This window comes from Triticum urartu, chromosome 2 (assembly GCF_003073215.2).
Source record: "Triticum urartu cultivar G1812 chromosome 2, Tu2.1, whole genome shotgun sequence".
Lineage (NCBI taxonomy): Eukaryota > Viridiplantae > Streptophyta > Magnoliopsida > Poales > Poaceae > Triticum > Triticum urartu.
Window position 1 is genome coordinate 384,174,833 of NC_053023.1, and position 70,703 is coordinate 384,245,535.

A 70,703-nucleotide genomic window follows, 5' to 3' on the forward strand; every position below is an offset into this window, starting at 1 on the left:
GCTTTCTTTCGTGTGTGGGGTTCAAACATTTCCGGATTGGACCGAGACTTGCCATGCGGCCTTGGTTTACTACCGGTAGACCGCCTGTCAAGTTTCGGGTCATTTGGACTTCGTTTGATACTCCTACGGTTAACCGAGGGACCGAAAAGGCCTCGTGTGTGTTGCAGCCCAACACCCCCCAAATTTGGCCCAAAACCCACCAAACTCAGATCCATGTCCTAGAGCGTTCGATCACGATCGCGTGGGCGAAAACCGCACCTCATTTGGACTCTCCTAGCTCCACTTATGCCTATATATACACCCCTCCATTCGGATCTCCTCTTCCCCCGTCCAAAACCCTAAAAAAAAAACAGATCCATCTTCCCCCGCGCCGGGCCGGACGTGTCCGCCCGCGCCGGACGTTGTCCGCCCCGCCGCCGCCAGCCAATCGGCCGCCGCCACCTGTCCCCGGGGCGGGACCGGTTCGCCGCCGCCACCGACGCGGGCCCGAGGCCCAGCGCCGGCCCCCTCCTCCTCCGCCCGGGCCAGAGGCGCCCGTGGCCGAGCTCCGCCGCCGCCGCCCTTCTTCTCCTCCTCCGGCGGGCCGCCGCCGCCCGCCATCGTCGCCGGCGCCCCGAGCCGCGGCCCCGCCGTCCGCCGCCGCGCCTGCCGTCCGCCGCCGCGCCCGCCGCCGCCTCCTCGCCGCGCCGCCCCCCCCCCGGCGACCTCCTCCTCGCTCCGGCCGCCTCCGGCCTCGTCGCCGGCGAGCGACCTCGCCGGATCCAGCCTCGGGAGGCGCGCCCCGATCCAGATCCGCGGGTGCTACAGTAAACCCTAACCTCGTTTTTTTTTGCCTAAGTCCTGAAACTCTTGATCCAAGTTGACCTGTTCGAGGACCCGTATCTCCGTAACCGTAGCTCCGTTTTGGGCATATGATATATCAAAATCTTCGCCTCGACATGTACATCATTTCATTCCATTGCATCATTTGCATTTGAGGTCATCTTGTTGCCCAAAATGCTGTTAGAAGGAGCCTTCGTGAGTTAAATTGCAGATCCGTTAGTTCATCATGCACTTTTGTCATTTTTGCCATGTTTAATCCGTGCATGATATGCCTGTGCCCCTTTGGGATGAATTGTTAAGCATTTTGTCTTCTTTCCAGAGGTGCCTCCCATGCATTTTTAGGATGTGTGTGTTGTCTTGTGCAAGCTTGCGAAGAGAGGTACCTGAGATTGCTGATTTCAGGGACTTAGTGATTTTCACTAAGTCTGGGATATTTTAGTTCATGATGCTATATGTCCAGCTTGTTTCCTAGTGATCCGTGCCTCTTTTGAGGATGATCAGTAAGGGAGTTTTGATATTTATGTTATGCTCTATCCATACATGTCTTTGTTTGCATTTTTGGAGTGCTCTAGGTTGACTCAATCGAGCTCAACTTTTGCTTCGTTGTTAATCTGGGCAGATCGTCAACTTGTTTGCGATTTTGCCGATGCTACCGTTAGTGTTCCATGCATGCTATGCCTTTGTTCTTGCCATGTGTAGCTAGCATATTGTGTCTTATTTCTGGATATATGCTTGCCTTGCCATGACTTGCACCGTAGTGAGTGCATCGAGCTCGTTTATATGCCTTCGTGAGTTATAATTTCAGCATGTCTCAGTTTTCACCAAGTCTGAAAACTGATTGTGTTCGAGCTATGTTCGTGAGCTTGGTAGAGTATTTTGTGAACCCTTTTGGCCCCAGGTCACTTTGGGTGTTTTGTTAAGCTTGTTGAGTAGCTCCATGTCATGTTCTTAATTGTCATATTCAGGTTTTTTATCATGTTGTTTTGCTGCTCCGAAGAGGGCTTCGTGATCTGAAATTTCAGGCTAGTGTTAATTTCACTAAGTCTGGAATCTGTTTTGCATATTCATTTTTGCCATGCTTGTTTGAACCTCTTAATGGATGATTTGCCTATGGCTCAGTGCTAGTGTTTTGTTAACCATCTTGTGTACATCACTGCCATGTATTTTTTTTTCATGTTTGGTGGCTGTAGCATGTTCATTTCGTTGCGTTTAGATGCCTACTTGCTGTAAATCGCAGACCGGTGTCATATCTTAAAACGCTTGCCATTTCCAAACCGTAGCTCCGATTCCTATGATCTTTATATCGTTTTCAAGCGATTTCATCCCCTCTATCCAGTGGCACACTTGGTTTTCCAAGTTGAGGCCAGGTTCATGCATTTCCTGTCATATCTTGCATTTTGCATCCCGCATCGCATCCCGCATAGCATATCATCATTTCATCATATTGCTTGGTCTTGCACGTGGTTGATTGTGTCCTTATTGCTTGTTTGTCCTGTTGGGTAGAGCCGGGAGACGAGTTCGCTACCGAGGAGACCGTTGAGTTTGCTTGTGACGATCCAGTCAGCTTTGACAACTGTGCAGGCAAGATGATCATACCCTCGAAATCACTACTATCTTTGCTATGCTAGTTTGCTCGCTCTTGCTATGCCAATGCTACGATGCCTACCTTTTGCTTGTCAGCCTCCCAATTGCCATGTTGAGCCTCTAACCCACCTTGTCCTAGCAAACCGTTGAATGGCTATGTTACCGCTTTGCTCAGCCCCTCTTATAGCATTGCTAGTTGCAGGTGAAGTTTGGAGCCGTTCCTTGTTGGAACATTTATTTACTTGTTGGGATATCACTATATTGCTATGTTATCTTAATGCATCTATATACTTGGTAAAGGGTGGAAGGCTCGGCCTCTCGCCTAGTGTTTTGTTCCACTCTTGCCGCCCTAGTTTCCGTCATATCGGTGTTATGTTCCCGGATTTTGCGTTCCTTACGCGGTTGGGTTATAATGGGAACCCCTTGATAGTTCGCCTTGATTAAAGCTTTTCCAGCAATGCCCAACCTTGGTTTTACCATTTGCCACCTAGCCGTTTCTTCCCTTGGGTTCTGCAGACTCAAGGGTCATCTTGTTTTAACCCCCCCGGGCCAGTGCTCCTCTGAGTGTTGGTCCAAAACGTCAGCCGCCGGTGGCTACCAGGGGCAACTCTGGGCTGGCCTACCGGAAGTTTAGACAATCTGAGTGTGCCCTGAGAAAGAGATATGTGCAGCTCCTATCGGGTTTTGTCGGCACATTCGGGCGGTGTTGCTGGTCTTGTTTTAACCTGTCGAATTGTCTTGTTGTACCGGGTTACCGAGTCTGATCGGTGTGTCTCGGGAGGAGGTCTTTTCCTTCGTTGACCGTGAGAGCTTGTCATGGGCTAAGTTGGGACTCCCCTGCAGGGATTGAACTTTCGAAAGCCGTGCCCGCGGTTATGGGCAGATGGGAATTTGTTAATGTCCGGTTGTAGATAACTTAAACCCTAATTAATTAAATGAATCAACCGTGTGTGTTGCCGTGATGGCCTCTTCTCGGCGGAGTCCGGGAAGTGGACACGGTGTTGGAGTAATGCTTGCGCAGGTTGTTCCTCTAGTCTCTCGCTCGCGCCTTGCCTCCTCTTCTCGCTCTCTTTCGCGTATAAGTTAGCCACCAGATATGTTAGTCGCTTGTTGCAGCTCCACATATACTTGCCTTATCCTGTCCTATGAGCTCAAATAGTCTTGATAGCATGGGTGTGAGATTGCTGAGTCCCCGTGGCTCACAGATACTACAACTCCAGATGCAGGTCCAGGTGATTCCGCTCCAGGTGACGAGTACGAGCTCAAGTGGGAGTTCGACGAGGACTCTCAGCGTTATTATGTTTCCTTTCCCGACGATCAGTAGTGGTGCCTAGTTGGGGTTATCGATTCAGGGCCTTGTCGCATGTTGGGGGTCTTTTCTATTTGGCACCGTAGTCGGGCCATGAGTGATTTGTATGATGGATGTTATTTATGTACTTTGATGTGACGTGGCGAGTGTAAGCCAACTATGTACCTCCCCTTTATATTATTTATGTACATGGGATGTGTGATGATTTCCTGACTTGCGACATTGCTTTCAATGCGGTTATGCCTCTAAGTCGTGCCTCGACACGTGGGAGATATAGCCGCATCGAGGGCGTTACAGTTTGCCACGTATCACACACATCTTATTTACACAACTCGTTTGTGTTCTTTTGGCTCATCGCAAATAGTTCATCCATGTGAACTGTATGCCGCATATCACACACATATTGTTAAGTTGAATCGTTTTTGTTGTGTTCCCTAATCAAAAACAGTTCATCCGAGTGAACCGTATACCGTATATCGCACACACATTGATATGGCTGCTCGTTTCTGTTGTTCTACCTCATCGCAAACAGTTCGAATGGATTAACCGTGTGCCCTGCATCGCACACACATTGATATGGATGCCCGTTCCTGTTGTTCCGCCTCATCGCAAACAGTTTGAATGGATTAACCGTGTGCCCTGCATCGCACATGCAACTAAAATCTGAACCATGTTTGATGGCTCTGCCATCGCAAACGTTTTGCACCTTTTTTGATTGGTTTTTTACACTATCATTTGCGATTAATGCATCGCACACAGTTTCGGCAAAGGGTCTCTGATCATAGTGTCACGTTAGCAATATCCTACAGTAGTGATAGTTCAGCTTTAATAAAAAAATGTATGCAAAAGATGCACTGGTGTCATAATAGTAAAAAATCTTACCATGCCATTTTCATGGATATTGACGTAGTTCAACACGTGGACTAGTGGCAAGTATTGACCATAATGTGGAGGAATTTCATAATTGTTATTGAAAGTCTCAACATCAATAATAAATGAGACAAGATGATCTTTCTCCTCGTAAGTTCGTTCAGAGCCATCAGTGTAGTAGGTTTGGTCTACTACTTTCTATACATTTTTGAAGAATGTAAATAAGCTGTCAATGGAAATAAACTGTCAATGATGTCTGCTGTGCAACTTTATCCTTGTAGACATTGTTGGGCCTCCAAGTGTAGAGTTTTGTAAGACAGTAGCAAATTTCCCTTAAGTGGATGACCTAAGGTTTATCAATCTGTGGGAGGCGTAGGATGAACATGGTCTCTCTCAGACAACCCTGCAACCAAATAATAAAGAGTCTCTTGTGTCCCCAACACACTGATACGTCCATTGCACCATGCTTTTATATCGATATTTATTGCATTATGGGTTGTTATTACACATTATGTCACAATACTTATGCCTTTTCTCTCTTATTTTATAAGGTTTACATGAAGAGGGGGAATGCCGGCAGCTGGAATTCTGGGCTGGAAAATGAGCAAATATTAGAGACCTATTCTGCACATCTCCAAAAGTCCTGAAACTCCACGGGAATTATTTTCAGAATATATAAAAAATATTGGACGAAAGAAGTACCGGAGGGGGGCCACCCACCATCCACGAGGGTGGGGGCGTGCCCCCTGCCTCGTGGGCCCCCTAGCGGCCCTCCGATGCCCATCTTTGGCTATATGGAGTCTTTCGTCAAGGAAAAAAATCATAAGCTAGCTCATGGGACGAAACTCCGTTGCCACGAGGAGAAACCAATCTAGGGCTCCGGCGGAGCTGTTCTGCCGGGGAAACTTCCCTTCGGGAGGGGGAAATCATCACCATCGTCATCACCAACGATCCTCTCATCGGGAGGGGGTCAATCTCCATCAACATCTTCACCAGCACCATCTCATCTCAAACCCTAGTTCATCTCTTGTATCCAATCTTTGTATCCAAACCTCAGATTGGTACCTATGGGTTGCTAGTAGTGTCGATTACTCCTTGTAGTTGATGCTAGTTGGTTTACTTGGTGGAAGATCATATGTTCAGATCCATTATGCATATTAATACCCCTCTGATTATGAACATGAATATGCTTTGTGAGTAGTTACGTTTGTTCCTGAGGACATGGGAGAAGTCTTGCTATAAGTAGCCATGTGAATTTGGTATTCGTTCGATATTTTGATGAGATGTATGTTGTCATCCCTCTAGTGGTGTCATGTGAACGTCGACTACATGACACTTCACCACTGTTTTGTCCTAGAGGGAGGCATTGGGAAGTAATAAGTAGATGATGGGTTGCTAGAGTGACAGAAGCTTAAACCCTAGTTTATGCGTTGCTTCTTAAGGGGCTGATTTGGATCCATATGTTTCATGCTATGGTTAGGTTTACCTTAATACTTCTGTTGTAGTTGCGGATGCTTGCAATAGGGGTTAATCATAAGTGGGATGCTTGTCCAAGTAAGGGCAGTACCCAAGCACCGGTCCACCCACATATCAAATTATCAAAGTACTGAACGCGAATCATATGAACGTGATGAAAACTAACTTGACGATAATTCCCATGTATCCTCGGGAGCGCTTTACTTTATATAAGAGTTTGTCCAGGCTTGTCCTTTGCTACAAAAAGGATTGGGCCATATTTCTGCACCTTATTTACTTTTACTATTTTTACCCGTTACCAATTACCTTATCACAAAACTATCTATTACCGATAATTTCAGTGCTTGCAGAAAATACCTTGTTGAGAACCGCTTATCATTTCTTTCTGCTCCTCGTTGGGTTCGACATTCTTACTTATCGAAAAGGCTACGATAGGTCCCCTACACTTGTGGGTCATCAAGACTCTTTTCTGGTGCCGTTGCCGGGGAGTGAAGCGCCTTTGGTAGGTGGAATTTGGTAAGGAAAAATTTATATAGTGTGCTGAAATTTACTGTCACTTGTTACTACGGAACATAATCCTTTAAGGGGCTTGTTCGGGGTATCTTCACCCCGACCAGTAGAGCAAAGAGTTGCTCCTCAACCTACTGAACCTACTGAAAATGTTTACTTTGAAATTCCTTTGGGTATGATAGAGAAACTGCTAGCTAATCCTTTCACAGGTGATGGAACATTACATCCCGATTTGCACTTAATCTATGTGGATGAAGTTTGTGGATTATTTAAGCTTGCGGGTATGCCCGAGGATGTTATCAAGAAAAAGGTCTTACATTTATCTTTGAAGGGAGAGGCATTGACATGGTTTAGGCTATGTGATGATATTGGATCATGGAACTACCAACGATTGAAATTGGAATTTCATCAGAAGTTTTATCCTATGCATCTTGTTCATCATGATCATAATAATTTATATATATATAGGGAAAAGCAAACCTATGCAACAATCTTGTGGAGGTAGCAATCATAGCCACATGTGAGCTTGGGATCTGGTCCAAACATTTGCCATCTTTGAATTTCTCACATTTGGAATGAATACATTTTATTTCCTGTTATAGGTGTTTGTGGACCACGCGTGCACGTGCCTATGCGCTAGGCCCATCCCATAGCCTGATACCCCTGCGGCACGCCAGTCATGGGCCCGTGGAGATACGGTTCCAAGCCCAGGAAAGGTCCACAACTGCGCACGGTGCCCAGCCGATAAAAGGTCCGTGCAACTTTTTTTAGCCTTGTTTTTTTTGCCTTATTCGTTCAACAGCCATCCCCATACCCGTGCGAGCAGGAGAGCACCACGCGGGCTGTGCTCCTCCTCTCGTACTCCAGCAGATCTGTCCGCCAAGCAGGCCATCCTCCTCCTCCCATGTGGCAGCTCCCCTCTCCGGCCATCCTCCTCCTCCTCCCCTACTGTCACTTCTCTGCCCGTGGCCGCCATGGCCTTGCCCGAGCTGTCCACCGCCATTCCTGCTCCTCTTCCCGGCGTCCCTCCGTGCTCTCACGTCCCACCTCCACTGCCTGCGGGAAGCAATTCCTTAGGTCTTTATCGGTCCTTGTTATTTTTTTGCAAACTTTCCTAACCCTTGTTATATGTTGTTGCAGATCTTGCTGAAAATTGGATCCCTGTAGGCCGATGTAAGGTAAGAGCATGGTAATTAGTGACATGGTATGAGCATGTAGAATTGATGTTTTCTGTTGGCTATGTGTATTGAATATTGATGCATGCATTGCTTAGTTGCTTAAGTGACATAATGGATTTATTGTGTTTTTGGTTGTGTCGTTCTCGGCAAAGAAACTATGGAATCTTTCAAATGGGCATTCAAACCATGGTTGTGGCCTTCTTTTTTCCTGTGTTCTGCGTTCGCATGTCGTGTATGGTTGGCCGTGTGTATGTGGGTGTTGTGGGTGTCTGCTCCGGCCGGTGTGCTTGCTGACTGTGTGGTGTGTGTGCTGAAATTGTGATGCCAGTTCTTCATTTGATTTCTGATGCAGGAGCTTCAACGCAACAAGACATGCTTGAGGCAACACCTTATTTCCCAGATTTAGGAGTCACGCCGGCCCTACATCCCTTCTTCTCTAACCATGGCCATGGCCCATAGAGTTTGGGATCTCGGCAGCCTACCCACTCCTCAAGGATCCATGGCGTGCATGTGGTGCTACAGTTAGACACCACCGTACGCAGGGAGCTATGCAATCACCGGACGCAGCTTCAATGCAGTAAAAGCACATGCCTTTGGGTCCCTGACATGTAAGCCAGCCATCTGCTGGGCTCACATGTCATAGGCACAAAGGCAAGTGCCTTAAGGCACCAAAGGGCAGTCCGCAATCACCACAGGCTCACCGTCAGCATATTTTTTTTTCTAACCACGAGTAGTTTTTGTTATGCATCTCACACTTTTTTGTGAAGTCTGTACATGATCTAGTATTTCTTGTTCCTGAATGAAGTACTACTTGTTCCGGAATTATCAAAGGGCCTTGTTTTGGGTGAGAAATTTGTAAAAAATAGATAGAACCTTTGGGTATTTATAGAATTGTTGAGCTATGTTCATCGATCTGCACTTTCGGGTATAAGATAAAGAATTTTTTGAGAGATAAAATGATGTGCGAGTATTTAGAGCTCAGCAGGTTCTGGCTAATCAATCTGCAAACTTTCTGTGGGGCGACTCCCAGATAGTCTATACAATGTATAGTAGTATATGTGAATTTCTAGTTTGTATCCATTTTGCTAGCTAATGTATAAAGCGCCCACCGGTTTATCTAGTGTCACCGCTACGACGCTACCTAGTCGCCTCTCTGCATTAATGTGGGACAGCACAGCTACCAGATCCATCCTTAGAGCATATCCAATAGACGGTCTAAATGTAAAAATACCTAACTTTTGAACCGTTTGGGACAAAAAACGCTGCTCCAATAAACGGTCCATACATAAAAAGAATTGGACCGCTGCCTCCCGGTGATGTAAAATACAACACCTTGTGGTGCAAATTTGCATCGCGAGATACAACTGCTTCAAATTCAGCGACCACCCGCCAACGCCCAACCGCCCTTCATTTCATTTCATAGTCGCTCCCGTTCGTCTGCCCGAACACCAGTTGGCGGGAAATCGTCGCCGCCACCGCCCACATCCCCGCCGCCACCGCCCAGAATCCCCGCCGCCGCCACCGCCCCCGTCGCCTCCCTCGCCGGAAGCCGTCTTGCAGCCGCTCGGGCGCCGCCGAATCGGGAGGCAGCCGTGGTGGGGATTCGGCGCCTCCGGCGGTCCGGCTGGCCCTATAGGCCTCCGCCGGCCTTCTCCCCGTCGGCCGCGGGCCTCTCCACGGCCCTATAGCCGGCTGCACGACTGCCGCACCTAGCCCGCACGACCTCCTCCCCGTCGGTCGCCGAACTCCTCTTCGCCGCCCGCCGAGCTAGCTCTCATCACCGTTGCCGTCTAAAGCCGACCGCAGTCATCCGCGGCAGCCAATCCAACCGGCGGCCATCTTCTTCTACCGCACGTACAAGGTGTTCGCGCGGCTGCTAGCCGGTTTTTTACATCTTGTTTTGGACCATCTGTTGGAGAAGCTCTTTTACATCTTCGATTTGGACCATCTGTTGGAGTTGAGCATTTTTCGAAGCTCCAAAACGCAACATTTGGCGGTCCATATTTTACAACTCTGTTTTTGGACCGCCAAAATTTGGACCATCTATTGGAGATGCTCTTAGTGACACGATCCCAAGGACTTAAAGCATCTTCAGCCTTCGCCACCCAGGGACTTGAAATAGCACTGCCTGGGGGCCAACCGGCGATAAAATCAGCATGGGGGCGGTCGGGTTCCTAACCGCCGCCCCAAGCTGGCCCCAGACGCCGCTATTTGAAAACCAAAGTCAGCCAAAATCCGGCAAAACTTTGTACAGAACCACACAAATTTGGAGGAAATTCAGACGTTTTCATTGATATTTGACCAAACTGAAAACATAATTTAAAAATAAACTAAAACAACAAGACGGCGCCTTGAGCCTTCTACATGCCGAGGAACCTATAGAAGTTGGTGTAGTCATCGCCGCCGTCGCCCTGCACGCCACCGCCGTCCTTGCTGCACCCCTGCCCTGGGCCACCGTGGCTGACGGGGTTGGACGGCCCGGGCGCCTCCTCGATGCTGTCGTTGAGGATGACGATGCTGCCCTTCTCGCGGCCGCGACGTCGGGCGGCGATCTTCTCGAAGGCGCGACATTGGTGCTCCATCTCCTGCCGGACGTAGTCGTCCCGCGCCCATTTTATGTCGGTCTTCTCGTCGGCGGCCATGGCCGCATGCTCCTTTTTCACGGGGAGGAGGAATGAGAAGGAACGTCGATTGCTCAGCTCCGGCTTCCTCCGCCTCTATCTCCGCATCGAGCTCGGCGAAGAGCGCGTCGGTCTCCACCTGCTCCCGCTGGAGGAACGCCAGGTTGGCCTCCACATAGTCCTCATCCTGGATGAACTCCAGGATGGCCTGCTGCTCGGCCATATCGTCGGACTAGGCAACGGTGAACGCCGTCGCTGCCTGCTCCATGTTGAAGGTCAGCACCGTTTTTGTGTGTTCCTAGGTGTTAACACTTGACATGGTAAGCTCACTTAAGAGGAAACAACAATAAAGAATGAAAAATTGAAATTGAAACATGCAGTTCACACGCCTCACGGTGGTCTTGTATCGTCGTATCATTATAATGATACGGGAACCTTCATTTTGCACTACACACGAACATTGCACAATCGTATGTGTGCGCTCTTTTTTATGGGACCGAACACCTTCTACCATGAACATTATACCCATCGGGATACCACCATGGTCGAGCCGCTCCTTTTCAAGGTCCGCCATCACTCCTGACAATCCATATACTCCCATCCTCAATCTCTCTCTCTCTCTCTCTCATGTGATTGTTTGTGTGTATTTGTGTCTTCTTCTCCTAGGGATACATGGATTATAATGTAATCTAGGCACCAACAATTGAGGTGGTAAAAATCATCAATGGTCCCAACCTCTGGGCATCATCTTTATTAGGCAGCTCCATTTGATGGTCTATTATCAGTCCCGGCAATCATGTAGTCCTAACCTTGTTCTGTCCCATCTCTCCCTCCCTCCTCTCTCTCTCTCTCTCCCCTTTGCGTATGTGTGTGTTGCTCTAGAGATAGGCGGGTTAGTTTGCCCAAAGAGTGCGTGTGAACCTTTATTTTTAATTTTCCAAACCTTCCGCAATCGTATGTGTGCACTCTTTTTATTTGACTGAGAACCTTTTATCCCATCCCTATCTATCTATTTATCTATCTATCTCTTCCTCTTAGTATATTGACATGGGAACCTTTATTTTTCATTGGCCAAACCTTGCACAATCGTGTGCGTGCACTCTTTTTATTTGACTGTGCACCTTTATCCCATCTCATCCCTCTCTATCTATCTCTTCCTCTTAGTATATAGACACGGGAAGAACCTTTATTTTTCATTGTCCAAACCTTGCACAATCGTGTGTGTGCACTCTTTTTATTTGACCGGGCACCTTTTACCCATCCATCTCTCTATCTATCTATTTATCTATCTATCTATCTCTTCCTCTTAGTATATTGACACGGGAACCTTTATTTTTCATTGCCCAAACCTAGCATGGTCATGTGTGTGCACTCCTTTTATTTGACCGGGCACCTTTTATCTCATCCCTCTCTAACTATCTATCTCTTTCTTCCTCTTAGTATATTAACAGGGGAACCTTTATTTTTCATTGCCCAAACCTTGCACAATCGTGTGTGTGCACTCTTTTTATCTGACCACAAGATGCTATCCTCCACGTCCTTAGAGAGGTGCACCTCTCAAAGGGCAACCCATGACACAAACAATTGACAAAGATGGTCAGTAGTGAAGGCCGTCGTCAAATCAATCTTGCTAATACAAGTGCCCTCCTGTAAGGCCCCCTTGACCTTCCAATTTTTCCTCTTGGAGGCCTCGAAAATGAGCGGGGCAATGTCTTTCGGCTTTCGACCATGGACCCACAGGGACTCCCAGAAAGAAGCGCGAGCCTATTGCAAATGGTGAGGCGTAGAAGAAATCCTTGGCTGCCTCATCGCACGGGTTTCCCAAGCCCAGCTGCAAAAGCGAAGGTGCCCCCCACTCAAACCACAACCACCATGAACATAGGGCTTGGCTTAATTTTGCAAGGTTTAGCACTCCAAGAACCCCCAAGATCTTGAATATCAGTGCTTGAACGAGGATATCCTCCACCGGCACAGAGGTCTCACCTCCTCCCACAACACATTTAGTGCAAGATCTCCTCACCTCGGAAGAAATCCTCTACCCGGCCAAAGGAGCAACCTTCCCTCAACAAACATTTAGAGCGGGATCACCACATCCAGGTAGGATTTGCAGGTCAGCTGTAGTAGCAAGGTGCGAATGATGCGTCATGCTCATAAAGACCGCACAGCTTGTGTTGTGGCGTGGAGTTACCCGGGTGTGGCCGCCTTTGAATAGCGGATTCCGGTGAGGTCAGGCTTCCGGGTGCGTCAATGCGCGACGCCAGAGTAGGTTTCTCGGCCGGCGAGCCTGCTTAATGCCAACATACGGACGGGGCATTCAATAGGCGTGGTAGATATCCGTCCGAACCCGTCTAGTAACGCGTCTCCAGCATTGAACATGCGCAGACAACGGAGATGCCTCGCGGGTGGCGCCCTTAGCTGGCGCGCTGCTTCAATAGCGGAGGCAGCGAGAGGTCACGCCTGCCCTGAGCGGTCTTCAATGTGGAGCGGCGCGTTCTATAGCGGCATTAATGCGGGCAGCTGGCGCTGTGCGGGAACACACCCAGGCAAGCGAGGAGGAGGTTTGTGTGGGACAGGGCGGTCAAAAGCGGGCATGGCAGTGGTCTGGATTCCCGCAAAGCCCCTCGGTTGGTCTTCGATTTGCGGGAGAAAACACGTTTGGATCGTCTTGCGAACCAATATAGGCATGCGTTGGATGACTTTCGTTATCCGGACGCATGCGGGTGGTTTGGGGGTCGACGTTGGATATGTCCTTATTCCCCAAAACAGTAGCTGATTGATTTGTTGGACTTCTCTTTTTTCTTCTTTATGATGTACATAATTTGGATTCATTTATATAACTGAAAATACTATAGAATGATTTGTTTTACTACTTTCATTGTTAAATATAAGTCTTTTTAAAGACTTCAATGTAGACTACATACGGATGTATATAGATATATTTTAAAGTATAAATTTACTCATTTTGCTTTGTATGTAGTTCATATTGAAATCTCTAAAAAGACTTATATTTAGAAACGGGGGAAGTATTGTTCTTGGTTAAAAAAACTTAAACCAGGAGTCGAACCTTCAGCGAGATGAATATCTAGTAAGTAGACAGATAATTATAAGAGAATTTAAAAATATAAAAAATATATGTTGTATAATCTCAGAGATCAAAAGGAAAACTGTGTCATGTTAAAGTGGAATCATATCCAGTCCATCATTACTTGAAGATAGTTAGGCCATGAGCTTCTTCAATGGCATTTGTGGGCACCAGAGATGGATTTCTAAAACAGGTAAACTGTTCTGGACACTCACCAGAAAAACTGATGCGCAGGAGACATCGTTGCTACCGGACAACAAAATCTGACGACACCCTTGAAAAATCACCGCACGCGTGCCCAAATTTGAGGTGGAATCTTATGACGGGCTGGCCGGGGTTTGCATAGTCAAAGCCTTTGCAGTGACCTGCAGCCCGTGAATGGCTTGAACCAGTTAAGAAAGTAAAAAAGCCATGTGAACCAGTTAATTTAATAAGAAAATAGAAAGAGCTTCACACTCTCCGCCCTTGTTCTCTCTCCATGTGACACGCACCCCCCTAAGTACCATAATCCCTCAATCCATCATAGGCGCAAGCACTCCCCCCCCTCCTAAGTATGATTATCTTTTACTAGCCATCAGGAACACACGTATTGTCTCCTTCCATCCATATATCTATCTCGATATCTCTCGGGGCATATTCTATCGCGCACACACCTTGTCACTCGATCTCCCACCCATGTAGTCCTATCACGATCTCCAGGGGATCTCCCTATGACAAACATACACTCTCTCCTCCCCATGTCTGCATTTTCTCCGTACGTCTCTCTGGACCTCTCTCCCTTGTTTGTCAGACCCCTCTTGGCCACGTGCTAGGGGTCTTGCTCTCTCGGTTCCAAACAACCACACACTATCTCCTCATCTTGCCTCCGTTGTCGAAGATGCATGTGTGATATGTTTGCATAAGACACGCACGCTTTTTCTCTACTTTTATCGTGTGTTGTCCATGTCTCTTTCACACACGCACACACACTTTTTTCACTCTCTCTCTCTCTCTCTCTTGTTAGGGACTCTGTCACGTCCATAAGCATATGGATGTTTTGAAAAGTCAAACCTCAGAAACGTTTGACCAGGTATATGTGGAGAAAAACATTTACATCTGGAACGATCATTAGATTCATCACAACATGTACTTACTTCATACTATCATTTATCTTTGGTATTGTAGATATAAGTAATTTCTTTATAAACTTGGTCAAAGTTTCAAAAGTTTGACTTAAAAAAATGTTGGAACTACATTATTGAACGGAGGGAGTAGCTCTTTCTCTCTCTCTGCTATCTCTCACAGGCCTCCCCTCTCACTCGAACTCTCTATACCGACGGATTATACGCTCACTGTGTCAGCGTATAGCTCTGTATATTGTTTAGTTGATCGGTCAACCAATCCACATGCTGCCTTGTCAGCTCGTGTTTTGTATCTTCGTGTGTTGGCCCATGTGGCAGTGGATGAAAATAAGTAAACTAGAGGTCCATCTGACACGCGGTGAAGTAAACAAAGTTGAAACCACTCGGGGTAGCACCCCGCACGCTAGTAAGTTGAAACCAAATTATGCCTTACATATGTTTGAGAAACTCACGTAGAGGTAGAAGTGGAAGCGTATCAACATCGACCCAAATGCCGATATTATCTTCGCCGATGTCATCTTCAGGATCACCAAGATCGAAGGTGACATGCATACCCTCCTGAAAATCATACGCCTTACATAGTGATGTCCAATTCGAGCAACCAAAATGGGAGTAGGTCACCGCATTGTATAGCTTTACGGCAAAAACATAACCATGATGGGTCTTAAGGTGAACTCTCTTTCTCTCCATATTCTCATGATCTTCGAAATCCAACTTCTCCAAGATATAACATCTTGCATGGTAGGGGGTGCACTAGTCGAATTGTAGAAAGTGAAAATTACACATTCAAGAAGCAGATGTCATGCTTAATTACGAAAAAGACTTGTCATCGTTGCGTACCGTATAAACATCGAAGGTCTCGTCGAGCTTAGTACTAAAGCACCAACCGTCTTCCAGGCGAGGCCTGTCGCACAGACCCCGGTCATCGCCACAGTACTCGCACTTAGGGTTCCTATCATTGTCAGACATTTTCTATGTTCATAATTTAAAGATTAAACTTTTGAAAATCAATATATGTACTACAAAAACTAAATTAGATCATTATTATTCATCAAGGGTTGACTGTCGGTTTGTCGAGTCTTTTCTTGAAAACTCGCATCTCATGTGGTGTATATGGTGGACACTCCCTCACAATTATTTCGACCGGCGGTGATGGTCACTCCTCCCTTCGTTACCGAGTGCATTACACAAAAATGTCTAACACACGGGAACGAAGGAGAAGCGACCCCCACGACAACAATCAGGATTCTTCCTCTCTTATATTTCGACAGTATATGGTGGACACTCCCTCACAGTTATTTCGACCATCGGCGATGTTCACTTCCCCTCCTTCTCTCGTGCATTACCAAGGTATGTCACAAGCAGAAGGAAGAGGAAGCAACCCCCACGAAAACAGTCGGGATTCTTCCTCTCTTATATTTTGACAGTATATGGTGGACACTCCCTCACAGTTATTTCGACCGTCGGTGATGGTCGCTTCCCCTCCTTCTCTCGTGCATTACCAAGGTATATCACGAGAAGAAGGAAGAGAAGCGACCCCCACGACGACAGTCGGCATCCTTCCTTCAAGAACAGACTAAAAGTCACTCAAGTAGCATCAACATACTAAAAGTCAACCTGTTACATATATGGAGCAATGTCATAAAAATGGCCCGTGTTCTGCCGGAATGTTGATTAATTCCCGTTACAGGCACTCGATATTTCCTACTTTCTAGCACAAGTCAGGCCAAAATTCATGGAAAATTTAGCATGACCTTTGCTAAAATAGGGCATATCGAGCGCCTGAAATTTGTCGGAACGGAAATGAATCAACATTCCGGCAAAACATAGGCCACTCAGAGGTGTTCCCTGCAAGCAATAAAAGCCAAGATATCACTTGGCAAGCACATACATGTGCTAGTACTACACATCACTACTCCACATATCACATGTCCAAATAAATCATCTTTACTCACTAGACGACTGTCGAGGATCTTCTGGGTGTCATCGAGCGGCTTGTCGGTGTGATCTACCCTGCACCATATGAGTCACACATGAGCATGTAAACACTATACATTTTCATTTCTTCACATTTTCATTTAAAAAATACTAGCTTCATTTCTTCACATGTTCAAACAGAGTCAAGTTCCTTACATTTTCATTTCAAAAAAAAATCCTAACTTCACATTTTCATTTCAAAAAAATACAAGTCTCACATTTTCATTTCATAAAAAAATACACGCCTCAAATTTTCATTTCAACAATGTTGGATTTTACTTCTCCCAATAATTCCCCTAAAATATTCATATATATTTTATGCGCTTGATAATCAATTTATAATGAAGTAAAGAACATTTTTTAGAATATAACAAGTACATAACATTTTAAAATTCTACCAACTAAATATAGTAAACTACAAACTATAATATAGAAACTATAAACTATGAACTATAAACTACAAACTATAAACTACTTCAGTAAACTACAAACTAGAAACTAATTTAGTTAAATGAGGAGCTATCTAGGAGGGAGGAGGGCCGGCGGTGGCTCGAGGAGGAGGGGGGAGGGCCGGCGACGGCTGGAGAATGGAGGCGGGAGGAAGGAGAGAGGAGGAGAGGGAGGGGGAGGAGCGGCTAGAGGAGGAGGGAGGAGGAGGGGTGACTAGAGGAGGAAGGAGCAGGGGGAAGAGGGGCGACTAGAGGAGGATGAGCAGGGGGAGGAGGGAGGAGGAAGGAGCAAGGGGCAGGGAGGAGGGGCGGCTAGAGGAGGAAGGAGCAGGCGGAGGGAGGAGGGGTGGCTAGAGGAGGAAGGAGGGAGGAGGAGGGGCGGCTAGAGGAGGAAGAAACTACGTGCTAAACTAGCTTAAAGAGAATCCTTTTGTAACAACGGGTGCCTGAATTTTAGAGACCGATTCCAACAAAACAATGAATAGTATATCAAGATCACCGTTATGAAGATTGATAGCAAAAAAATATAAATATGATGCTGACAAGCCATCATCCATAGTTGCGCTCGTTGTATTTCTCTTTGCTGTACTAGTATTTTGACGCCGATTATAAACCAACACGAACCAAAACAAAAAGGCGTCATCGTGTTGTGCAAAAAGGAGAATTCAAGGTATATGAAGAAATGGCCAAAATTGAATACACATGTACCTCAGGCCACTTCCTCGGGGAGTAAAAAATAGAGTATAAATATTGCAAGATTTCTAAAGGATAGGGACAACGCTAATTTATAGTGGTGGAATACAGATGGTGCACTGCCGAGCCACCCATGTGTCATATATTTGTTTCATCTACTTTTCTATGATATCATCGAGTGTACAAACAAGCTCGTGGGAAAAAAAAATTGATGGAATTATCCGTCACGTCGAAAACAAAACCACGGACGCATAAAACTAAGTGTGCATCATAGTACGCCACCAACCTTAAGTCGAGTGTGACAGATAAGTAAATCAAAGCTCTTACCATGTGTACACTTCAAATGACAAGTGGAATCTCTCCCAAGTTAAAAAAAACACACACACAAAAGGGAAAATGTCATTTCTGTATGTGGTCCCAGCAATTTGCTTCTCCTGGGCCCACCCCGAACATGAGCAAGAGAATAATTTGCGACTAGTAAAATACATGGTCATTCGTTCTAAAATACTAGTATTCCGTGAGTAATAATGTGGTACTACTGAAATTATTTGGGGTGGTCAAACAAATATATATATATATACCATGCAAAAAACAAATATATATATAGCAGCATTAATTAATTGTAGAATATACCTACTAGCATCAACATACGATTGGAAAAAAAAATACTACTCTACGATTGAACTACAGAAGGATATACTCCTATATAGAGAGTATTTGAAAATGGTGGCAAAGTCGTTGAACGGACAGAGCAGCAAACTCTAGTTGCGGCAGTGAACTGTAGAGAGAAGGAGAGAGGGGCTGTAGGAACTAGGAAAGCTCGCCCGGTCGCCCGCACGCGCGGCGCTCGGCGCACCGCCCCGCACCTTCGTGAGACGTCACGACGCACGCACGCACGCGGCGGGACCGCGCTTTCTTCCTCGCACCCCCTCGTTCTTCTCCGCCTCCGCCCGCCTATACATACCACCATCTTCCTCTCCTCTCCTCTCTCCCCCTACCGTTCCGCCATTAACCGCCACTACCACTGCCTCTCTTCCTGAATCTTGATCCCACTCCCATGCCTGCGACTCTACGAATTCGCTGAGAACTAACTACCACCAGACTCCATGCGGCATCGGCAGCAAGGGGAGGACAACAAGGAGCTCTTCGTGCAGTGGAGGCCCTGCGACAAGAAGAGGTCCTAGTCGCCGGCGACCCGCGCCCGCAGGAACAGATCTGTCTATCGGGTAATTCTTTTAATCGGTGGGTGTTGGCTGAATGGTTGATTCGAGCGCGGGAGGGAAGATGAGCGCGCACGGCGGCGGCGGCGGGAGGACGCGGGTGGGGAGGTACGAGCTGGGGAGGACGCTTGGGGAAGGGACGTTCGCCAAGGTCAAGTTCGCCAGGAACGTCGAGACCGGCGAGAATGTCGCCATCAAGATCCTCGACAAGGACAAGGTCCTCAAGCACAAGATGATCGCGCAGGTACCTTGTCTTTCTTCTTCTTCTTCTTCGAACCCAACGCCAAAAAGAAAAAGAAAAACTATAGATTATTTTCTTCAAAATCCAAATCCATGGCTTGTTCAGATTATTTCTATTGTACTAAAAGGGAGGCCTAGCCTTGATCATCTTTCTCGATCATCAAGCATTGTTAAAAAAGGAGGGGTTTATAGGGCTGTTTTTTTCTAAAAAACAATTGGGTGAAAACTATATATTGGACAAAAGAGTAGAAGTACTAGTTCAACTTGGTGGAACGCCAAGACGTGAGAGTCCGTGAAACCGGCAGCAGCTACGGCGTTCCAGAATAGCGTTCTGCCGCCAATTGAATTCAATTCAATGCGTCCGCCGAGGCCAAGACCAAGACCAAGGCTTGGCGGGCGTCTCGTGCGCGTTCGTTGGAAAGCGCAGAGTTTAGTTGGCGGCCGTGATCAAATTTGTCTCTTCACTTTTGTTTGGCCTCTGAATGATACATCTCTTTTTCTCTGCAGATAAAGCGCGAGATCTCCACCATGAAGCTCATCAGGCACCCCAACGTCATCCGCATGTACGAGGTATAGACTAGTACTAGTGCAACCTGAAATCATCATCATCATCATCATTTAAGCAAAATACAGTGGACTAATTATTTGCTCATATTCCTCGCATGAGGAAATTATGTATATATATTTGGTTATCTTTTCATTTCTCGTTAAAAACTACTAGTAGGTTTCTTTTGCCTTTTGACTATGTATGTAAATGACCATGCCCACTTCTAATTGGCGTGTCTTTTAAAGGTGATGGCCAGCAGGACAAAGATATACATAGTCATGGAGCTTGTCACAGGTGGCGAACTTTTCGACAAAATCGTGAGTATATACCTTGCTCAACATTTTGGGTTATGCTTTGCTTCCCGCTCTGCCTATATGCTTATTTTGCCGTGATCCGTGGGTCTAGGCTTCGCGTGGGAGGCTCAAAGAGGACGACGCCAGGAAATATTTCCAGCAGCTCATCAACGCTGTCGACTACTGTCATAGCAGAGGCGTCTATCACCGTGATCTCAAGGTATCGTGGCGTGCCGGTGCCGTGCTGGTTACTCATCTGCCCTGTGGGAAGAAACAAAAAGTGGTCTCATACCATTTTCTTCTTCCACGTTTCAGCCTGAAAATCTTCTGCTTGATGCTAACGGTACTCTCAAGGTGTCTGATTTTGGACTCAGCGCCCTATCGCAGCAAGTCAGAGTAAGCAAAATTGACTGCTTTCTCTTTTTCCATCTTGATAAAAAACCATTGTGATGGAAAATTCAGTGTTCCTTCCAGCGGGCCTGGCTTCTTTTATGTTTTGCTATTTATCTGACAGCGTGATTGCGGATCAGCCGATAGATTCTGACGATTATTTCTGCATATCTTTCTGCTATCTTGCAGGAGGATGGGCTGTTGCATACGACGTGTGGAACTCCCAATTATGTTGCTCCCGAGGTTCTTCATTTGCATCCAGACCTTAAATTATAATTATCTACTTCTCTCTATTCAAGTGAATATTTTGTTCTCATTTTTCAATACTCTCTTGGGCGTACAGGTTATAAACAACAAAGGTTATGATGGAGCCAAGGCTGATCTGTGGTCATGTGGGGTGATTCTCTTTGTCCTCATGGCAGGCTACCTTCCGTTCGAAGATTCAAATCTCATGGCGCTTTACAAGAAGGTGAATTACTTTTGCTGTTTTTTTGTTGTCAAAAGCAAGTTCCTCTTTTTGCGAGGAAAAAATGCTTTTACTAATACGATCCAAGTGCTTGGTCGATGTTACCAGAATAATTAAGTGCCTGAAAGATAACCTGCTTGTTCATGCAGATATACAAAGCAGACTTCAGTTGCCCATCTTGGTTCTCGACGAGCGCGAAGAAGCTCATCAAGAAGATACTAGATCCTAATCCTAACACTGTATGTTCATCTGTTCATTGGTATCATGTCAGTTTGTTTTATCAAAGCTTATATCTGAGAGATAGCTCATGTCATTGTTATTGCCCCGTGCAGAGAATAACTATTGCTGAGGTTATTAACAATGAGTGGTTCAAGAAAGGATATCAGCCTCCTAGGTTTGAGACAGCAGAAGTTAATCTGGATGACATTAACTCTATTTTCAACGAATCTGGGGTAAGTACTTCCTCACCATGTTATATCAACATGTGTCCTAATGCGGTGGATGGACTTGGTAACATTTTTTGTAATGATCCAGGACCCAGCACAGCTTGTTGTCGAGAGACGTGAAGAAAGACCGGCAGTGATGAATGCATTCGAGTTGATCTCTACCTCCCAGGGCCTCAATCTTGGCACACTTTTTGAGAAGCAAACGGTATGCTCAGCATCTCAAATTGTTCATGAATTAAGATTTTAATAACCATGGGATTCCTTTTAATTTGAAATCTTGCTATAAATAGGATTCTGTTAAACGTGAAACACGGTTTGCGTCGAGGCTTCCAGCAAACGAAATATTGTCGAAAATTGAAGCAGCAGCAGGACCCATGGGCTTCAACGTACAGAAGCGCAACTACAAGGTGCCTATTATATTAGCAGATAAAAAAACAATTACAGCATGTTTCCCTTTTTCCTGAACATTATCCTGATGACAATTTTCTGGAATTAAATCAAATCAGCTGAAGTTGCAAGGAGAGAATCCTGGAAGGAAAGGTCAGCTGGCAATTGCAACAGAGGTATATTTCATAGTATCGTTTTGCCTTGTTTTTTTTTGTTGTTGAGAAAATCGCTTTGCCTTGTTATATGTTGCGTTGCACTATTCTTGCATGGTATATGGACTGACATGGTTCCATCTGTAATAACCTCAGGTTTTTGAAGTGACACCCTCACTCTACATGGTGGAGCTCCGCAAATCGAATGGCGACACCCTTGAATTCCACAAGGTGAGGTTCAAACTGAGATATTGCAGTGAAATTACTTCGGAACTTCATACTGTTTCAAAAAAGATGAATTTTGCTGTTGGTTTTTGGACTAATCTGTTGCATGATTTCACGTCTTGTGCAGTTTTACCATAGTATCTCGAATGGCCTGAAGGACGTCATGTGGAAGCCAGAGGGTAGCATAGCCGAAGGCGATGAGACCCGCCACCAGAGGTCTCCGTGATCATATCTAAATGTTAGGAGATAGTAGAAGATAAAACTAGTCAGGAATCTCAGGAAAGGCATGTGGATGTTTTGCATGTTCTAGCCGTGGTTGTAAACAAAGATCCGAGTTTATGGATGAAAAGGTGTGCAAAGTTGCATTGGTTTTAACCTAGTATGAAATATGGTAATTGAGATTATCATCTGTGTTAATATAGGCGACATTCGTATCATGCTCTACAAAACATGCATTTAGTGCACACTCCCTTCCATAGTAAGAGGAGGTCCAACTAAATACCTAAATGCTAACAATTTGACGTCAGCTTGAGGAGGTTTTTTGAGCGAACACGTCCATTTCTGTGTTCTCAAAGCAAGACATGTGGCAATCACTGTTTGCTCACAAGCACTACTCTAAACGAACTATGAGCTGGTGGCATTAAATGATTTACTCAGGATGACAATTTATAAATCCTTCAGATGTAGCATGGCAAAAAAATTCTGTCAACATGGCAAATCCAAACAAGTTAGAAAATTCTTTTTTAGGCTAGCAATTGTCCCTGTTGCAGCATGGCAAATTCTTGACAATTTTTCTCATAGCATGCTAGTTTTTTCCTTACAACATGGCAAATCTTTATACAATAGCATAACAAATTTTTATACAATAGCATGACAATTACTCTGTTTTAGAATGGCAATTCTCGAGCATTGGCCAGGAGTGGCTTTTTAAGGGAACACTCCCAGATAGCGGCATTCTCTTGGGTGTGTGTTTGGTTTCTGTCACCGAGTGGAACGGCACAGGTCGGTTCCGCTCCCAGACCCCATTCCTGCGTTTGGATTGTCAAATGAACCAGAACCACTCGATTTCAGGGAATGGCATATTCACTGTTTATGCCGTTCCAAGCGGTACCTCGAAATCGAGCGGACCACGCGGAACCGCCCATTCCCACGACCTCCTTCCTCCCCCGCTACAGCAGCAAGGAGCCGCAACCACCAATAACCACGGGGCATCCAGCACGAGCTGCCGGGCGCGTCCCATCCAGCCGGCCGTCGCGCTTGAGCACGCGTCGCCGGGAGACGCGGTCGTGCGGCGTCGGGAGCGCCGCATCCAGCTGGCCGTCGCGCTTGAGCACGCGTCACCGGGAGTCGCGGTGGTGCGGCGTCGGGAGTGTCGCATCCAGCCGGGCGCCGCGCTTGAGCACGTGCCGCTAGGAGCTACGGTCATGCGGCGTCAGGACTCAGGAACCGCTAGCTATGGGGGGCGTCACATCCAGCGGGCCGGCGTGGCGGCGTACAAGGACGCAGGATCCGCCCAACGTCGGCGTGAGGGACAGGATGGATGGGGGTGGGAGGAAGTCCGAGGCGAGCTCCAGCCTCCCGACGTCCTCCTCTTCAGCTAGCATGGTTACCGTGCTTTGGCGGTCGGTGCTTGGCTGCTTGCTCAAGGATGGTGTTGGCATTGTAGGCAGCAGCAAGTTCAGATAAACTGCGCGGTTGTTGGTTCAGACTTCAGATTCATTGGCGTTCTGTCCCTGGGAACCATTCCATCCTATCTCATTCTCTTCTAGCTAAACACCGAGATGGAATCATTCCGTTCCTTAGGAATGGAACGGTTCCATGACATTCCATTTGGTTCTGAAACCAAACACACCCTTGGATGACCTCCCGTAGGGAAAGATGGTTCACTTGGGTGACCACCCCAGCCGACCTTAGCATGTTATTGGGGTCTAGATAACATGTTGCTCATGCAGGCCACAAACATGAAACATTCTTATAAATCAACCCATTAGAATACCCCAGCAAAAACATTAATTGTGGCACAGCCCAATAGTCAGTGGATGTGTCCAAATTTTGACTTTATAAATTGTGATTGAGTTTGTCTTGTCGAGACGAGCAAAAATCACACTAAGATTATGCATTAGCAGTTGAAATGAATTTTGGAAAGTTTAATAAATTCGATCATTTCTATTATATTTTCGAGACAATTGTGATATAGTTTGAAGTTATTTTAATAAATGTCTACTTGCGGGTTTGCCTATCATACCTCATCCTTACATCCATACGCACCTGACGGCTAACCCTAGGCCGAACTAATCCCCGCCGCCACTAGGTTGTGTGTCCTTGTATGCAGTATTAATCTGGCCGTGAACTCCTTTCTTCCATCAACTTTTTGTGGTGGTGTTAGTGTCATTTGATCAGTACTAGCTAGGGGTTGTACATGAGCGAGTGCTTTTTGCCATATGCATGGAGAAGGGCAAGTTTAGAGAAGAACATGGAAGATATGAAGCCCAGTCTGCAACCACAACCCGGTAGCATCGCTTGATCTGAGCGCGCCAAGGGTAAGATTTCGTTAGATGCATGCATGGGATTTCTTTCATGAAGTGGGTGTTGCTGGCGCTATTATTGGACTAGAGTTTTCAGTTAGAGCATAATCCTATGACGATGTTTATAGCAATTTCAAGGCATAGCTAAATTATTGTTACAACATGAAAGTCTTAGGTAATTTCATGTAGACGCCAATAGTGGTGTCGTTTACTACGTTTGAATAATCGAAGCTGCAGAAATAAAATCAACGGTAGAAAGTGAAAAGGTAAGAAGTGGAGGCCCTAAGTGTTGGAGTTTTGGAGACTTCTCTTGTGAGGTTTTTGCTGCAACTGATGTAAGAGAGGATCGGCGAAGAAAAAAGGGATAGCTCTTCTCATATCTCTTTACTTTACTGAGACATACTCTTATCTATCATTTTGAGTGGACTCCTTCCACGCGCTGGCACAACATTAGTTACTTCACATATATAATAAAGTATTACTGCACGACGGGTTTGGATAACTAAAGCATGACTAAGTTATAAATCCCCGCGTACATGAGCTTGTTTTGTTTTTGGTTCCTTTATATTCCTGAGGTTTAATATATTTTGCAGCAAGAATGCAAATGAAGCTGGAGACATATGCGCTCAGAGACAAATCCGATATATTTCTTGAGGATCATCCCAGAATAAACGTTTTTGTTTTGTTTTTACTTTTTAGCAACATCCCAGAATAAACGGACTTGGCATTATTATTATTATTATTATTGAGGTGAAAATGGACTTAGCATATGGCACGATGGAAACAAGAAAGCCGAAGGCTCAAACGATAGGCAGTAGGCCAGGCGTATAGACCCAACGAGATCCACCACGATAAACACGCGCACCATTCGTTCCCACTGAGCTCGATTCCAACGCGGTCGCACCTCAACTGGCTGGAACCCGCATCCAGGTCGACACCGCCTGCCATGAGAGAGGAGGTCAGGAGCTCGTCGGCCGCGCTCGCGCCCGCGGACCCGCCGCTGCGCTCAGACTCGCCGCCCGCCACCCCGGTCGCCAGGTACGACGCCCCTTCCCCTCCTGTCTCCTCCTAGCCGTCGCACGATGGGGTGCTAGCTTTCTGCCCTGTGGCTCTGCTTTGCCAGGCTCCTAATCGGAGGTTGCGCCGCCTTGGGATGCTGGCGAGGTGCTCCGTGCTAAGAAATTTTGTTCTTTTATTAGGAGGGGGGCTGTAGCCCTAGGAAATTTCGAGCTAGGTCCAAGTAGGGCGTGTACTAAACCCTAGCGAGCTTAACTTCTCGCCGAGCCAGCGAATTCGTCAGAGCTTGATTTCTGGTGGCATGGGCTTTCTGTCGTGGGGGTGCCTTGCGCTGGCTACGGAGGGTATCAGCTTGCAGATTGATGTTGATTTGTGCACTCATGGTATAAATTGGGTTTTGCACAGCTTCACCGAGTGTACTGGCTGGACGCCAACAGTTGATCTCCATATTCTGGGTCTGCTTTCAGTGTTCTGTTGCCAAGTTCGAAAGCATTTACTGTCTGTTATTCTGATTGCATTGTAAATTGCAAAGTCCCAAATATGGAAATGAACCAATTTTGGGTTTCCCTAATTTATTACTGCTGATTTGCTATTTAATAACATGATGAGCATTGTTGCACATGTCAGTTCTCCATAGTATGTGATTTGCCCCTTAACAAGAAAAGGTACAGGTTACACCATTAAAAAAAATCATGAAGTTATGGTGAATACATCAAGTGTTGATTTATCTTCCTGAACAAATAGGGGTGAAGCCTATTGTAAATTTGTTATGTTTAGTTCTTTAAGTGTACTCTGTGATACACACATATTGTAGATTGCTTTCTTGCACTAAAGCTCTTCCTTTTGCTTCTCAGTTCTGCTGGTGCTTCATCTCCTCCCGCGCAAACAAATGTAGCTACCATAGATTGGTTAGGCAGCGAGCAGTTATCTAAAGTTGGGTCATCATCCCATGTTGCTTCACATGCTGCTCAGCCTTCTCTTAGTACTAATGCTGTTGGAGTTGCTATGGATTTTTCGCAACCATCATGTAGACCATGGGAACGAGGAGATTTACTTCATCGACTGGCCACATTTAAGCCTTCAACATGGGCTTCTAAACCAAAGGTTGCTTCTTCTCTCTTAAACCATGTAACTTTAAATTTGTGTCCGAGTGTACTGTTGATTACAGTAAGGTAATGGTATTACCTTTCAGTTTAGAACAAAAGTTTTCTCAGAGGAATGTTTAGAATAACTGAATAATGATAAAACACTTAAAAGTGATAATGTTGGTCATTTCAATCTCAGTCTAAAACATTTATTTCGAATTGAATTATCACTTGTGCCCTTGATATTCTTCTGTTTTACTCTCTGTATCCACAGCCCACTATGACACTATTTGCACATACCAAGTTAGGAAACACTTACTGTGACTATGTGAGAGAAAATGAGAAATGTGCATGCATACAAACATGCTACAATCACTTGAACTCTTCCAAATCATTAGAGAATGGAAAACTGCAAAGAGACAAGAACTGCACTCTTGGTTCCCTCAGTGGACATGTGTTGAAACAGGGACTCCCAATGCCATGTATAGTTACAGCAAAACAGAGAGAGTAGTGATGATTTTCTTGTAAGTCTGCTTTTTTTTTGGTCTTGGTGGTGCTGAATAAGACATTTTTAACGTACCTTTCAGCATCTGTGTGCTTGCATTATTCATGCCTATGTGCAGTTAAGATGTCTGTAGAAAAATTGTCATGCTTTCCGAATTGAATCTCCAGTCAATCAAATGATACATATGTTAATCACCTTTTGGAAATTCGAAGTTACAAAAAATTAGAGGGAGAATCATACGCACGATAAATGGCATCACAGTTTGTTTAGAAAAGAGCATTAATTTGTTCAATTTTACAGGCTGCTAGTTCACTGGCCTGTGCTCAAAGGGGCTGGGTGAACATTGGTGTGGACAAAATTGAATGCGACTCATGTGGCGCACATCTGATATTTACTGCATTGACATCCTGGTCCCCTGCTGAAGGTATGTCCCGTGTCAGTAAATTTTGTCACTGGCCTTCTCAGTTTCGAATTAACTGGTCCTGTTTTAGGTCTGACTTGTGCAAATATATTCCATAATGTTAAACGATGAATGTGTTACCTTTAGTAAATGATAACAGTAATTGCGTGGATGTATGGCATGATTGTGTTCTTTCAGATAGTCATGCTTGCTAGCTCGATGCAAATTGTGCAATAGGGGATATCTAATCCCTTCCTTTTTTTTGTGTGAATATTTTTCCTATTAGCTGAATTAGAGGAGCTTTGATTTGACTGATACAAGTGTTCACGCTGACCGAAATTTTGTCTCTAGCATCGGTTGTACTGTGCATCTCTTAACCAACAATGTGTATTTAACTCTTGCATTGGAACGTGAGGAAAGTTTTTGTTTAGTTTAGATTCTCACCACTACAGTAGAAGTTTTAAGTTAAACTGGAATACTCCGAATTACCAACAGATATGGCCATGTGGGTTGGTTCCTACAATTTCCACAGTTCTACCTGATGTTACTTATGCCATATTTAGTTTAGCTGAACTTCTTAGTTCTGTACAATTTGACACATTTTGGGCTGTGAAACCTAACTTCCCCTTATTGTTTTGTTGTAGTTGCAAATGCTGGAGAAGCCTTTGCTGAACAGCTTGATGCATCGCACCAGAATGATTGTCCCTGGAGAGGGAATAGCTGTGCTGATAGCTTGGTACAGCTCCACTTCACACCATCAGCTCTTCTTGGTGGTTTTAAAGATCGCTGTGAGGGGCTGTTGCAGTTTATATCTCTCCCTGTTATTGCCTCGTCTGCAATAGAGAGTATGAAACTCACTAGGAGTCAGCAGATTGAACGTGTCTTATCCCAATCAATCGCAATTCTGTGTGGGGAGCTGGGTTACAAAACAGATGGTACAACAGGAATTGATGTCAATCATCAAGACGAAACCTGCAGTTACTCTCAAGTATATCTCTTTTCATTTATGCTCTTCATGATGACCATTTTGTTGCTACTATTGTCGCAGAACTTTTAGCTTTACTTAATCTAGGTCAATACATCTAATGTATCCAGGCGCAGAAGCTTATTAGCCTGTGTGGATGGGAACCTAGATGGCTTCCGAACGTACAAGACTGGGAAGAAAATTCAACCCACTCTGCAAAAAATGCAGCCTCAGCTGAACCAGATAAATGCTCCCGCTTTCCTGAGCCTCAGCAAAATTCATACTCTACATCAGTCAAGAAAGATAAGGGGAAAGGCAAACTACGTGCAAAAGATTCTGGATGCAGCATGAGGTCACCTTTGCTGGATTGCAGCTTATGTGGAGCTACAGTGAGAATCTGGGACTTCAGATCCGTTCCACGTCCTTCTCATCTTAATCTCGGCAACATTGATGCACCTGATGCAGGGACGAAACCTATGTTGGCACGTGGAATTAGTGCTACGAGTGGGATCAATGGATGGGTTGCTGAAGCAACAGACAGAAATAATGCTGAAGGACGTGATGAGGCATGCACTGTTGAGGGAAAATCATTGTCAAATGCTCAGGTTGACCTAAATCTGACAATGGCAGGAGGATTGCCACCAACCCATTCTGGGATGCTTTCAATGCCTGAAAATTTCAAGAATGAGGGGATGGGAATAGATCTGATGATTGGTCAGCCTACCGGGAGTGAGATTGGTGGCTATGCAGCCTCATTTGAATCTCGTGGCCCCAGTTCGAGGAAGCGTAATCTGGAGGAAGGTGGGAGTACAGCTGATAAGCCAATAAACAGGCTTCAGCCTGCTGACAGTATAGAAGGAACTGTAATTGACCGCGACGGTGATGAAGTTGATGATGCTGTACAAAACTCAGATATTCGGAACAAAAGGCCTCGTGGCTTTAATCTTTTTGATGTCAATCGTCCATCTTCTTCCGGAGCTGGTCCAAGCAGAAATTTAAGTCTTGAGCTGGATATAGATGTCAACAGATTTGAGCCATCTAAAGAGGGTCCATCTACCCTTCGCAACTCGTCTGCTAGAGACTCCATGAGGGCATCTTCTGTTATTGCAATGAATATTATTCACGGTGCGGAGGAAAATTCAATGGAGAGTGTTGAATACCATCCATGTGATGGTGATGATGTTGAGAAGCCTTCAAGTGCACTCAGGAGTGGTGGAATGAGTGACACATTGGATCTCAATTATAGCAACCAAGCACAGGAAAGCAATTTTGTACAGCCTGCTGCTGACAGTAATGCAAGAGATATAGGAGGGAGTAGTATGAATGGAGGGGAAGAAGTCCTCAATGCAGAAACAGCTCCTGCTTTTGCTAGGGATCAACTTAGCGTTGGAGTTAGCGGAGGCAGTGTTGGAATGGGTGCTAGTCATGAAGCTGAAATTCATGGAGTTGAGGTTTCTGAACATAAAACTGAGAGTGTTGTCGGAGATGTGGAACCAGTTCCCGAGCTTACTGAAACCATGGGGCATACTGGTGAGTCAGCTCCTGGACCTGGAGTGATGGATGAGTTTGTCCCTGAAGATGCTGGTCGAGAAGAGCCTCAGGCTGATAGCCACGATATGGCATCTCGGTTAGTGGGTCGAGTTGACAGTGGTTCAACTAAAGCTGATTCGGTTGAGAGTGGAGAAAAGATGAGCCATGCCAGAGGCCAGGAGAGTAACATACAACATTCCCTTTCTTGCAATGCAAGAGTTTATTCTGGGATTGATTTATCTAAAGATGAAGTGACTCAGACTGGTAAAATGCTGACTAAGGACGAGTATGACCCAGGAAATGATCTTGGTACTTCAGCATCTAACTATTCTCTCTGTGCTTACATGTGACATATGCCTGATTTTGTTGAACCATATTAATCAAATCTTAATAAGGTGCTTCTGAGCTGAAAAGTACACATCATTGGGATAATTTATTTATCAGACTAAAATATTTGTCATCAAGAATTCAAGATGTTGATGACTTGATAGTTGAGCCAGTAGCGGTTTGGCATCCCATACTTGTGAAATGACTGCCAAGCTGTGGTCCTGTATAGGACCTATACTCGGATGCTGATTAATTTTTCGATGCTGAATTTTGTGTTTTGTGTCATTCAGATAATTTAATCTTAATGTGAATATGTTATTTACGTTGTCATTTGTTTTTCAGGAGCAACGAATGGAGAGAATGATTATGAAACGGGTCTTCCAGAATTTGATCCAATTAAGCATCACAACAACTATTGTCCATGGGTAAATGGATATGTTGCCATTGCTTGCACTATCAATACTGGTTCCAGCACAAATAGTGCAGCATTTTGTGGCTGGCAGCTTACAGTAGATGCACTTGAGACTGTCCAGTCTCTTGGCCAGAACCAATATCAAGCCATGAGGTCTGATTCTGCGGCGTCACTGTATAAGGTGAGAATTTAGTCAAAAATTATATGTCAGGCTTCCATTTCTTAGAGATGCTTTTGTGAAAACCAACCTGGTTGGAGTCGGAAAAAATAGCTAAAAAACAAGAAGCTGGTGCACCTGCTCGTACGGTACTGCAGATTTCCTGGTTTAGTATACATGACATTCTTCACCACATGTTTTGCAGGATGACCATGCGGCACCTAGCCACAAGCTGCTGAAAAGGCCAAAACACAGCAAGTGCTAACTGAAGCGCCGTTGGTACATGTGCACATTCGCTAAACTTGGATACAGCTCAAAAATAGTTTGGCTGATGCAAATCTGAAGAGATCTAGTTTGCTATTTGCAAGACTAGGCTTGGAGCTCGACATAGCAGAAGAGCTCACAAGGCGCAAGCAGGCGGCAGAAGAGGAATAAGTTAAGCATTGTAGATTATAGATGGACTTGTTGCCAAGCTGTTGTTTCTTCTTTTATTGTATTTTTATATATAATATTGCTATTCTGGAAGATTTGGTGAGTCTAAAATTCTGGATCTATCGTCTATAAGACTAAGATTTGTGCCAGTGAACAACATTTGGCTGAGTTAACCGTTAATTTAAATTGTTGTCTGTTGTCATTTAAGGATGATACACAGGCTGTCTAAACTTGTATAAAAACGGAGAACTAGAATAGCTGACAAGCCAGTAAACTCGCTCATTTTGTAAATGCGCCATCAGAATTCATTGTCCTGTCAGTAAGAGCAAAACTTTTCCACGTACTAAACACGTTGTCTCCATCAGCTTGTCTTGAACCATAGTTAACTCAATTAAAAAAACATAGTTAACCGGGCCCATAGTTAACTCAATTTAAAAAAAAACATAGTTAACCGGCCAGCTAGAGGATCAGAGCCCATAACAAAAGGGCCATTTGTTGCTACGTACTAAATCAATAAGATACAAAATAGAAGGGATTTTTGGACATATTTTATCTTTGTGTCAAACGCCAAGATGCAAGTCCCGCATCATGAGTTTGCTCAGCAACTTCCATTTTGCCTTTCTAATTTTATTGCTTCGTAAGAATCCATGACCTCTTTGAATTTTTCCTCAGCAACCGCTGCCAAGGGACAGATTATGACATCAGCACACATACAGTGGACATATTCTAGCTTTATAGAAAAGGGAACTGCATTTACCTTTGTTCTTTTGGTTTTGGTCTGGATGGTATTCCATTGCTTTTCTCCTAAACGCATTCTGAAATGAATGCATATCATTAAGGAAGTAAGCAAGACATATATGGCTCCCTAAAAGCTTTACCCATCTTATAGGAACGGAGAAAAATAAATGTAAAACACACTCAGAGTTGCACAGCGGACAAAATTGTCGGCGTTCTGGGAACGGGAGTCTCCAGACTTGCCTGTTTACGACCTGCGGCGTGGCTCAAAGGGAGCCCAGCACGGCCCGTCTTCACCAACACAAACTCAAGACCCTCGTGAGGGGCCAAGCCTCACGGGGCGGACGACACGGAGCTTCCTCAGGCATGGCCTCGTCAGGCTGGCTCACGAGGAGGCGGAGAGATCAAGGCGGGGTACCTCGCGAGGTGCCCGTGACGCAAACCATGACGACTCAGGGCGCCAGGCAGGAGCCAGCCCACGCAGTGTCCTCCTTTCCTCTTTGGTGCAAAGGGGGCAAGCACAGCCGTGGAGTACCGAGGCATCAGGCAAAGGTTGTCATTTCGGTGCAACGAGACCAAGACCAGGAGGACTACGAGACGGAGGTCACCATGGGGCCCAAGACGGCGTCATCACCAGAGTTTTGCGCAGGCGAAGACTACTTTTGTCAGGATAGTTGATACTTGCTGTCCCCCTTCAAATTAGCCCGCCATTGTTGGCTCCCTTCCCGCTCAATATTTGAGGAGAGGATCAGGGCCATTATAAATAGGACCGTCCACCCACGTAGCAAAGGGTTCGGCTCAGTCCCCTCCAAGGGCTCGACAAGTAGAGAGGTGGTAGGCAGAGAGAGAGATAGAGAAAGGTGGCTGAACTCCTCCCAGCAGTTCATCGCCCCAGCCAAGAACAGACCCTCGCGAGGCTGTTCTTCCTTGTACTGTCCATCATCATCAGCCCAAGAGGCAATCCACCACACCACACACTGGAGTAGGGTATTACACCACAACGGCGGCCCGAACCAGATAAACCCTGTGTCCCTTGTGTTGTTCTTTTCATAGCTTTGATCCTAGCGTGGCGGAGGGGTGCAGGAAGGTAGGAGGCGCAATCTCCGCGCGCACCCCAGTGTTCGAACCTCAAGGGTCTGCCGGAACCCGAAATCCGACATTTGGCGCGCCAGGTAGGGTGCGCCGGAATTCGTCTTCCACCACTCCGTGCCCCATCGCGTCGTCATCATCATGCCCGGCGACCAGGAGGGCAACCCAGACCCATGGGCTGCGTGGCCCGCCCGCGCAGAACCGCTCGCCTTGGGCGACCCCGTGCCCCAGGCAGCTCGCGGTCCGCAGGGCGCTGCGGGCCGCGGGCGACGCGGTCAGGCTTCGACAACTCTTACACCGCGGCAGGCGCGGTCGGCAGCAAGGGCCTCCAATCACGCCGCGACCACGACACCGTACACCCGCCGGGAGCAGGCGAACTCGAGAGCCGCACTCACGGTGGCCCGAGAGCTGCTGCAGTGCAGACTGCTGGAGGGCGGTCACGACGTGCTGCTGGAGCGAGTGGCAGAGCTCCTGGGCTTCGCCGCCTCGGGGGTTCACCCCTTCTCCACCCAGCTCCCATCTCAAGCCCAGGGCGACCCACGCGGGGGCCCCGCGCGCACCCGCGGGTTCCAAGGCTACTCCGACGCTAGAGAAGCTGTCAGCGCCGGACCGGCGGCGGCGCTGCCCCCGCCTCCGGTCCGCGAAGAAGGACTCAACGCGACCCGTGGCCCCAGTGGGCGGCCGCGCTGCCACCCCACGATGGGCGCGTCAGGCAGGACCGCGTGGCATGAGCCTTTCCAGGAGCCCCGGGACGGTCCCACTGGCCACGCTGGAGGCAACGATTATCGGGTACCGCTAATTCTTCAGGAGCAGGTATACGCTAACCATGGATCACAGGAGGTGCAGGTCACCGCAGCGAGCAGCTGCCCCGCTCCCACAGTCTCCTACCCCTCGGGAGGAGGGCGCAGGGGGCTGCAGGAGAGAGGCAGGGATCCGACATCGCCACCGCGGCGTTCGGAGCAAGGCGTTCTCAGGAGGTAGACCCTCCACTGGGGAGGTGCCCCAGGGCCTGCCCCCGGCGGAGGACCCGTGGTCGTCGGGGGAACCGCTGGCGACCGCTCTACCCCATCGGGCGGCGTCCTGGTTTCCGGTCGTTGCTGATGGCACTAGAGTGTGGCACAAGGCGGGGCCCTCATCTGGCGATATGAAGCAAGACCAGTACCTGTGAAGAAGGCCCAGTGCCTGTGAAGCTCGCCGCCCCGTGACACTCTCACATAATAATGAGTGGGGCTGTACACGCCCCGGAGTCTCAGGGGTGCCGGCCTCAGGCCCTGGGGCTCCCTCCCACGCCCAGTGGCAGCACTTAGCTCCGCGCTGATGAGAAGACGTTCAAGACTAGACTAGGTGCCGGACGCGGCCTTTTGTTTGCTTTTGTTGCTCTTCCCTTTGGTTGCCGCTTTTCTCCGTTGGATTCAAGTTGGATTCGAATTTGAGATTTGCGTGTGTTCGGGGAAAGGGTGCTTAGTCTCGTTCGAGCAATTTCTCGCGTTTCGGTTACCGCTTCGCCTCAGCTGCCTCCCCTCGTGAGCCCCTCGCGAGCCGGGTCAGGCCTAGCTTGCGCGCAGCCCAGACTGCCGCCGCCGCGTCCTCTCAGGAGGGCGTCTTACTGCAGGTCCAACGGATTCAATCAGGAAACACTCCGGGCTCCACAGCCTCCTGCGGGCTGCTCCAGGGCCAGCACGGGACAAAAGTAAATTAGTCGATCAGCGCGTCGCTTAAGCCAACCACTTGGCGCGGGCGCATGGGCAATGTAGCTTCTACTGATACGATAAACACAAGTTTTACATGAGGGGCTCCCCCTCCAAAATGCTCTCACAGCTATCAGGCCAAAACCTGAGTTCTATTCATACAAGGTAAGCAGAAACGATGCACAATCAGTTGGATGAATCTCCCAATGCGTCCTCAGGAGCGCCATCAGGGCCGTTGCTGGCGTCGCTAAACTCGCCACCGCTGCTCGCGTTGCCACCAACGGTGTCAGGGCCGCCCGTCACGCCGCCCTCGTCGGCCGCCACGATCACATCGTCGTTGTCCGAGGCGAAGGCCCTGATAAGAGCCTCCACATGGTCTTCCACCCAGTGCGCCAGCTCACCTCGGACGGCCTGGGGGACTGGGGCGATGGCGGCGTCGAAATCGAAGTGGGGATCCATGCTCCGGAGATGGCTGAAGACACGAGAAAAGGCGCGACTGAGCAGGGCGCGGCTCCTCTCCTCCACCAACCTGTCAGCCCTGATCGACCGCGCCTCTAGCTGCGTCACCACGTCAGTAAAGAATTGAAGATTGCCCGCGTAGTTAACCGCGTGCGGCTTGCCGACGGTCTCCTTGCAGATGTTGCCCAAGGCCGCGTTGGCTCTCTCCCGGAGCGTGATCAGCATGGGGCCGTGCTCATGCTCCAGGAGCCGCCGCTGACGTATCTCGTCCGCGTTCTGGGGCACGACGGCCTCAGCTTCCTCCACCCGCTGGCGAAGGAGGAGCACCTCAGCCTGGGAGGTGGTTAGCCCACCTTGCGCCACCTCAAGGGCGGCCCGAGAAGTATCGGCCCGCCGCGTCACCTCCTCCAGCTTGGCCCTCAGGGCAGCAGTCCTGCCTTCGGCTTCGGCCCGGATCAACCCCAGCTTCTCCTCAAACTCGTGCTCGAGGTTCAAATGCACCATCGCCACCCGACATCCGATCTCCTCCAGGACACGGGCTTCCTGTACAGCGACATCGTCCTCTGCCTGCGTCACCAAGCGTTTCCTCGTCTCCAGACGCTCGTACTCGCGGGTACGTTCGACGGCTTCCAGCGTCAGCGCCTCCTCACGCTTCTGGAGCTTCGCCGAGTCGCCGGAGGCCACCCTCATCGACGCGAGGGCTGCCTCGCGCAGCTCCACCTGCTCCTCCAGCGAGTGGCACCAGGCCAGGAGCTCCCGAGCCCGCTCCTCTGCAGCCGTTCGCCGCCGGTCAGCCTCCCGAGCTTCCTCAGCAGCCCGAGACCGGGCCTCCCGAGAGGCCACCAACAACGTCTTGGCCTCTGCTTCATCAAGGTCGCGCTGACGGCGCGCAAGGGCGATGGCGCCCTCCAGCTCGCGCCTCTCTGCAGCCAGGCGCAGGCCCTCGGCCTCAAGGCGCGCGTCTTCATCAGCAAGCTCCTCACCAAGTAGGCTCACTGCGTCAGTCGCCCTTCGAAGGAATCCTTGGCGGAGAGCGCGACGCTCCCGAGCGCGCTCAAGCACGTCTTCCACACCATCATCTGCCCCAATCAAGCGCCGGGGGCTGCAGGTCAGCGCCCCCCCTCCGGGCTGGGGGCTGGGGGTGGCACCCTCGCGACGGTCGGGCACGCCGCGTCAGAAGCCCAGCCTGGGGCCAGCCCGACCTCAGGAGAAGAGCGCAGGAAGCGCCTCAGCCAATCGCAGTCCACGACCAGGCGAGAAGCCCATGGCAGGTTGGCTATGCCACGAGAAGGCTCGCAAAGGAGGATCGCGAGGTGCGCGGGGCAACGATACGCCTCGGAATGGTTCGCCTCTTCGATCGCCCTCGCCACAAGGGCTCCGCTGCTTGGGGCGCTCGAGGACGGTGGAGGGGGCAAAGCCAAAGGGGACGGCTCCTCAGCCGTCTCAGCAAGCTCGGCTGAAAGGGGCCTGCGGAGCAAGGGTCAGTAAGAGCAACGGAAGGATCAGGAGCAGGGAAAGGAGAAGGCTTACTCATCAGTGGCGAAGTACTTTCTGCGCTTCAGCGGGCGACAAGGGTAACCGTCGCCCAAGGCCTCCCTTCTCTTCCGGAGAGCCCCAAAGTCCACGCGGAAGCGGTCTAAGAGTCGGGCGCAGGGATCGACCTGCGACGAAGATGGAGCGTCAAGACGATCAGCGTTAGGGGCGCCTGCCTGATGTGCGCCGCCAATCGCCTCCCCAAGAGGAGCAGCTGGAGCCTCAGGGGCCCCAGTCATAGGCGCAGAGGGCAGCTGTTTGTCACCCTCAGCCTCAGCGGTACGGGCCCCGATAACTGCTTCCTCATGAGCCTCGCCCGGTGCCATCACCACGCCGGGAGCCCCCTTGGCCTCTGGCGCCTCGTACCTCCCTGCTCCGCCACTCGAGGACGAGTCGCCTTGGCCGACTGGAAGGGCAGTCACCACCACCGCGAGACCCCTGAAGGCCGGCGGGGCGCAGCCCCCACTCATCAAAGGCATGCATCTGCTTCACAAAGTCGACCCTGCTCTGGCAGAGGTACAGCAAGGCCCCTCCCTGCCGGACGCTGCCAGGGTTGGGGTCCCCAGCCAGGGTCAAGAGCGCCGTCTTCAGCACCTCGGGAGCCAGGTCCTCTTCCTGGAGCCTCATACTATCCTCGCGCCCACGGAAGGCCCACATCCGGCGAGAGTGGCGTTGAAGAGGAGCAACGCGGCATAGCAGGAACTCCTTCACCACCTTGGGCGCTGTCACGCCAAGCGACCTTAAGAGCACGAAGCGGCGCCAGACGAAGACGAGTCGGGGGCTCTCAAGCGCCACCTGGCCCCAGCCAGAATTGGGGACAGCAGGCGAGGTCGGCTCCGTTAGCAGGGGGCTGGGCACCCCTGCGTCCACATACAGCCACCGCTCGCGGAACCCAACCGCGGACAGGGGGAGCTTGAAGTCAATCCCAGAGGCGGCAGTCTCTGGCGCGGCAACGAAGCTTACGCACGCCCAGCATTGGGTAGGGTCGACAAGATGCAGCGAGAAGAAGTGGCGCAGCAAGGCAACCGAAGGAGGGATGCCCACCATGGCTTCGCAGACGAAGCGAAGACCGAAAGAAGGGTGATGGATTCAGGACTCAGATGCAGCATGTGGATCTGATAGTGGGAGAGCACGGCATTGAAGAAATCAGAAAAAGGGGGAACCAGACTTGCCCACAGGGCGTCGGCGAAATATGGGACCTCGGTAACTATCCTGCCGATGAAGAAGTGGAACGCGGGCCAGGCCGTCGTTCTCTCGCATTCATTGAAAATGGTGGCCAGAGCCAAGCTGACCTTACCCAAACCCTCGGCGGGGGCCGCCAACGGCGGGGGCCGCCAACAGCGGCGGGCGAGGCGGAGACACGGGATTCTTCCTTCTTCCCTTCTTCGTCGGGGCCATGGCGATAGAAAAAAGGGGGGGAAAGGATTCGAGATTGAATTGAAAACAGAAACCAGGGTTCGAACGGAGGAAGGACAGGAAGTGCTCGAGCGATAAAAGGGGAACGGCTGTGTACGACTACAGGTCCGCCTAGCAAGGCGCAAGATAAGGAGGGCGTGGGGGAATAGTGCCGCCCAAGTCCAATCAACTGCCGTGCGGCGCCCAAGGCCGCGGGCTGTTAGGGCCCGCGGCGCTTCGCTCTTGCCCTTCCGCTTTCCTGCACGGCCAAGTCCGGACGCGCCTTGGGTCCGGGGGCTACTGTCGGCGTTCTGGGAACGGGGGTCCCCAGATTTGCCTGCCTGTGGCCTGCGGCGTGGCTCAAAGGCAACTAGTACAAAATACTCCTTTCGTCCCGTAATATAAGATCATTTTCCAAGCTATGTTAGCTTAAAAAACAATCTTATATTTTGGGACTGAGGGAGTAATAAATTAATTTGTGCTAAGCTGGCACTCGTGCATAACTTGTTCGCTATTTTGTAGTTTGGGCAACTAACGTTCCCCTCAGCACACGTCTATGCATCCAGTGCCATGTCGTGTGCCACCGACCCACACATGCCTATGTAACTTGTCGGCTCTAATACCATTTTTTTGAAAGAAAGTTCGAGCTTTACTCATTAGAAATAATCATTGCATCGTTTATGAAGATTGGTACAATTGCATTATGTGGTTCCTCGAACCAATCAGAAATGAAAGAAAATCTAACCGATTTGGCAAGTTCATGAGCAATTTTATTTGCTTCTTTATTACAATGCTTGAATTTAGAAATAAGAAAATCGCAAGCTAAGTGAAAACAGTCATAAAAAATTGCAGCTGCTGCCCTCGACGATCGTCCTCCTTCGTTCATGGTATCAATCACCTCCATATTATCTGAGTTAATAATTATGTGATTGCAACCCGTCCTTTGCGCAAGTGATAGGTCAAATTTTAAAGCCAAAGCTTCAGCCATCAACACATCTGCACATCAATCAATCTTACCATTTCCCCCACCGATGAACCTATCTTTATCATCTCTTAAGACCGCCCCCGTCGTACCCCTGAGAAAGCCATGGTCAAAAGAAGCGTCAACGTTAAGTTTAACAAACCCTGGCGGGGGCTAGACCATCATCCTCTTTTTATGGAAGCCTTCGGCGAGGAGGCATTAACAAAATTGGCAGTGAGAGCACGTATCCCCATGAATATCTGTTGTGCATTCTGAGTAGTCTCATTATGTACCAATTTGCGTCTTTTCCACCACAAGTACCAGGCTGATATGGCTCTGATACCATTTTATAACACCCCAGCCTCTCATCCAGACCGACAAACTTGGCCCACAGACCGACACTAGTCTTTTCTGCACACTTTATCCTCACTCATACGCACCGGGGTATCAGTGGGGGCAAGAGACGTGACTCTGTTCTGGAAGGACATGTGGCAGGACCGAACGTTGGAAACAGCGTACCCGAGCGTTCTCGTATGCAAGGGATGAGGATACCTTCGTAGCCACATTTCTTTCCATGACATCACTTGGCGAGGGGTTCCATGTGCCTGTGTCTCAACAAGCCACTGAAGAGATCAGGGAAATGCAAGCAATCACTGCGCACACAACACTTGATGGATCGATACACGATTCTTGGACATGTGTGTGGAGTGCCAAATACTCGGCCTGAAAATACGACGCCTTCTACTTCAAAGATATCCAGGCAGATGCGGTGTTCCGATGGATATGGAAATCCAGATCTACGATGAAAATTAAGGTATTCGCGTGGCTACTTGCGGCGGACAGAATAAATACCAAAAACATGATAAAAAGGAGACATTGGAACGTAGCAGATGGGGTTAACTGTGCCCTCTGCGACAGGGCGACGGAGGAAACAGTGGAGTATCTTTTCTTCGACTGCCCGTTCAGCGCCAATTGCTGCAACTCCATCAACATACACTGGGGGGATGCTGGGGATAGATTGGCAAAAATACACTCTGGAAAGGAAGCATGGATAGGCCCTTTGTTCATGGAGGTCTTCCTGACTGCGGCATGGTGCATATGGAAAGAGCGTAACGATAAAATCTTCAGAAGAATCCCCCACTCGGTTCAATCCTGGAAAAGGAGGTTCAAATCTGATCTGATCCTTCTCATACAGAGTCAAGCCCTCCCTAGTGGTGCCCATCCAAGACTTTGTAGCTTCTGTAAATTAAAAAACTTTTGCTGCTTCTGTACACATCACCACATCCACATGTAAACGTGTTAGATGGCCCTCCAAGTTGGCTAGGGGCCAAAATGACACCACTACCATGGATGTTGGATAACCTTGTAACACTTGTTATTTTATAAAAACGTCAGTAGGAGCCTCTCCTACTGTCTTTGATTGCTCAAAAAAAAACGGGGACGAACTTCCCGGTTGGTTACCCATCCTCAAATTACTTCCCGGCCAAGCACGCTTAACCGGGAACTTCTTTGTGGATGTGCTTCCAGAAAGAAGATGCGCCTTGTTGATATGAGTAATCTATCATTTCTTTTAAGCTAGGATGTCACAAGGGTCTCTTTGAAGATTTGGCTGGGGCGGATGGCCAAGGCGTAGGCGGCATAGCGCTCATCCCATGCCTCCTTCACAGTGAAGTGGCAAGGAACCTGACATGGGGCCTAGTGTTTCGGCACCGTCGGCGATGAGGGCGGAATCCTACCGTAGCCATGCTGGGGATTCCAATCCAGCCCGTACCGGGGATCCCACTGACCCACTCCTTGTCAGCGAGGAAGGCAGGATCCTCCAGGCTCCAGCGCGCCATAGTGATCCCACTCTGCGATGAGGGCAGTTGCCTCCTCGTCCAGCATCCATTCCTCCTCCAACGGCGGCACCTAGTCCGGCTGCAGGGGAAGCGACATGGTAAAGCGAGGAAAGTGAAGCGGAGCTGGGGCGGTGGGGAGATGAGCTAGGACGGGAAAGCGCCGGCCTTTTTATAGCCGTGGGTGGCTGATGGTGAGAAATAGCACGCGCGGTGGTAAACATGGCGGGCGACAAGAAAAGGAGGCAGGAAATAGCACGAGGAGTTAACCAAGCAGCGGCCTCCATTAATTGGCCTGTTTCCGGCTGAGATGCGAGGCAGGATTGGTACGGCTGTCTGTGCCATTGGCAGTGAGAGAAGAGAGGCCACATAAGAGGACGAGAGAGGTAAAACTCCCCCCCCCCCCCCGCAGCCCGGAGGGCGGGCCCCCCCACCCCCCCCCCCCTGCTCACACGCTCAATTTGGAGCGGCCTCCAAAACATACGGTGGTCGAGCGCAGGATGGCGGCTCTGCTAGGCCACCCATTTCGGCCAAAATCATTGCCATACGGGCAGTTATTATGGCGATCGGCCACTTATGGCGACTCTGCTAGAGTTGCTCTCAGCTCAGCATGTCTCAGCACATACAAGCTATCAAACAGTGTAGTTCTATGCACTCAGCATGTGTCAGGAGAACAACGATGCTAGGGTGAGACTGGCTACCAAACACGCCCTTCGGCAGTAAACTATGTCTCCATTAACTAGTGGCCACCGATGCACATAAGAGATGCATTAAGCAAATGTCAGTTCTTAGGGCGTGTTTGGGTCCCCTTCAGCTTCACAAAACTCTACGATCCAGTTTCTCTTCGTGGCTTCTAGCTCCAGGTAGCGATCCCAGATCCGTTCGGCTGCATCAGCAACTTCTCTCAGGGCTACAGCCCAGCTTGAAGGGTTGTGGCCTGTTTGTCGCAGATTGGGCTGGCTGGAGGCAGCCCAATTGCAGCGCAAAAACCAGGAGCTCGGTCGGCCCAGCTTCACCGACAGGAAAATCTGGAGTTTGCCCAATTTACAGCAACTTGCCACCGCCATGCGTTCAGGTCAAAATCATCTGTGGAGTTAGAAGCTGGAGGGGATCTGAACACGCCCTTAAATTTCTAAAATGCATTTTAGCGTAATATCAACTCCGCCGATGTTGTCTCAATATAGCCGGTCCCAAGCCCGGGTGGAGGATGCTTGTGATAGGCTTGGCGAGCCAACATCAAAATTCAGACTCTTATGGAGATGAAACCCAGAAGAACATCTTTGGGGCGTAACCCTCTTAGCGACGCGCCATATCGGAGTGTGGTATTAAATGGGCAAGGAACGCGCCGTCACCCCCTTGGTGGCGCGCCGTATCTTGATCTAGATACGGTGATAAGTGAGCAAAGTTCGGGTCGTCGCATCGTTAGTGGCGTGCTACATTGACGCCCGAGTGTACTGAAAAATGAGCAAGGGTCTTCACATTTGACTCGACGAGTGCGAAGGGTAAGGAAGCTAGCCGGGCCTAGTAGGATCCACATAGGTAGCTCAAACGTAGGGTCCCTGTCGGTTAAGTTACGGGAGTTAGTTGATACAGTGGTGAGGAGAGGTGTTGATATCCTATGCGTCCAAGAAAACAAATGGAAGGGACAAAAGGTGAAGAAGGTGGAGGATACCGGCTTCAAGCTGTGGTACTCGGGGACAACTAAAAAAAGGAACGGAGTATGCATCTTGATCAACAATAGCCTCAAGTAGGGAGTGATAAACGTCAAGAGGCAAGGGGACTGGATTATCCTAGTCAAGGTGGGGACTTAGTTCTTAATGTTATCAGCGTGTATGCCCCACAAGTAGGCTACAATGAGAGCACCAAGAGGGAGTTCCGTGAAGGCCTAGAGGACATGGTTAGCAGTGCACCTATTGGCGAGAAACTCTTCATAGGAGGAGACCTCAATGGCCACATGAGTACATCTAACACAGGTTTTAAGGGGTGCATGGGGGCTTGGGTTATGGCAGCAGGAATCAAGAAGGAGAGAATGTCTTTAAGCTGCCCTTTAGCCTACGAGATGATCGTAACTAACGCCCTCTTTAGAATGAGAGAACCCCATCTAGTGACTTTTAGTAGTGATCAACACTCCAGCCAGATTGATTTCGTCCTCTCAAGAAGAGAAGACATGCCTAGATTGTAAGGTGATACCCGGAGAAAGTGTTGTCCCTCAACATAAACTTGTGGTGGTTGACTTCCGCTTTTGGATTCGTCTACAGTGAGATAAGCGCGCCAAAATCGAAGGGGGGGACAGCTCGGGCTTTCAAGGAGAGGGTTATTAAGGAGGGCCCTTGGGAGGAATGAGGTGATGCAAAGAATATGTGGATGAAGATTGCGAGTTGCGTTCAGGGGGTGGCTTCAGAGGAGTTTGGGGCGGCTAGGGGAAGCAAAAGCGAAGCAAAGATACCTGGTGGTGGAACGATGATGTCCAGAAGGCTATTAAGAAAGACTCTTTCAGACGCCTACACCTGGATAGGAGTGCAGACAACATAGAGAAGTACAAGGTGGCAAAAAAGACAGCAAAGGAGCTATGAATGAAGCAAGGGGTCATGCGTATGAGGCGTCAACGTTTAAACACGAATGAAGGCGAAAGGGACATCTATAAGATGGCCAAGATCCAAGAGAGGAAGACAAGAGATGTCAACCAAGTCAAATGCATCAAGGACGGAGCAGATCGGCTTCCAGTGAAGGACGAGGAGATCAAGTATAGATGGCGAGAGTATTTTGACAAGTTGTTCAATGGAGAGAATGAGAGCTCTACCATTGAGCTGGACGACTCTTTTGATGATACCAATAGACATTTTTGTGCGATGTATCCAGGAGTCTGAGGTCAGGGAGGTTTTATAAGGATGGAAGGAGGCAAGGCGTTGGGCTCTGATTGTATCCTCATTGAGGTGAGGCCTTGGAGACATAACGATAGTATGGCTAACAAGCTTTTTAACCTCATTTTTTGGTCAAACAGATGCCCAAAGAATACAGGCAGAGTATATCAGTGTCAACCTTCAAGAACAACGGGGATGTCTAAAGTTGTACTAATTACTGTGGAATTAAGCTGGTGAGCCCTACAATGAAGCTATGGGACAGACTCATTGAGCATCGCTTAAGAAGAATGACAAGCATGACCAAAAACCAGTTTGGTTTCATGCCTGCGAGGTCGATCATGTAAGCGATTTTCTTGGTACAAAAACTGATGGAGAGATACAGGGAGCAAAAGAAGGACCTGCATATGGTCTTCATTGAATTGGAGAAGGTCTATAATAAGATACCACGGAAGGTCGTGCGGTGGGCCTTGGAGAACTACAAAGTGTCAACACAGTACATTACCCTCATGAAGGACATGTACGATAATGTCGTGACAAGTGTTCCAACAAGTGATGGCAACACTAACGACTTTCCAATTAAAATAGGACTCATCAAGGGTCAGCTTTGAGCCCTTATCTTTTTGCTTTGGTAATGGATGAGATCACAAGGGATATACAAAGAGAAATCCCATGGTGTATGCTCTTTGCGGATGATGAGGTGCTAGTCGATGATAGTCAGATGGGTGTTAACAGATTCCTTTGGTTTCGCAGTTCCAGAAGAGAGGCAACCTCTATCTCTGTCTCTACATTTGCGGACCGGTAGGCCAGCCAACTAACTCTTCAAATGAAGAACTTCCCTTTATCTTGATAACAAAATTCTCGAGGCACAACTCATTCTCCCATTCTTTCTTGCTAGGGCAGCAGCTAGACCCATATCTTTTGATGGTGAGCAGCTGTGGAGACAGACTTTTGGAATCGAAAGGTTTTAGGCTTAGTACAACTGAAACTGAGTACATGAGGTGCAGTTTCAGTACTACTAGGCATGAGGAGGAGGCCTTGATGAGCAGATGGTACCTCACAAGGACACCTTTCGATATTTGGGGAATGTTGCAGAAGGATGGTGATGTCGATGAAGATGTGAACCATCAACTCAAAACTGGATGGATGAAGTGGCGCCAAGCTTCTAGCGTCCTCACTGACAAGAGTGCCACAAAAGTTGGATGGTGATTCGACCTACGATGTTGTACGGCGTTGAATGTAAACCAACTAAAAGGCGTCATGTCCAACAGTTAGGTATAGCAGAGATGTGCATGTTGAGATGGATATGTGACCACACAAGAAAGGATGGGGTCTGAAATGATGAGATACGTGGTCTCAATGGGGTAGCACCGACTGAAGAGAAGCTTGCCCGACATCATCTGAGATGGTTTGGGCATATACAACGTAGGCCTCTAGAAGCGTCAATGCATCGCAGACGGTTAAACCGTTAAAACGTGCTGATAATGTCAAGAGAGGTCAGGGTAGACCAAACTTGGCATGGGAGGTGTCCATAAAAAGAGATCTGAAGGACTGGAATCCTCTATTCTTAAATAGTTGCAGCCCACTATATATTTTTCCTTATCATGCAACTATGCCACATCATCAAGTCATGCATGTGGTCATAAGTTATAATTTGTGCACTAATGTATCCATGCAACCATGCCACCTCAACAATCATGCATGTCAATTTGTTTCACTATTTTTTGTGTGGGCGAAGATGTGCATACGTTGGATGTTTGGAGCAATTATATGTAGGTCATGTTATACATTTTTGTTATGTAGGCACCCCGTTAACTTCAATCCAATAGTTTTCTCTTTTTATATAACATTTTATCACATGATTCACATGCTTTATTGTTTTTAAAATATAAACTGAGAGCAATCTTAAAGAAGACTGCAATATTTTTATTTTTTAGCATCTATTTATGCATCTGTTTTATCAAGGTTCCCGCAGCAACGCGCGGGGCATCATCTAGTATCACCAAAGAACTAGTCATGGACATAGGTGCATGGAAGTTAGCTATCCCCATGCCAGAACCATGACTTGGTTTCGAGATCTTATGGGTTTCAACTTTAGCCTACCCCAACTTGTTGTTGTTGTTCAGAATTGTACCGAGTACAAAGGAAAGTGCAGTGTGATTAGTAAGAACGAAAACGTTTTAGTTACTTTGTCTTCACCTACAAGACTAAAGTGCAAGTGCTACAGAATATATCAGAAAATAACGGCAATCTTTCAGCTGAGAATTCTATGTCATGAAATGACAAAGTAAAAGAAGACACACCTTAATCTCAGCATCTGAAAATGGTTCTGGTCTTGACCTATGTAACAAAAAGTAGAAATCTTACCGATGAGAAAATTATGAGTATAACATATGTCTGTATCAGTATATAAATTTCCAGGCAAGAGAAATTTATCCAGAATGTGCGGCAATAATTCAGGATTCTATAAAGTTCAGCATAAGAGAGTCAGATACCAGCTGGTAAACTAAACCTAAGGAGTATGGGACAATCTAAGAACAGCTGGTAGAACAAAACTAAGGAGAAGGGAGACACTTACATGTAACCTATATCTGTAACATGTTGCACATCTAACGAGAAAACATGGGCCGAAGGACCAATGTCGTATGAAAGTGGCTCATACAAGCTCAACTATCATCATACACAACTAGAAAGTACATGAAGAGCTTTTATGATATACCTGTTTAGGCCCAAGACAGAATAGTGATGTGACATACTGTACTGCATAGCTTCCCTGGGCCTTGATCTAAAATTTGTTCTTCGATTGGCATAAAATGTTTCTGCATCTTCATACCAGTCTTCTCTTCGACTATGCTGATTATAGGTTGGATTATGGCCATTGCGAGTCCGATAATCCCGGCATTTACTTCTCTCCTTCTTGAACATATCTTGCATGTGCATGATGCGTTCCTACAGAAAGCGCTAATGTTGGTTGATGATTAGTTGAAACATATCAGCACATAAATATGAGACTAACATAGTGGCTCTATAATTAAGAAAATGGTGTGGTTGCTTCACCGAAATTTTCGTAAGATCAACGATTTCAACTTGAGGGGATAAAAGTTTCAGCTGGTTTATAACAACATTGTATTAACCTTTAAAGCCGTTCATGTTCTCTGAAGTTAATCTTAATAATTCAGAAGCAAGTTTTGAGGCATTCACAACACTACACTTTTTAGCACCTACAGTGAAATGAAAGCATAAGTTTTGAAATGTAAATATCCAGAAAAACATTAAACAATCCTAATCTCCTATATGCAAGTAAGGAACCGACCACTCTCTTCCTCTGATCCTCGTTCGTCTCACGCGTCCTCCGGTAATATCGCCACGCATCACCACACCTATTCGGCCCACGAGGTATGTCTTCCCAGTAGACATATGGTTCTGATCTGCTAAGCTTCAGTGAAAGAAAACGATTTTAACTATCTCTCCCAATGCTGCTTACAATTTGGTTAATGTTGAATTTCAGAATCACAAGATGAGCATCTCATATACCTGAGTGTAGAACCAGCCAAAGGTGCGGCGCAGTTGACCAACCTGCAAACACTCCCAGAAACAGATGCACAATCACATTACCTAAATGCATCGGTAACACACAAGTGGAGTAACTGTTAAGTGAATGATCATTTCATGAGTTTGCTTCAGTTCAACGTTGTCCATCTACGCTACAGCAACAATAAAGCAGCGTCGCACACCCTACAAAGTACTGTCGCGTCTCGAATTAGAGCTACAGAACGCGCGGCCGGGAGGGAGGGGGGGGGGGGGGGGGGGGGGGGGGGGGGGGGGGGGGGGGGGGGGCGTACAGCAGCGGTGGTGACAGTGGCGCCGATGAGGGCAAAGAGGAGGATGGCAGCCGGGGAGGAGGAGCCGGAGTCCCTCTCACGCGCCTCCTCAGGACCTGTATGCCACCGGTTCACCTCCCGCTCGCCTCTTCGGCGGTCGTCCATCAAGTCGGATGCGGCGAATTGGGGATCTGTTTGACACAATCGACTCGGTGGCGCGGCGGAGGCGATGGACGGCGATGTGGCTGCCGGTGACCGGCCGCTCGCCAGGAGATGGGATGCGCGGTGGAGAAGGACGTGCCGGGCTGAAGCCGGGTCCGTGTCCTACGACTACGAGCCAGAGGATGCGGACAGCAGCGGATGAAGGGCAACTCCAACGCGCGGTTCACAAAACGGAGAACACCAGATGTCCTCGCGGGGGAAAATATCAGGTGATGCCACCCTTCAACCATGCTCTAACTTTTGAAAAATTGTATTTAGATGTTTCAAAAAATTCTGAAACAAATTTGGATGTTCACAAGACATATATGTCTATCATCCCTAAAAATTTCAGATCAAAATTCGTAACACACATGGAGTGAAAAAATACAAATTCAGAATGAATAGTGTAAAAAGAAGACAACATGAATAGTTTCAGAAATGACACTATTCACATGTGGATTTGTCTTTTTTGTTTTTCAATGTATATTTTTATTTTTATCTGAAGTTTTTAGGAGATATTAAAATATATCTCGTGAACATCCATAATTTTTTTTTGGATTTTTTGAAACATCTAAACGTGATTTTTCAAAATTTGGATCATGGGAGCATGTGAAGGGTGTTATCACCTAATATCTGCCTGTCCGCACGGATAGGGGGTGGCCATCGAACCCGATGTGCAAATGTTTGACAATTTTAGTTATAGAGGACAACATTTTTTCAGATTACTATGATATTTCTTTCTTAGAGAAGGCAAGTTTTTTTAAAAAAAATTGTCATCGCTTGATCTCAATCAAACGACTTCCCAATAAACGATCACCAGTTAGCATTACCGAATAAAAAAGCGGGCAGTGGTTGCCGACAAGGAATTCCGTTAATAACCGACTGTTTTGATTCTTTAGAACAACTCGATGAACTTAGTAGATCCTTTTAGGAGGCCCTCAATGACCATAGATCGAACCTATCCTCTTTTTACAGTGCTTTGACTGGCTATTTATGGACTAGTTGTATCTACTGTCTTTTTTCTTGGGATCAATATCAGCAATGCACTTCATCCAATGATAAACCAAATTCCAACTGTAGAACTATGACACAATCAAACCCGAATGAACAAAATGTTGAATTTTTTACATAGCAAAAGGATTTGGCCCTAGTCTACTCTGTCATATGCGGGCATGTGTCCTATTCTTGGTCGGAGTTTGCCTGGCCTTGGACACCGCGGTTGAAGGTGAGGTCGACGATCGAGCTGTTGGAGGTGAGATCGATGATGGCCTCATGATCATTGTGGGCTGACGTGAATGATGTGGAGCTAGTGATGTTGGCATTGGGCGTGTCAGCCACCACCTGCACCTCCTCCGCCTCCGCCTTCGTCACGATCTTGTCGAAGAGGCGGTTGCGCTCTGGATCCATGACACGAAGTTGCACCACTCGCAGCGAATAGTGCGGGCGCAGCGCATGGGCTCGAGCATCACCTATTGCTCATCCATGATGCCTAGGTCCGAGCGTCGGGCTTCCCTATTGTGCACCTCGGCCATGACTTCGTGGTGACAAGGTCTTCCACCACGCATAGTGAGTCTCAGCCATTGCTCGCAATGTTAGAAGAGGGAATGGGTGGTGCGTCGACGTCTCGGGCAGAGGAAGATAGCTCTTGGAGGTGGTAGGGTTTGTGCCGTGGCCGATGGGCTTTAAATAGTAGCGAACGCCTAGACTGGCGGAGCGACGCCTTGAACGTGTTCCACTAGAATTGGCTTCTCGTTTGTCGCGTCAGCGTGAATGTCGGGCAGACGGACGGATGTTCATCATGTATGAATGCGGTAGGAAACCGTACGATCCAATCATGTCCGCTCTGAGCCGGCATTAATGCAACGCGGAGACCAGGCTGGAGCAAGTTTCTTGGCCGCTGCCTTGTTGCAAATGTTGTATTGTTTGGTCGCCATGCGGCAGTGACCAATCATGTATGTTCTGGGTCGGCATCAATGCGGTGCCGAGACCGAGAGCGGAGTGGGGGGTGGAGTGGGACGAGAGAGGTGGGTTTTGTGTGGGTCCTAGTTGTTGTACGCCTACGTGGCGGAGGTCCGAACACCCACAGACCACTCCCAGCTTTGCTTCCAATTTGTGGGATTTCAAAAGTTTGGACCGGTTCGCAGATATTTTATGCACGATATTGGATGGCAAAAAGTGTTCGGACCACATGGTCCAGGCATTTAAAGGTGTTTTGATGCTCGGCAATGGAGTTGCCCTAATTGGTTATTCACTCATAGAGGGAGATTATCTTTTTTCCTTTTGATGGGAAATGGTGACTCTTTACTATAAAGAAAATAGTCCAAGATACAATCATAGTGTCATTATTAGGCTCTAGCGGCCAAACATGATCATTATCTAAAGTGATAGAGGCTTTGTTACTTTTTATGGGAGTAGAAGATTATTTTAAAAAAAGAAGGTTAAACCCGTGGCCTGTGTAACATTGTGATGCACATAACCATGAAATAAACACCTGTGACTAAGTCAACTTATTCTGCAATAGCACCTTCAAGAAGGATAAGCGTCTTTGCCCCGCCATCGCCACATGACAGAGCTAAATTCAACATATCTCGGGTAGGGGGTCCTGAACTAAGCGTCTAGATGCGATGGTACCAAGGACACGAGGTTCAACCCAAGTTCTAGCACTCCGAGGAGATAATACCCTACGTCTTGCTTGTGTTTATTCTTTGGGTTGGAGTACAAAGTACATATGATCTACCCTAAGATTGTTGTCTTTCTACGAGCCCTACCCCTCGGTTTATATAGACACCAGGGGGTCCAGGGTTAAAATATCTTAGTCGGTCACGTATAAGGAAACAACGTCTCTGAGGAATCTACTTCTTGTAGTACATGAAAAGCCTTCAGGAGCCTTCCATCGATATGCCATGGGTCGGCTGATGTGCCCCACTCCTGAACTGGCATGGGGGTCCTCGGCCAGTCCCGCCAGGCCGAGAGACGACGTGGTGAGACACCCCCTAGCCGAGACACCATTAGTAGCCCCTGAATCGCTCTTCAAGTCTGGGCGCGCTTCGGCTCTTCCGAGGAGATCTTTGTTGCTAGTCTTGAAAACTAGTTCATCGAATTCGTCTCCTGTATCTAATCTTCGGCTGTCGAATTTTTCCCAAAAAGTTTTAGGATCACCTCGGCCTCTAGCAAGTGTCTGGACTGTTCGTCAGAAATATTCCATCGTGGTCGTTCCTTAGTCGTGAAGTTTTCCTGTGCTCGACGCATGATGACAACCCGATCTGGCTCTAACAGTACGACCATGTGTTGCCCCTGGGCCCATCTGTGACCACGTGGCGTCCCTGAACCGACGGTTGCTTCTCCCATAGGAGTTGTTGGATGCCCCGAAGAGGAAAGGTGATGTAGCACAACTGCAGAAAGTATTTCTCTCAATTAAGAACCAAGGTTTATCGAACCAGTAGGAGGCACCACACTAACAACATTAGCAGTACCTGCACACAAACACAACAATTGCTTACACCCAGCAAAGGCAAGAGGGTTTTCATTCCCCTTGTTCTTTCCAGTTACAAGATTAAAAGTAGATAGTGGTTAGCAAAGTAACAAAAGGTAAAAGAGAAAATAGAGATCAATAAAGGCTTTTCTATTGTCGGAGAATAGACTCGGGGGCCGTAGTTCACTAGTGGTAGCTCTCTCGAAAGCATAGAAAATGGTGTGGTAAACAAATTATTGTTGGGCAATTGATAGAATTGCGCATAGTAATAGTTCTGATCATTCATGGCATAATCTCACATAGGCATTACGTCCATGACAAGTAGACCGTTAATCCAACTGCATCTACTACTATTACTCCACCCAAAACCGCTATCCAGCATGCATATCAAAGTATCAAGTTCATGATAGATAGATTAACGCAATAAGAAAGATGACATAATGTAGACAGAAAAAGATCAATCAATATGAACAACACCCATCATTTTACCCTTAGTGTAAACAACAAAATATGTGCCTTCATCCTTCCTTTCACAGGGCAAGATCACGACAAGGTTGAACCCACTACTATGTACCACTCCCTCTGAAGACCTACTCATCCAATTGGCCAAAGAGGACTCATAGATTGAAAAGCATACATAGTTATAAAATTACACAAGGGGGAAACTTCAAGAGATCCAAAGTAGATCAAGGAATAATCTGATCATAAACCCACAATTCATCAGATCCAACAAACACACCGCAAAAAATTGCATCGGTTGATTTTAAAGAAGATTATTATATTGAAGCGAGAGAGAGAGAGAGAGAGATCTAGCTAGAACTATGGACCTGTAGGTCCTAAGGGAACTATTCACACATCATCGTGGAGGCAGCAAGGTTGATGAAGATGGCCTCCCCAATGATTCCCTCCTCTAGCAACGTACTGGAACAACTCCAAATGGGATTGCTTCGAAACAAAGGCTTGCAACAGCGATAAAATTCTTTCGGGTTTTGCTTTGAGGGTATCTGAATATTCGGGAAATTATAGGCCAAGAATTAGGGCAAATAGGGCCACGAGGGGCCAACAAGCCAGGATAGGGCACGCCCCTGCCTTGTGGGTCCCTCGTGCGTCTTCTCGTCCTCCCCGAAGCTTCTAGGGTCTCTTATTATCCAGAAAGAATCATCAAAAGTGTCATCGTGTTTGGACTTATGTAGGTATGGATTTTATGGAAAACCAAAAACATGCACACAAAAAACAGTGATACGTCTCCTTTGTATCTACTTTTCCACACACTTTTGCTCTTGCTTTGGACTCTAATTTGCATGATTTGAATGAAACTAACCCAGACTAACATTGTTTTCAGCAGAACTACCATGGTGTTTTTTTTGTGCAGAAATAAAAGTTCTCGGAATTGGACAAATTTTTTTGGAGATCTTTTTATGGAATAAGTAAAAAGTACTGGAACAAAAACCCACTAGAGGGGGGCCACCTGCTGCCCATGAGGCACCAGGGTGCGCACACTCCCCTGGGTGCACCTAGTGGCTTGTGGGGCCCACGAGGCTCCGCTGACCCTAATCTCGGCACTATAAATTCATAATTCCCGAGAAAAAAATAAGAGAGGAAGTTTCATCGGGTTTTACAATATGGAGCCACTGCCACCTCCTGTTCTTCATCGGGAGGCTAGATCTGGAGTCCATTTGGGGCTCCGGAGAGGGGAATTCGTCGTCATCATCATCACCAACTCTTCCTTGCCACCAATTTCATGATGCTCACCGCCGGGAGTGAGTAATTCCTTCGTAGGCTTGTTGGACGGTGATGGGTTGGATGAGATTTATCGTGTAATCGAGTTGGTTTTGTTAGGGCTTGATCCCTAGTATCCACTATGTTCTGAGATTGATGTTGCTATGACTTTGTTATGCTTAATGCTTATCATTAGGGCCCGAGTCCCATGACTTCAGATATGAACCCTTTATGTTTTCATGAATATATTTGTGTTCTTGATCCTATCTTGCAAGTTATACGCACCTATTACGTGTTATGATCCGCATACCCCAAGGTGACAATAGTTGGGATTCTTTCCGGTGATTACCGTAGTTTGAGGAGTTCATGTATCCACTATGTGTTAATCCTTTGTTCCGGTTCTCTATTAAAAGGAGGCATTAATATCCCTTAGTTTCCTTATGGACCCCGCTGCCACGGGAGGGTACGGCAAAAGATGTCATGCAAGTTCTTATCGCAAGCACATATGACTATATACGAAATACATGCCTACATTACATTGATGAATTGGAGCTAGTTCTGTGTCGCCCTAGGTTATAACCGTTACATGATGAATGTTATCCAACATAATTATCCATCACCGATCCAATGCCTAGGTTACACGATGAATTGGAGCTAGTTCTTTGCTAAATTATTATTATTGCTGCTACTATCACAGTTGAAACAAAACTATTGCTGCTACTGTTACCATTACTGCTACTATTATTGTTATCGCTATCAAACTACCATATTACTGTGCTACTGATCACTCTACTGCAGATATTTAGTTCTCCATGTGTGGTTGAATTGACAATTCAACTGCTAATACTTGCAAATATTCTTTGTCTTTCCTTGTGTTGAATCAATAAATTTGGGTTGAATACTCTACCACCAAAAACTGTTGCGATCCCCTATATTTGTCGGTTATCAAGACCTTTTTCTGGCGCCGTTGCCAGGGAGCATAGCTCTATTTGCTAAGTCACTTGGGATTTATATCTATTGATCACTATGAAGAATCTTAAGGATGATAGAACCAAGATTGTTCCCTCTAGAATGAGGGGAGGTAAGGAATTGTTATCTAGCTCTGCACTTGATTCACCTTTTGTTTTGAGTAAGCTTGCAACACCACCACCTGCTATTAATTATGGTATTTCGCAAGTAATTGATGATGCTACTTCTGCTATGAATGATGCTAGTACTTTGCTTGATGAAACTGTGCCACTAGATGAATTTCTTGATGAACAACTTGCTAAAGCTAAAGAATTTGAGAATGCTGAAACTGATGAAATTACTAAAACTGATGAAATTATTGAAACTGAAAATTATGAGTCACCTATTGGGTCTAGCTATCCTAGATATGAAATGCCTAAGATACCTGAGGGTTATGTTATGGATGAAGAGATAGCTAGGGAATTTCTTGCTTGTAATGATAGAGATGATCTTAAGAAACTACTATGTAAGCTTAAAGAAAAATCTTTGAGTGCTAGAATGAAATATGATCCTAAGTTTACTACTTCACCTATCTTTGTTACTGACAAGGATTATGAATTATTCGTAGATCCTGAGTTAATTATTTTGGTTGAATCTGATTCTTTCCATGGTTATGAATATGAAACCGTTGTGGCACATCTTACTAAGTTGAATGATATAGCCACCCTATCCGCTCATGAGGAAAAAATTCGCTACTATTATATTCTTAAGTTGTTTCCTTTCTCGTTAAAGGGTGATGCTAAGATATGGTTTAATACTCTTGCTCCTGGTTGTGTGCGTAGTCCCCAGGATATGATACATTACTTCTCTGAAAAATATTTTCTCGCCCATAAGAAACAAGCTGCCTTATAGGAAATATTTAACTTTGTGAAAATTGAAGAAGAGAATCTCCCACAAGCTTGGGGAGGCTTCTCCAGTTACTTAATGTTTTGCCTGATCATCCTCTGAAGAAAAATGAAATACTTGATATTTTTTATAATGGACTAACCGATGCTTCTAGGGACTACCTAGATAGTTGTGCTGGTTGTGTTTTCAGTAACTAACTATTGAAAAAGCTGAAGAACTATTGAATAATATATTGAGTAATGATAATGATTGGACACTTCCTGAACCACCGCCTAAACCAACTCCGAAGAAGAAGGGGCATTCTATTTCGCAGTCCTGAAGATATGCAAGAGGCAAAGAAATCTATGAAAGAAAAGGGTGTTAAAGCTGAAGATGTTAAGAATCTACCACCTATTGAAGAAATACATAGACTTGACACCCCGACACAAGTAGCAGAGGTAAATTATCTTATAAGATTTGATGAAGGTGATATCCCTTATAATAAATATGCTAGTCAATGCTTGAATGAATTTGATAATTACATTGTTAAGCAAAAAAATTAATGCATATGTTATGAAACAATTGAAACATAATGCCTACATGATTGATCGCTTGAGTGACATGATGTTTAGAATTGCTAATGGTGTTTAAATTCTAGTAAATCCAAAACTCGTAAGAAATTCCTGAAACTTGGCATGCTTGTTGGGGAACACATTAATTTCAAAAATTTCCTACGCACACGCAAGATCTATCTAGGTGATGCATAGCAACGAGAGGAGAAGAGTGTTGTCTACGTACCCTCATAGACTGTTGATACGTCTCCAACGTATCTATAATTTTTGTTTGTTCCATGCTATTATATTATCTGTTTTGGATGTTAATGGGCTTATTTATACACTTTTATATTTTTTTTGGGACTAACCTATGCTACCTCTTTTAGCACTGCGTTGGTTTTCCCCGAAGAGGAAAGGATGAAGCAGCAAAGTAGCGTAAGCATTTCCCTCGGTTTTTGAGAACCAAGGTATCAATCCAGTAGGAGGCTACACATGAGTCCCTCGCACCTGCACAAAACAAATAAATCCTCGCAACCAACGCAAATAGGGGTTGTCAATCCCTATAGGGCCACTTAGGAGAGTGAGATCTGATAAGATAATATTTTTGGTATTTTTATGATAAAGATGCAAAGTAAAATAAAAGCAAAGTAAATGGCAAAGCAAATAACTAAGTAGTAGGAGATTAATATGATGAAGATAGACCCGGGGGCCATAGGTTTCACTAGTGGTTTCTCTCGAGAGTATAAGTATTCTACGGTGGGTGAACAAATTACTGTTGAGCAATTGACAGAATTGAGCATAGTTATGAGAATATCTAGGTATGATCATGTATATAGGCATCGTGTCCGAGACAAGTAGACCGACTCCTGCCTGCATCTACTACTATTACTCCACTCATCGACCGCTATCCAGCATGCATCTAGAGTATTAAGTTAAAAACAGAGTAGCGCCTTAAGCAAGACATGATGTAGAGGGATAGACTCATGCAATATGAAGAAAACCCCATCTTGTTATCCTCGATGGCAACAATACAATACGTGCCTTGCTGCCCTTACTGTCACTGGGAAAGGACATCGCAAGATTGAACCCAAATCTAAGCACTTCTCCCATTGCAAGAAAGATCAATCTAGTAGGCCAAACCAAACTAATAATTCGAAGAGACTTGCAAAGATAACCAATCATACATAAAAGAATTCAGAGAAGATTCAAATATTATTCATAGATAGACTTGATCATAAACCCACAATTCATCGGTCTCAACAAACACACCGCAAAAGGAAGATTACATCGAATAGATCTCCACAAGAGAGGGGGAGAACATTGTATTGAGATCCAAAAAGAGAGAAGAAGAAGCCATCTAGCTACTAACTATGGACCCGTAGGTCTGAGGTAAACTACTCACACTTCATCGGAGGGGCTGTGGTGTTGATGTAGAAGCCCTCCGTGATCGATGCCCCCTCCGGCGGAGCTCCGGAATAGGCCCCAAGATGGGATCTCGTGGATACAGAAAGTTACGGCGGTGGAATTAGGTTTTTGGCTCTGTCTCTGATCGTTTGGGGGTACGTGGGTATATATAGGAGGAAGAAGTACGTCGGTGGAGCAACAGGGGGCCCACGAGGGTGGAGGGCGCGCCTGGGGAGGGGGGGGGGGTAGGCGCGCCCCCTACCTCGTGGCCTCCTGTTATGTGTCTTGACGTAGGGTCCAAGTCTCCTGAGTTGTATTTGATGAGAAAATCACGTTCTCGAAGGTTTCATTCCATTTGGACTCCGTTTGATATTCCTTTTCTTCGAAACCCTAAAACAGGCAAAAAACAACAATTCTGGGCTGGGCCTCCGGTTAATAGGTTAGTCCCAAAAATAATATAAAAGTGGATAATAAAGCCCAATAATGTCCAAAACAGTAGATAATATAGCATGGAGCAATCAAAAATTATAGATACGTTGGAGACGTATCAAGCATCCCCAAGCTTAATTCCTGCTCGTCCTCGAGTAGGTAAATGATAAAAACAGAATTTTTGATGGGGAGTGCTACTTGGCATAATTTTAATGTAATTCTTCTTAATTGTGGTATGAATATTCAGATCCGAAAGATTCAAGACAAAAGTTCATATTGACATAAAAATGATAATACTTCAAGCATACTAACAAAGCAATTATGTCTTCTCAAAATAACATGGCTAAAGAAAGTTATCCCTACAAAATCATATAGTCTGGCTATGCTCTATCTTCACCACACAAAATATTTAAATCATGCACAACCCCGGTGACAAGCCAAGCAATTGTTTCATACTTTTGACATTCTCAAAACTTTTTCAATCTTCATGCAATACATGAGCGTGAGCCATGGATATAACACTATAGGTGGAATAGAGTGGTGGTTGTGGAGAAGACAAAAAGGAGAAGATAGTCTCACATCAACTAGGCGTATCAACGGGCTATGGAGATGCCCATCAATAGATATCAATGTGAGTGAGTAGGGATTGCCATGCAACGGATGCACTAGAGCTATAAGTATATGAAAGCTGAAAAAGAAACTAAGTGGGTGTGCATCCAACTTGCTTGCTCATTGTAACGCCCCGAGACCGTTGCGCCAGGTGTCTTCCAGTTATTTGTCATGTCTTTGCTTGCATGTTGCATCTTGCCATGTCATCATGTGCATTACATCATCTTGTTTTCAAAACTTGCATCCATCCCGGTCTCCTCGTTTCGTCCGTTGTCCGTTCTGAGCCTAGCCACACTTACACGCGCCCGCGGCATGTCCGAAATAGTATTTTATAAGTGGCCGGAAAATGTTCTCGGATTGGGTTGAAAGTTGGCATGCAGTGTTGTTATAGTGTTAGTAGGTTGCCTGCCAAGTTTCATCGCATTCGGAGTTCGTTTGATAGCCCAACCGTTAAACTATAGCGGCGGTATAGCCGGTCTATCGTCGGACGTTTTCGGCCTCCGGAAACAGTCGCCGGCCTCCCTCTCTTCTCTTCTCTCAGCTCGAGACTGTCTACACAGCCCACTACCTACCGCCAGATTCAACCTAAGCTCTCTCGTCAGCCCGCGGCCCTCCTCACGCACGCGTCCGAAAATTGTCCCGAACCCGATTCGGACTGTCGCTACCGTTGTGTCCGGATCATCCCCGAACGTCTACAAAACATCACCGTTTTCTTCTTTGACTCTCCTAACCTAATTTTTTCGGCCGTCCGATTATAATCATAGGGACGAGATAGCCCTACCCTAATCCCTACCTATTTAAACAGTCTAACCCACTTGGTATTTATAACAGATGAATCCCTACCCCTTTTTTTTACAAACCCTAGACCAATTCCCTCTGTTTCAGTGCGCCGCCGCCACTCTGTTTTCCTCGGGATCCCTCCCGATCCAGCCGACCCAAGAAACTCCATCGTTTCCAGTGAGAGCCAACCACCTCTCCAGATCCATCCACCAACCAGCGCGCCTCCTACCCTGAGCTCCTCTTGTGCTCCTCCCATGGCGCCCTCGCCCCGAGCACCTTGACCCCTCCGCTACGTCCTCGCCACCCGCTGGGGCAGGCCAATAGCTCCACCACGCCCGCCCCATCTCTCCTTCCTTCGCCTGCCTCCTTCTGCTTTCTCCTCTGCTCCTCACTTCCCCTCTCTGTCCCTCACAGGAACACCCAGCCGGAGCCCCCGCAACCTCACGCCGCGAGCTCCTCGACGCCGGCGTGCCCCATCTCGGCCCAGAGCCGGTGGACCTCGAGTCCCTTGACCTGTTCCCTCCTACCTCGTCGCCGGACCCACGGTATGGCCGCCGCCATGTTCATCGGGACGCCGCTGCTTCCCATCGCCCGGATCGAGACGCTCCAGCCGCGCCAAGTCCGTCTCCAGCTGCGCCAAGTTCGTCTCCAGCCACGCCGGAGCCGCTCCTTCTCCCGCCCCGCAAGCCTGCCAGCAGCCACCGCCGTTGTCTCTGCCTTGCGCCGCCTCCTCTGTTCTGCGCTTGTTTGAGCGGGGAGCACGAGCGCTGGTGCGTATGGGTTGCCCCCTTCGCATCGCCTCAAGGCCCAGTTCACCCCGGTCCAGATCCGCAACGCCAGTTGGGCCGATGTGAGCCGCCCTCCAGATCCCCTCTTCCTGCTGGGCCAACATGATTTGGCCCAGTATCTATTTTTTTAGGCTCTGCGAATTTAGCTATTATCCCAGGTTTTGCAGTTTTACAGAAAACCCCTTTGGGATCATGCATTTAATAACTTCTAAACCACGCATCGGATTAAAATGCTGTATATATGAAATATGCCTAAAATTTTGTCTAGTTTCATAATATCCAATTTTTCATCCATGTTTAAAATGTTGTTTGGTTAAATTTTCTCCTATGCCATGTTAAAATGCTTTAATTCATAACTAAATAACCGTAACTCCGAATTTAATAAACTTTATATGTAAATGGGGTAGAATTTTGCCTAGTTTAACATGGTGGCTTCACTTTGCATGCTTAACAACTCTAAAATTGTGTTTAGGGAAGAACAGTACCAAACCTTAAAATATGCACATGAGGAGTTTCCAGACTTGTTGTTTGTTGTTCCGGCCTCATTTAAACTTGCCTAGATAGGTAGTTTTGTTTTGCTTCACCTCTTGCCATGCTAACAACATTTAATATTGTTGGGTACATAAACAAGATCGAACTAAATAACTTGATTGTGGTGTTTCGTCAATATGCAACGAAGTTGCATATTGAGCTCCACTTAATTTGTAGGGTTGTTTGCGCACTTTGCCATGCCATGCTTCTTTAAACCGGACATGCATCATACTCGGTTGTGCATCTTGCCATGCTTATGTGGTGGTTGTTTACTATGTTGTGTGCTTCTTTTCTGGTGTTGCTTCTTCGGGTTGGTTCCGTTAACGTCGTGTTTGTGAGACCCGTTCGACTATGCCCGTTTGTCTTCTTCATGGACTTGTTCTTCTTCCTTGCGGGATTTCAGGAAAGATGACCATACCCTCGAAATCACTTCTATCTTTGCTTGCTAGATGCTCGCTCTTTTGCTATGCCTCCCATATTGTTGAACCAAGCCCTAACCCACCTTGTCCTAGCAAACCGTTGTTTGGCTATGTTACCACTTTGCTCAGCCCCTCTTATAGCGTTGTTAGTTGCAGGTGAAGATTGAAGTTTGTTCCTTGTTGGAACATGGAGATGTTGTTCCTCGTTGGAACATGTTTACTTGTTGGGATATCACAATATCTCTTATTTAATTAATGCATCTATATACTTGGTAAAGGGTGGAAGGCTCGGCCTTATGCCTGGTGTTTTGTTCCACTCTTGTCGCGCTAGTTTCCGTCATATCGGTGTTATGTTCCCGGATTTTGCGTTCCTTACGCGGTTGGGTTATAATGGGAACCCCTTGACAGTTCGCCTTGAATAAAACTCTTCCAGCAAGGCCCAACATTGGTTTTATCATTCACCACCTAGCCTTTTTCTTTCCCTTGGGTAGGCCTGCCCAAGGGTCATCTTTATTAAACCCCCCCGGGCCAGTGCTCCTCTGAGTGTTGGTCCAACTGAGCGATGTCCGGAGCTACCAGGGGCAACTCTGGGCTGGCCCACCCGACGTCTTGCTCATCCGGTGTGCCCTGAGAACGAGATATGTGCAGCTCCTATCGGGATTTGTCGGCACATCTGGGTGGCTTTGCTGGTCTTGTTTTACCATTGTCGAAATGTCTTGTAACCGGGATTCCGAGCCTGATCGGGTCTTCCCGCTAGAAAGAATATCCTTCGTTGACCGTGAGAGCTTGTTATGGGCTAAGTTGGGACACCCCTGCAGGGTTTTGAACTTTCGAAAGCCGTGCCCGCGGTTATGGGCGGATGGGAATTTTTTAATGTCCGGTTGTAGAAAACCTGAAGTTGACCTTAATTAAAATACATCAACTGTGTGTGTTACCGTGATGGTCTCTTCTCGGCGGGGTCCGGGAAGTGAACACGGTGTTGGAGTTATGCTTGATGTAAGTAGTCTAGGATCACTTCTTGATCATAGTTTTCTCGACCGTGCCTTGCCTTCTCTTCTCGCTCCCATTTGCGTATGTTAGCCACCATATATGCTAGTCGCTTGCTGCAGCTCCACCTCATACCTTTTACCCTACCTATAAGCTTAAATAGTCTTGATCGCGAGGGTGTAAGATTGCTGAGTCCCCGTGACTCACAGATACTTCCAAAACCAGCTTGCAGGTGCTGAGGATACCGAGCAGATGACACAACCGAGCTCAAGGAGGAGCTCGTTGAAGATCTTGTCCTTTGTGTTGTTTTCGTTCTAGTCGATCAGTAGTGGAGCCCAGTTGGGGTCGATCAGGGATCTGTGTAGCATTTGGGGTAGTCTTCTTTTATTTTGGTTCCGTAGTCGGACCTTGTGTGTATTTGGATGATGTAATGCTTTATTCATGTAATTGTGTGAAGTGGCGATTGTAAGCCAACTATGTATCTTTTCCCTTATGTATTACGTGGGTTGTGTGAAGATTACCTCACTTGCGACATTGCTTTCAATGCGGTTATGCCTCTAAGTTGTGCTTCGACACATGGGAGATATAGTCGCATCGAGGGCGTAACAAGTTGGTAATCAGAGCCTTCCCCGACCTTAGGAGCCCCTGCTTGATCGAATAGCTGGCGTTGTTGAGTCTAGAAAAATGTTTTGAGTCATTTAGGATTATATATATCGGAGAGTTAGGAATTCTTTTTACTCCCCAGTCCCTTCATCGCTCTGGTAAGGCATCCTGACGTAGAGTTTGACTCTTTTCTTCTCAAATTTCACTAAAAAAATTTTAGGATCACGCGGGTATCTTGGAATCGTTCCGATGGTTTTGTGACGAGAACATTGTTCTTGGTGCCTCCTGTCATTTAGGGGTTGTGGCAGTGTCCCGGGGAGTTGAGCTCCGAGGTGTTGTCATCACAATTTTATCGTTGCAGTTCTGGAATACCTGAGTTTAGTTTCGCCGACATCGAAAATCTCTTTTATGCAGTTGTTGGTGAGATAACCTCGACGCCACCCAGTACTGGGGCGGGAGTTCGGGAGTATTGCCATAACTCATATAACGGATGCTTTTCGAAGGTTGAGGTAAATGATTTCCGAAGGTTTTTTTTGGTTATGTGTTGAAGGATGGATACAGCTGGATGTAGGATTTGCTAGTTTTGGGTGAGATATTATGCTTCCCCTGTATCCCCAACACCTGATTGCATAACCAGAAAATTTTAGGAGTTTATAAGTGGGAATTCAAGTAGCTCTTAGGATATCTTTCCGACAGATGTATGATATGAAATTGGGGTTCGACGTCTAGTGGTCCGCCTATTCACGGTTGGTTTTACAGTGGTCTCGGTGTGTCTTAAAGAGTCCTTGGCTATGCTGACTCGGGGACGCTTCGTATGTCATGTGCACTGCCTTGTACATGATGTGGCTGTACGATCGAGCCCGTGTAGGCCCCACCACGAAAACTTCGGACGAAATCTCTATCATATGTTTGTTCCGGCTTATTCCAAGCCAATCCTTTGTTTTGTTTTGAGTTGTGGTATTCGAGTCGCTTCAATGTCAAGTGTTTGATTCCATACCTTCCCCAAATAGTGTTCTCATACTCCGATGTGAATACCGAACCTTCATGATAATCGAGATTGTCATGTCAAACCTTTTTCAACCGGCGTGTTTTCTCTTCAAGTGGATCCGATCTTTTCAACATCCGCAAGATTCAATCTCAGTTCTTCTCAACGGTGTTTGTTTCATCCGTCTCCAAGTTGCCTTTGTTTTTCCCACCCTACCACCCTTGTTTCTTCAAAGACTCAGATTTCTTAATCAAGTATCATTTTATTCATGTGAAGTCTCTCCATTTTTTTCCTTCATGTTCTTACCCGGTGATTCTCATGAAGATTCTGACGGAGCTTCAAGTTATCATTATTCGTTCTTTTCTTCTCCGGTGGTTTCAATCCAAGCTTTGTTGAGTATATCCTTTCCTCATTTCAATGTTTTTTTCCATGCCGGTGCACCTCATAATCATTCACTTCTCGCCATCCATTTGTTCTAGAGTGCCGAAGATATCTCAAAGGATACACGTTTCCATTCCCGATTTGTTCAAGCTATTTCGAGGTTCTTATCTTATTTAAGCCATGTAATTCAACTAGCGCAATCTATCTTTTAAATCATCAACGGTGTTTCTTTTGAGTGGGCCCTAACCCACAGGTCTTTTCCCAAGATCTTACCTGACTTTTCTTATTTTTTCCGGAGCTTCTCAAATTCTTTTCTAAAGTTTGACGTAAGAATGAGTTATCATCAGTCAAATGCCCTTCTCCAAGATCTTTCCAACTCTTTTCATCGTTGACTCAATCTCTTCGCTTTTGATTCTTCCGGAGTGCCTAAACGATTCATGGTGGTGTTTCTCGTCGTCATTCTCGGATTTTGAAGACGAAGAAGAGCTTTTCCTCTAAATCTTGCTCCATTCTCTTCAAGATTCATGGTTCTAGCTTTGATGCCATCCTCTCTTTATTGTTTTCGATTATCAGAATTCTTTTCAACCATCCGGAGCAAATTCAGGAGTATTTTCAGTTTGATCATCCGGAGCCCATCATCTAAGATTTATTCATCCTCAGCTTTCAGCTCTCTTTCTCTAAATTTTACCGATGCATCGGTCAAGTGATCTCTAATCAGTCATGATCCCTTCGTTCTAGTGCATCTAGATTGTCTCAAGTATCTTCGTTCTTTTCACAATTCTTATCCCGGTGATTCATCCCTTTACTTCGTTTATTTTAATGCTTACGGTGGTTCGTTCAAGAGTTCTCGTCATTCGTTATCATATTAATTCTTTCGTTGTTTCATTCTACCGGTGGTTCGTTGAAGACATTCTCAAGTTTATGTCATATCTATCTTAAATCCTTTCTACGAGAATAAGTAATATGCCAAATCCGTTGCTTGTCATCAATTAAATTGGTGAAGGATAAGCATAATGTAATTCTTATTCTTGTTTCATCCATATGTTAATCTTTTCTTCTGGAGTTTGTTCATGATGATTAAATTCTTGGGTTCAAGTGCTCATCTTTCTTTCCCGGAGTTCCAAGCTCTTTCAATTATATCACCACGAGGATCCATCTAAATCATTACAAGGTTTCACCTTGTGTTTCCAACTTCTCTTTATTTTCGTTATTCTTTTTGTTTACCAGAGTTCTTCATGAAGGTTCTACATGATGGTTCATAAAGGATGTTATTTCTTCTTGAAGTTTTAATCGAGATTCTTTTCTAAGGAGCTCAAGTTTTTATTCATCTTGCAATCCGGAGTGCAATTCTTTCTTCCATATCATTGGAGGTGGTGTTATGTCATTCTTGATAATTTCCCTTCGTGCTTCGTGTTTCACGAGTCACCAAGATGAGTTATTTTAAATCCACCAATCTCTTCATTGGAGTTATCTTGGGCTATATTTCACCTAAAGCTTTCCTTTAAGGATTGTCGCTCTTATGGTGTTTATCAATGATCCAAGTTCTTCATTTATCCTCCCGGTGAGATAGTTTCTCGTCTCCTTGTTCTTATCAATCCAATTCTTTTTCCCGCGAGTGGCAGGTTGTCACCTCATAATTGAAGATGTATTCCATAAGACCATATCAAGCTTATTCTTTTCGTTGTTGGATTTCCAACAACTCCGTTCGACCCTTCTCCTAAAGATGCTTTTCAAGCTCATTTGAGGTAGAAGATGTTGCTTTCCTCTCCGTTCTTTTGATTCCATTCTTACATTCGTTCCGGAGGCATGGTATTGTTGCTATATTCAACCATCATCTCGTTTTTTTCAAAGATCATGTTCTTTTCGTGCTTATCCATTTAACCGGAGTGTCATGCCCTCTTTTCAAGTTCTTCCCATTCTGTCAAGTTTTTGGCTCCCTTCTCAACCGGAGTGCCGTCTGAAATCTTTCTTACCCCTTGTGCCATTCTTTCAATAGTTCCGGAGGTAATGTGTTGTTGATTTCATCAAGTATCATCCAATCTTCCCAAGATCATGTTCGATTCCTTCCATTTATAGTCAGAGTGCTGCCCAAATTATATCATTCTTATTCCTTCCCTATCTTGTTTTAACCGGAGTGTTGTGTCTATCATTCCTCTTCTAACCGGAGTCTCATCCAAGTGCTTTCATTTTGCCAAGTTCATATTCTTACCTTCCATTTCCAACCGAAGTGTTGTCGTAATTGACCTTTATCATTCATTGTACATCTCGTTTCAACCGGAGTGCTTGCATGTACCTCTTATCCATTGTAACCCTTCTTCTTATGTCTTTCAACCTACAAGGTTCCCGTATTATTCCTTGTTCCTCTTTTCTAACAGAGTGTCTTCAACTTTGTTCTTCTCCGTTTCTTTCTTTCTTTCAATTTGCTCAACCTTTTCAAGGTTCTTTGGTCTCACTCGTTTGTCAAAGAAGCAACTTAGTTTTACCTCTTCTCTTCCTCTTCTGTTTCTCTCCGGTGCCATTCTAGATCTCGGGACGAGATCCTCTCGTAGTGGTGGAGTGTTGTAACGCCCCGAGACCGTTGCGCCAGGTGTCTTCCAGTTATTTGCCATGTCTTTGCTTGCGTGTTGCATCTTGCCATGTCATCATGTGCATTGCATCATCTTGTTTTCAAAACTTGCATCCATCCCGGTCTCCTCGTTTCGTCCGTTGTCCGTTCTGAGCCTAGCCACACTTACACGCGCCCGCGGCATGTCCAAAATAGTATTTTATAAGTGGCCGGAAAATGTTCTCGGATTGGGTTGAAAGTTGGCATGTGGTGTTGTTATAGTGTTAGTAGGTCGCCTGCCAAGTTTCATCGCATTCGGAGTTCGTTTGATAGCCCAACCGTTAAACTATAGCGGCGGTATAGCCGGTCTATCGTCGGACGTTTTCGGCCTCCGGAAACAGTCGCCGGCCTCCCTCTCTTCTCTTCTCTCAGCTCGAGACTGTCTACACAGCCCACTACCTACCGCCAGATTCAACCTAAGCTCTCTCGTCAGCCCGCGGCCCTCCTCACGCACGCGTCCGAAAATTGTCCCGAACCTGATTCGGACTGTCGCTACCGTTGTGTCCGTATCATCCCCGAACGTCTACAAAACATCACCGTTTTCTTCTTTGACTCTCCTAACCTAATTTTTTCGGCCGTCCGATTATAATCATAGGGACGAGATAGCCCTACCCTAATCCCTACCTATTTAAACAGTCTAACCCACTTGGTATTTATAACAGATGAATCCCTACCCCTTTTTTTTACAAACCCTAGACCAATTCCCTCTGTTTCAGTGCGCCGCCGCCACTCTGTTTTCCTCGGGATCCCTCCCGATCCAGCCGACCCAAGAAACTCCATCGTTTCCAGTGAGAGCCAACCACCTCTCCAGATCCATCCACCAACCAGCGCGCCTCCTACCCTGAGCTCCTCTTGTGCTCCTCCCATGGCGCCCTCGCCCCGAGCACCTTGACCCCTCCGCTACGTCCTCGCCACCCGCTGGGGCAGGCCAATAGCTCCACCACGCCCGCCCCATCTCTCCTTCCTTCGCCTGCCTCCTTCTGCTTTCTCCTCTGCTCCTCACTTCCCCTCTCTGTCCCTCACAGGAACACCCAGCCGGAGCCCCCGCAACCTCACGCCGCGAGCTCCTCGACGCCGGCGTGCCCCATCTCGGCCCAGAGCCGGTGGACCTCGAGTCCCTTGACCTGTTCCCTCCTACCTCGTCGCCGGACCCACGGTATGGCTGCCGCCATGTTCATCGGGACGCCGCTGCTTCCCATCGCCCGGATCGAGACGCTCCAGCCGCGCCAAGTCCGTCTCCAGCTGCGCCAAGTTCGTCTCCAGCCACGCCGGAGCCGCTCCTTCTCCCGCCCCGCAAGCCTGCCAGCAGCCACCGCCGTTGTCTCTGCCTTGCGCCGCCTCCTCTGTTCTGCGCTTGTTTGAGCGGGGAGCACGAGCGCTGGTGCGTATGGGCTGCCCCCTTCGCATCGCCTCAAGGCCCAGTTCACCCCGGTCCAGATCCGCAACGCCAGTTGGGCCGATGTGAGCCGCCCTCCAGATCCCCTCTTCCTGCTGGGCCAACATGATTTGGCCCAGTATCTATTTTTTTAGGCTCTACGAATTTAGCTATTATCCCAGGTTTTGCATTTTTACAGAAAACCCCTTTGGGATCATGCATTTAATAACTTCTAAACCACACATCGGATTAAAATGCTTTATATATGAAATATGCCTAAAATTTTGTCTAGTTTCATAATATACAATTTTTCATCCATGTTTAAAATGTTTAAAATGCTGTTTGGTTAAATTTGCTCCTATGCCATGTTAAAATGCTTTAATTCATAACTAAATAACCGTAACTCCGAATTTAATAAACTTTATATGTAAATGGGGTAGAATTTTGCCAGTTTAACATGGTGGTTTCACTTTGCATGCTTAACAACTCTAAAATTGTGTTTAGGGCAGAACAGTACCAAACCTTAAAATATGCACATGAGGAGTTTCCGGACTTGTTGTTTGTTGTTCCGGCCTCATTTAAACTTGCCTAGATAGGTAGTTTTGTTTTGCTTCACCTCTTGCCATGCTAACAACATTTAATATTGTTGGGTACATAAACGAGATCGAACTAAATAACTTGATTGTGGTGTTTCGTCAATATGCAATGGAGTTGCATATTGAGCTCCACTTAATTTGTAGGGTTGTTTGCGCACTTTGCCATGCCATGCTTCTTTAAACCGGACATGCATCATACTCGGTTGTGCATCTTGCCATGCTTATGTGGTGGTTGTTTACTATGTTGTGTGCTTCTTTTCCGGTGTTGCTTCTTCGGGTTGGTTCCGTTAACGTCGCGTTTGTGAGGACCCATTGGACTACGTCCGTTTGTCTTCTTCATGGACTCGTTCTTCTTCCTTGCGGGATTTCAGGCAAGATGACCATACCCTCGAAATCACTTCTATCTTTGCTTGCTAAATGCTTGCTCTTTTGCTATGCCTATGTTGCGATACCTACCACTTGCTTATCATGCCTCCCATATTGTTGAACCAAGCCCTAACCCACCTTGTCCTAGCAAACCATTGTTTGGCTATGTTACCGCTTTGCTCAGCCCCTCTTATAGCGTTGTTAGTTGCAGGTGAAGATTGAAGTTTGTTCCTTGTTGGAACATGGAGATGTTGTTCCTCATTGGAACATGTTTACTTGTTGGGATATCACAATATCTCTTATTTAATTAATGCATCTATATACTTGGTAAAGGGTGGAAGTCTCGGCCTTATGCCTGGTGTTTTGTTCCACTCTTGCCGCCCTAGTTTCCGTCATATCGGTGTTATGTTCCCGGATTTTGCGTTCCTTACGCGGTTGGGTTATAATGGGAACCCCTTGACAGTTCGCCTTGAATAAAACTCTTCCAGCAAGGCCCAACATTGGTTTCATTCGCCACCTAGCCTTTTTCTTTCCCTTGGGTAGGCCTGCCCAAGGGTCATCTTTATTAAACCCCCCCGGGCCAGTGCTCCTCTGAGTGTTGGTCCAACTGAGCGATGTCCGGAGCTACCAGGGGCAACTCTGGGCTGGCCCACCCGACGTCTTGCTCATCCGGTGTGCCCTGAGAACGAGATATGTGCAGCTCCTATCGGGATTTGTCGGCACATCTGGGTGGCTTTGCTGGTCTTGTTTTACCACTGTCGAAATGTCTTGTAACCGGGATTCCGAGCCTGATCGGGTCTTCCCGCTAGAAGGAATATCCTTCGTTGACCGTGAGAGCTTGTTATGGGCTAAGTTGGGACACCCCTGCAGGGTTTTGAACTTTAGAAAGCCGTGCCCACAGTTATGGGCAGATGGGAATTTGTTAATGTCCGGTTGTTGAAAACCTGAAGTTGACCTTAATTAAAATACATCAACCGTGTGTGTTACCGTGATGGTCTCTTCTCGGCGGGGTCCGGGAAGTGAACACGGTGTTGGAGTTATGCTTGACGTATGTAGTCTAGGATCACTTCTTGATCATAGTTTTCTCGACCGTGCCTTGCCTTCTCTTCTCGCTCCCATTTGCGTATGTTAGCCACCATATATGCTAGTCGCTTGCTGCAGCTCCACCTCATACCTTTTACCCTACCTATAAGCTTAAATAGTCTTGATCGCGAGGGTGTAAGATTGCTGAGTCCCCGTGACTCACAGATACTTCCAAAACCAGCTTGCAGGTGCTGAGGATACCGAGCAGATGACACAACCGAGCTCAAGGAGGAGCTCGTTGAAGATCTTGTCCTTTGTGTTGTTTTCGTTCTAGTCGATCAGTAGTGGAGCCCAGTTGGGGTCAATCGGGGATCTGTGTAGCATTTGGGGTAGCCTTCTTTTATTTTGGTTCCGTAGTCGGACCTTGTGTGTATTTGGATGATGTAATGCTTTATTCATGTAATTGTGTGAAGTGGCGATTGTAAGCCAACTATGTATCTTTTCCCTTATTTATTACATGGGTTGTGTGAAGATTACCTCACTTGCGACATTGCTTTCAATGCGGTTATGCCTCTAAGTCATGCTTCGACACGTGGGAGATATAGCCGCATCGAGGGCGTGACACTCATGAAGACCTAGGGCAATTTGAGAAAGCCCATCATTGGAATATACAAGCCAAGTTCTATAATGAAAAATTCCCACTAGTATATGAAAGTGATAACATGAGAGACTCTCTACTATGAAGATCATGGTGCTACTTTGAAGCACAAGTGTGGTAAAAGGGATAGTAACATTGTCCCTTCTCTCTTTTTCTCTCATTTTTTTATTTTTTTATTTGGGCCTTTTCTCTTTTTTATGGCCTCTTTTCTTTCTCTTTTTTTATTTGGGCTTCTTTGGCCTCTTTTATTTATTTTTCGTCCGGAGTCTCATCCCGACTTGTGGGGGAATCATAGTCTCCATCATCCTTTCCTCACTGGGACAATGCTCTAATAATGATGATCATCACACTTTTATTTTTCTTACAACTCAACAATTACAACTTGATACTTAGAACAAAATATTACTCTATGTGAATGCCTCCAGCGGTGTACCAGGATATGCAATGATGCATTAGTGACAAGTATGAAAGAATTATGAATGGTGGCTTTGCCACAAATACCGTGTCAACTACATGATCATGCTAAGCAATATGACAATGATGGAGTGTGTCATAAACGGAATGGTGGAAAGTTGCATGGCAATATATCTCGGAATGGC

The 70,703-nt window shown here is 46.7% G+C and overlaps 3 protein-coding genes across 5 annotated transcripts; 2 read left to right on the plus strand and 1 right to left on the minus strand.

Annotated features, from left to right (window-relative positions):
• The first annotated feature begins 18,629 nt into the window (after positions 1–18,629).
• LOC125537441 (CBL-interacting protein kinase 23) lies at positions 18,630–22,462 on the plus strand. The gene is made up of 14 exons (XM_048700756.1): positions 18,630–19,156; positions 19,660–19,722; positions 19,945–20,016; positions 20,105–20,212; positions 20,308–20,388; positions 20,572–20,625; positions 20,726–20,851; positions 20,998–21,087; positions 21,181–21,300; positions 21,383–21,499; positions 21,585–21,701; positions 21,801–21,857; positions 21,990–22,064; positions 22,186–22,462. The coding sequence occupies exons 1-14, from the start codon at positions 18,950–18,952 to the stop codon at positions 22,282–22,284; spliced, it is 1,386 nt and encodes a 461-aa protein (XP_048556713.1). The 5' UTR covers positions 18,630–18,949; the 3' UTR covers positions 22,285–22,462.
• A 2,920-nt stretch (positions 22,463–25,382) lies between these two features.
• Positions 25,383–31,614, plus strand: LOC125537440. 2 transcript variants are annotated; one of them, XM_048700755.1, is made up of 8 exons: positions 25,383–25,621; positions 26,455–26,704; positions 27,491–27,614; positions 28,235–28,578; positions 28,686–30,393; positions 30,754–31,004; positions 31,186–31,259; positions 31,354–31,614. In XM_048700755.1, the coding sequence occupies exons 1-7, from the start codon at positions 25,530–25,532 to the stop codon at positions 31,243–31,245; spliced, it is 2,829 nt and encodes a 942-aa protein (XP_048556712.1). In that variant the 5' UTR covers positions 25,383–25,529; the 3' UTR covers positions 31,246–31,259; positions 31,354–31,614. The 2 variants fall into 2 exon arrangements, with proteins under 2 accessions (XP_048556712.1, XP_048556711.1); XM_048700754.1 differs by having other exon boundaries at positions 31,186–31,614.
• Positions 31,615–31,773: 159 nt separating this feature from the next.
• On the minus strand, positions 31,774–48,184 carry LOC125537442 (dnaJ homolog subfamily C member 7-like). 2 transcript variants are annotated; one of them, XM_048700758.1, is made up of 7 exons: positions 47,808–48,182; positions 47,500–47,541; positions 47,279–47,401; positions 46,685–46,914; positions 46,269–46,305; positions 32,170–32,227; positions 31,774–32,090 (listed from the first exon to the last, which is right to left on the minus strand). In XM_048700758.1, the coding sequence occupies exons 1-7, from the start codon at positions 47,949–47,951 to the stop codon at positions 32,011–32,013; spliced, it is 714 nt and encodes a 237-aa protein (XP_048556715.1). In that variant the 5' UTR covers positions 47,952–48,182; the 3' UTR covers positions 31,774–32,010. The 2 variants fall into 2 exon arrangements, with proteins under 2 accessions (XP_048556715.1, XP_048556716.1); XM_048700759.1 differs by lacking the exon at positions 31,774–32,090 and adding an exon at positions 39,329–39,387 and having other exon boundaries at positions 32,189–32,227; positions 47,808–48,184.
• Between the last annotated feature and the right edge of the window lie 22,519 nt (positions 48,185–70,703).

Bases quoted from the DNA above. Each gene is read 5' to 3' on its own strand.
- LOC125537441 (XM_048700756.1), top strand. From the start codon at position 18,950: ATGGTTGATTCGAGCGCGGGAGGGAAGATGAGCGCGCACGGCGGCGGC. The intron at 19,157-19,659 runs GTACCTTGTCTT...TTTTCTCTGCAG, and splicing joins AGCACAAGATGATCGCGCAG to ATAAAGCGCGAGATCTCCAC. The intron at 21,500-21,584 runs GTATGCTCAGCA...TGCTATAAATAG, and splicing joins CACTTTTTGAGAAGCAAACG to GATTCTGTTAAACGTGAAAC.
- LOC125537440 (XM_048700754.1), top strand. From the start codon at position 25,530: ATGAGAGAGGAGGTCAGGAGCTCGTCGGCCGCGCTCGCGCCCGCGGAC. The intron at 25,622-26,454 runs GTACGACGCCCC...TTTGCTTCTCAG, and splicing joins CCCGCCACCCCGGTCGCCAG to TTCTGCTGGTGCTTCATCTC. The intron at 26,705-27,490 runs GTTGCTTCTTCT...TCAATTTTACAG, and splicing joins CATGGGCTTCTAAACCAAAG to GCTGCTAGTTCACTGGCCTG.
- LOC125537442 (XM_048700758.1), bottom strand. From the start codon at position 47,951: ATGGACGACCGCCGAAGAGGCGAGCGGGAGGTGAACCGGTGGCATACA. The intron at 46,915-47,278 runs GTCGGTTCCTTA...CGCTTTCTGTAG, and splicing joins AGGATCAGAGGAAGAGAGTG to GAACGCATCATGCACATGCA. The intron at 46,306-46,684 runs GTATATCATAAA...TTTGTTACATAG, and splicing joins TCTGTCTTGGGCCTAAACAG to GTCAAGACCAGAACCATTTT.